Genomic DNA, 71622 nt, shown 5'->3' on the forward strand with positions numbered 1-71622 from the left:
CTCCCCCAGTGGAATAGCCTGGCTTGGAAGCCACCAAACCCGCCCCTCGTGCCACAAGTACGCTGTCAGCCCCAGAGGCCTCGTTCCAAGAGGGTCTGAGGGACACAGGCAGCCACGTAGCATCCTCAAGACTCGCTTCCCCTTCCAGCAGTGTGTCCTCATGACCAGGTTTCCCACTGACAGATTTGAAGTGGTGGGAGTTGGAGCTGAGAGCAAAGGAGCTAGCTGACTGAGAAGGAACGACCTGACCATGGGAATCAGCAAAAGCACCAGGGGAAGCAGAGAAAGCATGAACTGAATATGGAGTAGCAGAGGGGGAACAGAACCTATTGAGGGGTAAGAGGAGAAAGACGCCGTGATGCTAATTCCCACAGGGAGCCTAGATACCAAATTGTTGCCTCAGTTCAAGGAAGGGGTGGATAGAGATGCCAATGTCACAGGCTTTGAAAAGACTTGCAATTTGTACATGGTTGACCCTGTGGACTAGTTCTGCTGTCTCACCCCCTCAATGCCCAAGCTTTAGAGGCATACAGCCAGATTGATAAATTGATACTGGGGACTCTAAACAGATCAAAAAAGGCTCTACTGCTTATGGTTGAACTGACACCTGAGGTTTATAGGAAAAGGTTTTGAGGTATGCAAGATACCCAGAGGTTCAGTCAAGGAGGCAGTTCTGCGGCATGACCTACCTTGGAGGAAGAGTAAGATCCCTTGGGGGTCTAGCACATTGCAGGGTTCCTCCTAGAGACTCTTCCAAAGCTGTGGAGATAGCACCGATCCTGTGTTTCCGTGACACTGTTATCCCTGTTTTACAGATGGGAACGTATCAGTGAGTTTTAGTGACATATCTATGGACAGATGGGAAGTCTGTGACAAAGCAGGGAATTGGGTGTGGGTCTCAAGTCTTATCCTAGCACCTTAAGCACGAGATCAGCCTTCCTCTCCAATCCTTATATTTGTGGCCCTTTAAATGTCAAGGTGAAGTACTACTGCATCGATCAGGGTTATAACTTTAACCATTTAACATTTCAACATTTCTCCCACTTGAATTGAATTGGTACTGAACTGAAATCAATGTGAACTGATATCTTTGAAAATTGCTGGTGCTAAGCCTCTCTCAACTTGGATCCCAAGTACTGTAAAAACTGCACTTGTCTGGTTAACTCAATTATTATACCTAGTGTACTCTGCAAGCAGCAAAACACACTAAAGTTTCTATCCACCATAAACCAAGTAGTGCTCTGAATTTACCGTACTAGGTTTGAAAAAGCTGTCTGCATCCCTGCCATTAAGTATAGTGTGCATCAACATGTATATAAAACCATTTTATTGCTATTCCATAAGTAAACAAGTACACACGAATGTCTTCCCTCATACAGGTTTTCCATGTAGTGATCACAAAGCCATTTGACATTAGCTTGAACAGCGAAATCTGCACACAGGACTCTCAACTCCAAAAGGGATCACACCTTGCAGTCTTGAGAAGCAGTTTCGTTACTGACGTGATCGGAATAACAGAGACTTGGTGGGATAACTCATACTGGAGTACTGTCATGGATGGTTATAAACTGTTCAGGAAGGACAGGCAGGGCAGAAAAGGTGGGGGAGTAGCACTGTATGTAAGGGAGCAGTATGACTGCTCAGAGCTCTGGTACGAAACTGGAGAAAAACCTGAGTGTCTCTGGATTAAGTTTAGAAGTGTGTGCAACAAGAGTGATGTAGTGGTAGGAGTCTGCTATAGACCACCGGACCAGGGGGATGAGGTAGATGAGGCTTTCTTCCGGCAGCTCACGGAAGCTACTAGATCGCATGCCCTGATTCTCATGGGTGACTTTAATTTTCCTGATATCTGCTGGGAGAGCAATACAGCGGTGCATAGACAATCCAGGAAGTTTTTGGAAAGCGTAGGGGACAATTTCCTGGCGCAAGTGCTAGAGGAGCCAACTGGGGGGGGGGCGCTTTTCTTGACCTGCTGCTCACAAACCGGGTAGAATTAGTGGGGGAAGCAAAAGTGGATGGGAATCTGGGAGGCAGTGACCATGAGTTGGTTGAGTTCAGGATCCTGATGCAGGAAAGAAAGGTAAGCAGCAGGATACGGACCCTGGACTTCAGGAAAGCAGACTTCGACTCCCTCAGGGAACAGATGGCCAGGATCCCCTGGGGGACTAACTTGAAGGGGAAAGGAGTCCAGGAGAGCTGGCTGTATTTCAAGGAATCCCTGTTGAGGTTACAGGGACAAACCATCCCAATGAGTCGAAAGAATAGTAAATATGGCAGGCGACCAGCTTGGCTTAATGGTGAAATCCTAGCAGATCTTAAACATAAAAAAGAAGCTTACAAGAAGTGGAAGGTTGGACATATGACCAGGGAAGAGTATAAAAATATTGCTCGGGCATGTAGGAATGATATCAGGAGGGCCAAATCGCACCTGGAGCTGCAGCTAGCCAGAGATGTCAAGAGTAACAAGAAGAGTTTCTTCAGGTATGTTGGCAACAAGAAGAAAGCCAAGGAATGTGTGGGCCCCTTACTGAATGAGGGAGGCAACCTAGTGACAGAGGATGTGGAAAAAGCTAATGTACTCAATGCTTTTTTTGCCTCTCTTTTCACTAACAAGGTCAGCTCCCAGACTGCTGCGCTGGGCATCACAAAATGGGGAAGAGATGGCCAGCCCTCTGTGGAGATAGAGGTGGTTAGGGACTATTTAGAAAAGCTGGACGTGCACAAGTCCATGGGGCCGGACGAGTTGCATCCGAGAGTGCTGAAGAAATTGGCGGCTGTGATTGCAGAGCCATTGGCCATTATCTTTGAAAACTCGTGGCGAACGGGGGAAGTCCCGGATGACTGGAAAAAGGCTAATGTAGTGCCAATCTTTAAAAAAGGGAAGGAGGATCCTGGGAACTACAGGCCAGTCAGCCTCACCTCAGTCCCTGGAAAAATCATGGAGTTGGTCCTCAAAGAATCAATCCTGAAGCACTTGCATGAGAGGAAAGTGATCAGGAACAGCCAGCATGGATTCACCAAGGGAAGGTCATGCCTGACTAATCTAATCGCCTTTTATGATGAGATTACTGGTTCTGTGGATGAAGGGAAAGCAGTGGATGTATTGTTTCTTGACTTTAGCAAAGCTTTTGACACGGTCTCCCACAGTATTCTTGTCAGCAAGTTAAGGAAGTATGGGCTGGATGAATGCACTATAAGGTGGGTAGAAAGCTGGCTAGATTGTCGGGCTCAACGGGTAGTGATCAATGGCTCCATGTCTAGTTGGCAGCCGGTATCAAGTGGAGTGCCCCAAGGGTTGGTCCTGGGGCCGGTTTTGTTCAATATCTTCATAAATGATCTGGAGGATGGTGTGGATTGCACTCTCAGCAAATTTGCGGATGATACTAAACTGGGAGGAGTGGTAGATACGCTGGAGGGGAGGGATAGGATACAGAAGGACCTAGACAAATTGGAGGATTGGGCCAAAAGAAATCTGATGAGGTTCAATAAGGATAAGTGCAGGGTCCTGCACTTAGGACGGAAGAACCCAATGCACAGCTACAGACTAGGGACCGAATGGCTAGGCAGCAGTTCTGCGGAAAAGGACCTAGGGGTGACAGTGGACGAGAAGCTGGATATGAGTCAGCAGTGTGCCCTTGTTGCCAAGAAGGTCAATGGCATTTTGGGATGTATAAGTAGGGGCATAGCGAGCAGATCGAGGCACGTGATCGTTCCCCTCTATTCGACATTGGTGAGGCCTCATCTGGAGTACTGTGTACAGTTTTGGGCCCCACACTTCAAGAAGGATGTGGATAAATTGGAGAGAGTCCAGCGAAGGGCAACAAAAATGATTAGGGGTCTGGAACACATGAGTTATGAGGAGAGGCTGAGGGAGCTGGGATTGTTTAGCCTGCAGAAGAGAAGAATGAGGGGGGATTTGATAGCTGCTTTCAACTACCTGAAAGGGGGTTCCAAAGAGGATGGCTTTAGACTGTTCTCAATGGTAGCAGATGACAGAACGAGGAGTAATGGTCTCAAGTTGCAGTGGGGGAGGTTTAGATTGGATATTAGGAAAAACTTTTTCACTAAGAGGGTGGTGAAACACTGGAATGCATTACCTAGGGAGGTGGTAGAATCTCCTTCCTTAGAGGTTTTTAAGGTCAGGCTTGACAAAGCCCTGGCTGGGATGATTTAACTGGGAATTGGTCCTGCTTCGAGCAGGGGGTTGGACTAGATGACCTTCTGGGGTCCCTTCCAACCCTGATATTCTATGATTCTATGATTCTACTCAAGTTTTGATACAACTTGGTACAAACTTTAAGGACCCAACTACAAACAGGTGACTGATTTTTGCTTGTTCACTGGTTGGCTGTTTATGACTGATGTATCAACAGTTCCAAAAGGGTCTATGTCTCTATTAGGTTAATGAGATAGGAAGCAGGAACCCCTAACTTAAATCATATGATTTGAAAAGTCTTCATTCTGTAATAAACCTATTACTGAATAATAAAAACATTTGGATGTGTCACTTTTGGAAACTTAAATATCGATAGATAGATGGGGATTTGCATTACTCTCTCTATTATCTGAAAGTTTGGGGTGACCTTTTGCATTATATTTTCATTTGTAACTTAAAAAAAAAAATAAGATTTGGTGCTGAAATGCTGTTATCTAATTTATTCCAGTCTGCAATGGCTCATTAAAAGTATTTTTTTCTCTCCCTCTCTCTCACACTCACACACACACGTTTGGGAAACAAGCCAACAAAAAGAGTCTCCTTTCAAATGAAACTATGATGCCACTTCAACAGTGATGACTTCACATTTTCCTGTATCTTGATCTGTGCAGGTAACATGTAAGGATCCATCCCTAAGCAAGAGAGAAATAAATATTTACATATTGTACACCAGAAGTCTTGAAAATAGATCTTAACATAGCATGTATGAAAAATTTTATTTAGGGACATCAAGAATCAACATTAACATGGCTTTTGGGAAAGGCAGAAAAAGATAAACCACAGATTCCCCACAAATTCATACCGAGGTTGCAAGAGCCCCACAAATAAATTAACTGCTGCTCTTTCTTAGAGAGAAAATATAATCAATTCTCAGATGAAGTTCAGCAGCAGAAAAAGTCTATTTCTCTCAAATGTACTTTTCATAGGCACTCAGTGAGTTAATGCACAGACAAGGAAATATTTGGATTTCTGGTACCTTTTCATAGTGAGAATAGTTAATATGTCATGAAGACCTCCTTCCTTTTTATCTAAATCCTGGAGTACAATCTGTTTAAAAAAATAATAATAAAAGGCTAAAATTGATTATATGCACTGATACAAAGTAAACTAAGCACATGAACAGATCTAGTGTCCAAATTCCAGAAATACATTCGTCGTTAGGAATGAAATCCCTTGCTCTAATGTTCTAGGCCACTGCCCACTTGCCTATTCTGCTGATGCTGTCTCTCAAGTCTAGGATTTTAAAACAAGAACCTAAACTCAGCCGACAAATTGGAAAACAGTCTGATGAAATTCAGTAAAGACAAATGCAAAATACTACACTTAGGAAGGAATAATCAATTACCCAAATACAAAATGGGAAATGACTGCCTAGGAAGGAGTACTGTCCTCTGGATAAAGAGAAGTAGTAATGGGCTTAATTTGCAGCAAAGGAGATTGATCTTGCATAGTAGGGAAAAACTTCCTAAGTAAGGGCAGTTAAGCACTGGAACATATTACCTAGGGAGGTTGTAGAATCTTTGTCACTGGAGGTTTTATGAACAGGTTAAATAAACACCTGTCAGGCACAATCTAGATTATACTACTCCTGCCTAAGTGCAAGGGACTGGACTAGATGACCTATTGTGGTCCCTTCTAATCCTACATTTCTGTGATCCTAACTCTCCCAAATGGAGGCGACAAAATCACAAGTACTGCATTTTCCCAAAATAATCAAAATTGTACATGCTGAATGTTATTTATTCTGTTCAGAATTTATTACTAGTAATTTAAGATACAAAGTAGGTTGCAAAACAGTAAGTCCATGTGTACGTGCAAGAGAGATCCATACAGGAAGGGCTCAATCCTTCTGTTGAGGTCACTTCATGTAAAGGTAGCTCCTTGAAATGGGAAAGGCTATGCAAGGTCTGATCCTGAAAGGGGCAGCGCACCTTCAACTCCCATTAATTTCAGTATCAGTTGAGCATGCTCATCACCTCTTTTGATCAGGTCCTAAAATACTCACTATGTGAACTTCAGAACACTCCCATTCCCTTCCTAAAAAGCTCAAGTTATGGCAAACCTTTGTCTTTGGCTACTAAGTGGTATGAAAGTACCTCCAGCTAGAGGTGATCAGCACCATGCAGAATGCAGACCAACTAAGTGTGCTTTTTGTAGGAGGCATTTCTTCAAGGATTCTGTTGATTTGCAGTCAAGTGCTCTATCCACTAGGCTAACATTGAATCCTTGCCACTACTCATCCAGGGAGTATTAGATGTACCTGACTGTTTTTTAATACTTCTGATTTAGAGAAGTTGAGTACCATGTAACGTACTGTGTGTTTTTTTCCAAAGCAGTATTTGAAACTAAGATCCTATTCAATCTAGGTGGACTTGAATAGATCCTGTAGCACTGTGTGTGCTATTTACCCCACCATTCCTGGCCAAAAAGTTCTCTTACCATTGTGAAGTATGTTGCTGGGCTAGTTGCTTGCTGCATTTCAGCAGCGCTCTATATATGAGCAGCCTGCAAAGCACTTGCAGGATTCTTCAGCTTGATAAAGGTGCTAGGTAAAGGTAGAATTCCTTTTTTAAAAAATACTTTGCTTGGAAAGTCAGTATGATCTGTTTATGGGAATGATTTAAAGGCAATTTCTAGAGAGACTAGTGTAGGGACTTCCACTCCTCCCAACAAAAAGTCTGTTCTTGTACATCCACTGAATTTCCAAATAATTCACAGCAAGAATTTTATATTAACTTCTTGTATGTACACACCTGTGCAAATTTGTCTTCCTCTTTTGCAGGACTTTTGCCTAGAGACTCATATAGTTCAAGACATACAGAGGAATTATTTCCTGGGGCAAGTAGTGTGTGCTGCCTTCGTGCTGGCAAGGGAGTTCCTGATGGAAACAGCACTGTGAATTTGTCAGTCCCCGATTCATCTACACCCTAACAAACAAGAAAAGTTGGCATGACGTATCTAATCTCTGAACTTTACAGAAGGAGTTCATATTTAAAGACGTTTGAGTCTAGAGTTTTATTCGGCTCTACTCAATGGGAGTTAAGCTAGCAAAAACTGATTTTTAATTATCAGATGATAGCTACATACAGTGGTCTCTGCTTAAAAGTATAATTCAGCATTAATACTCACAATAAAGGCAAATGCTGCAGCATGGTAGTATTTGAAGCATTTCCTATTGTAGCTATAGAAAATACTGCACACGGAATGGTAAATTCAGCTATTATAGCATAGCAAGGATTTGATCCAAAGCCCAATGAAATCAACAGGAGTATGTCTATTGATTTTGATAGGCTATGGATCAGGCCCTACATATTGATTTATTTAGTAGGAAGTTGCAATGCAATTGCTAGTGCTAGCATGGTTATTGGAGACTACCACCACTGTAAATCAATGAACATAACATTTCCAAGTGAGTCACCACCAATATTGATCCATTTTTGCATTAGTGGAGTAAAAAAGTTTCAATATTAAACTATGAGACTTACCTTAACTAGAATATCTTTGGCAGAACACTCAATAGATAGTGCCTCCTCCTCTAACGAGAGGTTCTCTTTCCCTACTAGGATCCCTGCTTCTGTGGCTGCCCCAATGGGAATGACCTCATCTGGTGTGATAGAATTCAGCAGCTCCACAGCTGGGAAAAGGTCTTTAATCAGCTGTTGTAGCTTTGGAATTCGAGCAGACCCACCACATAGAACTACCTAGAAAATATTATTCCTTAGTGACTTCAGAACTTTACAGAACATAAGTGAACATACAGCTACATTGTGGAAGGTTAAATTGCTCTGTAATGTTTAATGCTCTATGACCCACTGTGTAAAAAAACCAGAAATACTACAATAAAAAATATAAATACATTATTTTTGCCTGACCTCTGGACCCTTAGCATTTGTCTCAAAAAAAAGGCAGCTTGCAAGCATGAAATCATTTCTGGAGCAGGCCTCCTATTGTATCAGTGAGCTAGCTAAAAAATAGCATTCCATAAAGACAGAACCAATTAACTCCCCACCCCAAACAACAACAGTGTCTTAGCGGAGGCCAACCTGACCTGGAAATGAAGCAAAAATTCATGACAGCCAACTATTTACATAAAACAGCGCTCAGGGATATATCAAAAATGTTCACTTTTAAAAAAGACTTCACTTAACATTCCACTTTTATTCACTGAATTTAGTTTCCTTTTTAAAAATTTAATGTTACAATTTTCACTTTGTTTTGTGTTGACTCCTCTACTCACCGTTTCCTTTTGTTAGAAATTTTTTTTTAAAACACACTACGCTCAGTTCAAACCTGTAGGCACTATTTTTAAGTTAGCTTTTCACAGCTTTCAAACCCCTACAGGATACCTTGATGTGCTCTTTTGCCTGAAGTTCCCATTCAAGGATCAGTTCTCACTGTGCTAAGAGCATCTGTTAGTTATTGCAGAACTTTATATCTTAGATGCCATCCCTTCTCTACCCTATCACTGAAACTAAAACAGACATTACATGTGCAACACTGACTATGGAAATCCCAGTGGCATGTAGTATTATCCTTTGTGCTGAATAACTGAAAGACTTATTGGCCTCTACTATTCTGCAATATTACTGTAATTGATCTTGGGTTCTGCAATCAGAAGTACTGTGCAAATCTAAAAATTAAAAAAAAAAAAATTTACTACTACTACGTAGTTACTTTGTACTTTACATACCTCTCCATCTTTAAGGTACTTTTAACTCTAGCTAAACAACTCATACTTCTGTGATTTGGGTAAATATTAACCTCTGCCTCACTGGCCCATTAAATTGGGTTAAGTGATTTACTCAGACATGAACTAGAACTCAGGAGTTCCTTTAAAGACATGCGAAAAAGCCCCTCTCACACACTTAGAGCACAATCCAATTCCCAATGAAGACAAATTCCACAGACTTCAGTGGGTGTTGGAACAGTCCCTTAGCCCTCAGTTATATGATGTACATGGTTTAAGTTTTAAGAATGTTTAAAAACCTAAAATAAACCTATGAAATTATAATAAATCTCCAAGTATATCAAAAATCTTTTAGACAACATTTTAGATAAGGTAAGTATAGCACCCATCCCAGCCTAGGCATATAAAATATTAAAAATAAATAAATCATATAACTGATTTTAGTTTCCTTGAATTGATCAAGGATTTATCATCAATGTGCTACAGAAATGAAAAGGACAGTTTTAAACCATAAGGCTTTAGTCACCCTTTAGTTCTTTTATAAACCCAAAGTCTTGTGTGCGATACATTTTTCCCTTAATGTGAACACAACACCCCTCAGCAGTAATAAGAGCTACACACATGCAGAGGGTAAATTGTACCTTTAACTAGCATGACATTTAGCAGCCAGAAAATGCTTCACATACAGTGGTATACTTTGAGCCCTAGAAATTAACAGCTAATGGCTAATTCCTTGTTAATATATTCCCCAGGTGTTCTTCCAAATGAGTTCATAAACATCCTGAGAATAAAGATTAATTGTTACCTTGTTAATGTCATCTGCTGTAAATCCAACTTGTTGCAAGACTTTTTTAATTGCTTCTACACATTTATTAAAAAGTGGAGAACAAATCAGTTCAAATCTGGCCCTGTTTAACAAACAGAGAAAATGCTAAGTAAACAGCAAATACAATCTCTCAGCTGTTGGAAGAATTAGCAGTTAAAATGGAAGAGAAAGATATTTTCCACAGCATACTCTGTTTCCATAGCCATGAAGTGGCAGGATTAAGTAACAGCAGGAGCAATGTACTGGTGTGAAAGAGTCTCAGAAATATTATGGCTTCACAAATACACCAAGAAAGCTGTGGATTCAACTTTGATTTTGTTTTTGTGAAGAACAGCCGAAAAAATGCAGCAGTTTAGACATGCAAAAAAATTGGGTGTTGTTCCACCCAAAGTTTCACCAATACACATTAACTCTGCTGAGATAATGTGGTGGAAAAAGTGCCTGCATGCTCCCTGCACTATAACTCCATCAGCAGCAGTACACCAGTAGAGAATTACAAGGCCAGTTTTTCCTCCTGTATAGACATACCCCAGATGGTCCACAGAAAACCATCTCCATATGCAAGTTGTGGGGGTACAACAAGGTGGTGAGACAAAGTGGAAAAATTGAATCTAATTTTGATTTTTAATCTGAAGATGCATGAAACACTAAAAACAAATTTATCTGCAGAGGTAAAACAAAGTAAGAAGAGTTCTTAAGAATTAACGGTCAACCTCTTGCTTTATGTTCACAAGCAAGTAGTCTGAGGACCCCAGTATGTTTTACTACCTTTAATCAGAGCTTGAGAATACTACTCACCAAAGGAGTCTGGGGAAGCTTTACGTGGTTGAAAGGTATACAATGAATCACTTTAATTAAAACAAAATATTAGTCCATGAAACTGAACTAGAGCAATCCAAACAGTTTTTATGTAAGTCTGCAGATAGACTGCTCCTTTGTCTGTGCTACTGTGGTGGGTTTTGTTGTTTTTGTTTTTAATTTGTTTTTATACCAGGCTGCAGCAGCAGCAAAATGGAACTGCTGCTATTCTGTTAAGAAAACTGCCAAGCATCCTATTTTATTCTGCTTCTACTGCCAACTGGGAAAGCAATGAGCAGTAGCAGAATTGACAGGGGAAGACAATCCTTCTCCAAACGGGGGAAAAAAACAAACAAACAAACAAACAAAAAAACGCAAGCCTCCAGGGAGAGGTAAGAGTAGTATAAACAGTCCACTCTCACACCAGAGAACCGAGGAGGGGTGGAAGGGAGAGAAAGTTTCTGCCCCTCTCAGCAAAAGGGATAGAACTTACTCTGTGCAGGGTCTTGGAACAGAACACCTGGTACAAATCCCAGCTCCCTACACCTCTCACTTATCAGGGCTCTCTATCCACTTTTTTTTGATATCTAGCTCTGGCCAGTAGGTCTCTGGTAAGGTTTTCAAGCCCCGTCTTCAATAAAGTCAGATGCTATGTCATTATGCTGGATTAGGACTATTCATCCTTCAAGTAAAAGTCTGGAAAATAGTGCATATGAAATAAAGACAAAATTCTGGGGGACCTTTCAAAAGTGAACAGTCAGAACCTGCAGTGCAATGCTAGAAGCCTTCGTTAGTACTCAGAGCCCAATTCTTGCAGCCTTTACTCATCTGACACTAAAGCCAACGGAGCTATTCACATTAGCAGAGACTTCTAGATATTGCAGGAATGAGAGATCAAAAACCCAGTTTTCATCTTCAGTACCCCTCCACCCCAAAATTCAATTTTACACACACACACAATCCTAGAAAACAATCCTAACAAAAATATCAAAAGTAATTTCAAAAGGATCACCCTTACCTGGACACATTACAATCAAAATCCAGACCATCATATAATGAGTCTACGAAACAGTTTGAACTTCCCAAGGTTGACAAAGAGTGCTTTGCAACATCAGCGCTGTTCATTAGCTTCATCATAGCTCTGGAATTTCCTCTTACATCATGTTTGTAAGATCTGTATTAAAAAGAAGTCTTTACGATGACTGAGAAACTGTTTTAGACATAATGCATTAGATATGCTTTCAAGAAGTTAGTATTAAAGTGGCTCCTTTTCCCATTCTTCAGTAAACTGTACATTTTGAATGGCCTTACAAGAATAAAGAAAAATGTCTGCTTCAAATTCAAGCAAAGGACACATTCTTCAGTGCTATTTGGGGAAAGCCAGGAATTAGTGTTTTAACAAGCAGAGATTTCATCAGTCTCTCCTCAGAACAATCTCCTAAATGAATGCAATATGGGAAGAAGATGCCTGAAGCTAATCAATTTAAAGTTCAATCAGAGTTGTTTCAAGAAACAAAACAACATTAAACAGAAGTTGTAACAACCTCATCCAAAAGATCTCAAAGCATTCTATAAACTTGACTAAGTGATTAGGAATATATAGCAATTGCTTCAACAACTTCTTAATAAAAGCTGCCGTTATTTAAAAACAAAAACAAAACACCCCAGAGTTGGAATGAGACTGCTTTAAAAAAAAAAAAAAAAAAAAAAGCAGCTTACAGCAACACTGCACAACAGTTTGAGTCAGAAAAAGAATGTTATCCATCTGAAACTTACAGGGTGGTTTTATGTAGGATCAGTGAATTCACCCAAGCCAACTTTTGCTAAATGCATGGAATTATTATTCAATATTTATATGGTGGTAACACCTAGAACGGGGGTTCTCAAACGGGGGGGTCACAAGGTCATTGGGGGGGGGTTGTGAGCTGTGAGCCTCCACCCCAAACCCCACTTTGCCTCCAGAGACCATTTTAAAAAAGGTAGTCCCAACATTAATAGCAATGTATGTTTTTCTGTAGCTGTAAAATATTCAGCACTTACCTCTGAAATTCAGAAGCTAAATGTTGTGCTAAGGCTTCTGTGAAACAGACACCACCTATACTATCATCTGTGTTTGTGGCAAGAACACGATATATTCCACTATTTACTTCTATAACTGTCACAGAGAGCGATGTTCCTCCAAGCTTAAAAACCAACACATTGCTGCCAGGTTAAAACAAAACAAAACAAAAACCTGAAAACTAGATCAGTAAAATACATACATTTCCTCATACTCATTGTTTCTAACTAAACATATACACACAATGTAAATTAAGTTTTTTAAATTGTTTGTCAATAACATTTGATTGGAAGTACTGAAATACATCTATCATATCTATGGCTATTATTTTACAGTATTCCTCCAAGAAACAGAACAATAGTTGATAGCATGCTTACAAGTAGCAAACAGCCTATGACTAAACGGAGCGTAACTGGGAACTAACATTTACTTGATGTTATGAGCCCTAGTTATACTTACAGCAGGACAGAAAACTGACACCTGGGCAGATCTCAACTTTTTAATTTTGTACAGCACTTGAATACTCAGGTAATAGAAGCGACATATTTTAACTTAAAACTTGGATAGAACAGTACTATGTTTACTATTGTCATAACTTCCTTAACAAATTGAATTACATTTTAGTTTTTATTTTCAAGTTAAGTAGTCATGGTCTTTTGTCAATCCAGTCAGCTCACTACCGAGCAAGACAACTTTTTTACATATTTTTTTCCATATCAAGTGTAGCACAGTATGGGTTTTTAAATTACGGTTATCCGTTCAAAGTCATTTAAGTAATTGAAAACAAATCTGTATTGAAAATGAAGGCTATAAAAAAACTTTTCAAATTTCCAATGACAAACTTTAATGTTAACTATAATATTGTGTTCCCTGGGCATTTCCTAGCAAAGTTATGATTTTTGCATTTATTGTTATGACAATACAATGACGTCTCCCGATTTTTGTAGTCACAATAAAGCCTTAATTACACACCACTATTGTTCATCAAAACCTCCAGTTTTCAAGCAACCACAGTTAAATCTATTTTAAAAAGCACACACAAAAATGAGATAAAAGCATTTTACCTTTTCCCAGTGGGTGAATCTTGTCCAATTCCATACGCCAAGAGAGCTGCAGATGGCTCATGAATTAATCTCAGAACATTAAATCCAGCTGCCCCAGCTGCTTGCCTGTGATAAGACACACCACAGCTAAAGATCTGCATTTCACTTACTGTAGTGGTACATATTACTGAGGCCTCTTCAATGTACATACACCACAGAGCCATGTTACCCAGATATAAAATGATATTTCCAAGGTTTTGGCCTAGTCAAGGAACACTATTAAAAGTCCTGTCTATAATGCAAATTGTTATTGGATCCCCTGCCTTAATTGTATATATGAAGTGTCAAGGAAAAATGTATTGTAATGCATGAGAGTCTCTGACTCAAAATATAACAAAGTGAAATTGGCTGTGTTTTATTTGGCAGCAGAAGTTTTAACTTTAAGAACAAAATCTAACTGATAACATTCCAGAAAAAATCCCCATAAATTGTTCTCAGCACTGATAGCAGGAAAGTTTGGTTTTATATCTGATCCAAATCACCTTGATTGCGTCCAAAAAAAAAAAAAAAAAAAACATCTCTGGAAAATTCAATGTCTCTGAACTGCCTACAATAAAATTTCTTCCAGATAAAAGTCTATTGCCTTTACGCTTGAAACAGAAGTACTAAGCCATTGTGACACACTCCAATATGCATCTTGTAATAGCCATGTAACTAATTTAGCATTTCTCAGATTAACTGGCAAGTATGAAATGTCCTCAGTAACACAAAAACCTCATAAGTGCTTTGCTCAATGACTCTCAAATACCATTTGCTGGTTTAAGACTCATGTGAAAGTAGAATGAATTATACTGAAATTATAATTCATTAAAGAAATGCTATTTGAAGGGTTTGTTGAAATATAGTTGTCAGGATGAGAAACATTAAGGAGTGAGAGACAATGGGTCCTCAAACTAATTAACTTAGAGCTCCTACTGAGCTAGGATATTGGTAAAAGTTAGTATGCAAATAAGATATGTATGTATATTTGTCAGTTTCTGCTTCCTTTTTGTCTCTTATGTTAAATTGGCTTTGGCTTATTTGTATAAATAAGTTAGCTTGAGCCTCAAAGAGGGACTCACATATCTGGGTGAATTGGCAAAGCGCTTTGCTAATAAACAGAGTGGTCTGACAAATTATGTGAGTCCTGAATCTGACTTTGACACTCACAATGCTTATTTCCAGATGGATTTTTAATAGACATCTGGCATCTGCTTTTTTTAAAATCTAAAAGTTGGAGCATTTCGATTTATAATAGTAAAATACTTTTTTTTTTTTAAATGACTTAGGCTTGTGTAATATAAAAAGGACTGACAGCCCTGGAGAGAGAACCCCTACAAGTATAAACAGTGGTACAGACAGTGGTCCTGTGTTGTCCTACCAGGGCGTCTCAAACCTAGCATGGCAGGATAAGAGTTCAGTCTCTCAGCATCTAACCTCCCTGGTACGATCGCCCATAAAGGTGCTATTTGGTACCAATTTTGATGCTCAGATTTGTGATGTAAAAACCTAAGGAGGAACAGCACTGAAGTCATTTGCATTTGTGGAAGTATAACATTGTATAAGGGGACATGCTGGATACATTGTATATGAGAGGGCATGCCAAAACATGTTACAAAGTATCTGAGGGAGCACACATAGGGACAGTTAGCTTTTGAATGGAGAAGCAATTAAGATAGAGCCAGCACGTCTAAGAAGCAGGCATCAGAATAGAAGGTGTGAAGGGCAATTAGTTAAGGTAACTGGAAGCTGTTAAAGGAGATTGTTAAGGGTGGCAGGTAATTGAAGATACATGACTGGTCTCAGGGATCTCTAAGGGTGGTGACTAAAATCTTTTTCTTCTTTTGTCTGTAACTTCTCTGTAACTTGTCCTCCAAAAAACTGTATAAATTAAGAGACACAAGCCCCACTCGGGGGGGGCTCACTTCTAAATGTATTAGCAGAGCAGCTTTGCTAATAAAACAGAGTGGTCTGATAAATTGGGAGTCTGAGTCAAACTTTGACACATTTCAAGTGGAACACAACAGTCACCAGGTGATAAAACCTCTGGGGTGAAGTCTTTTCTATTGAAGTCAGTAGCAAAACTCCCACTGTCTTCAACTGGGCCAGGATTCTACTCCTGATTATTACCAGGGTGGTCCAAATTTGAACCAGCAAACTAGGGTTCCAATCTTGTAACTATAAAAGGAGTACCTGTGGCACCTCAGAGACTAATCAGTCGGTTAGTCTCTAAGGTGCCACAAGTACTCCTTTTCTTTTTGCAAATACAGACTAACACGGCTGCTACTCTGAATCTTGTAACTGTTAGTGGATGTTCAGATTGCTACACCTGTGAAGGCTCTATAGACGCACAGCAACCTGCCCCATGCACTATCAGTTACAGGATTTAGGTCCAAATATGGAAGTCTCCATATCCCATCAGTAGGGCCCTACCAAATTCATGGCCATGAAAGACGCATCAAGGACTGTAAAATCTGGTCTTTTGTGTGCTTTTCCCCTACGCTATACATATTTCACGGGGGAGACAAGCATTTTTCAAATTGGAGGTCCTGACCCAATGTGACCCTTGTGTGTGTGAACCTTATGACACCCCTCCTCTCCCAACTCCTTTTTGGGTCAATCCCTACAAATACAACACTGTGAAATTTCAGATTTAAATAGCTGAAAGCATGACATTTATGATTTTTAAAATCCTAGGACCATAACGTTGACCAAAATGGACCATGAATTTGGTAGGGCCCTACCATCAGTAATCCCTTGAGCCATTCTGTCCCCCTGCATCTAAATGAAAAGAGAAGTCATTCTTCTTACCCAAGGGCATTTTTCTGGTTCTCTCCAAACTCAAATGGCACAGTAATAACCACATCACTGACATCGGAACCCAAAGCAGACTGAGCAGTTTCTGTTTACAAACAGAGGCAGAACATGTGGATTAAAATATTACTATTTTTAAAAGACGCCTTAATATAGCCAAGGTGTTGATAACTTTTAAAGTTTTACTCCCTATTTACCTTTCATTTTACTGAATATGAGTTTTGCAACTTCTTCAGGGCAAACAAGTTTGTTATCTATTTCATACTGGAGTTTTCCATTCTTCTCAGTGACCTAGGAATAAAGCCAACATATGTGCATGTGACATGGTAGGTCTCAGTTTGTTTGTAATGAAAATTAATGTTTATGTCTAATTTGGTTTCCATTCCCAGAAAAGAAAACTAGATCAGGGAAACATTTTCATGTTTGTGTTTGGCCCAAATGGTCTGAAGACTCCACAACAGATTTGACCAAGGAGGGGGGTCATATCCAGGCCTGAATCATGAAGCCAAGCCCATGGTATATAACATTCAAACACAAGGGAAAAAACCCCTAAGGATTTGGACCTCAAATATCATGGAAATGTTGGGGAAGGTTTGTCTAAGGCACAATTTTTCCCAGGCACACAGGGAGGACTTTCAGACCCTCATATTATCTAGCTTTTGCGCCAATTTACATGAATTTATCGAGATGGGTGGTCAACGATTAACACAGCCTGGCTGTCACTCCTCTGGGAGGAAGGAGGTGAGGCAAGGGCTGGATACAGGGGATCATTGATCTGTTACTCAGACTCCCCCATGCCTGTGAGCTCCTGAAACAGAGATCAGGTCAGTATCTTGAGTTAATAAAGTTTTTTTTAAAATCTTTCTTTGAAACAAAGCTTTCCAGTAGCAAGGATAATGTTGTCTTAAGATTCAATTATGTGGTTGCTTGTGTAATAAACATTTTAATTTCATGCTTTCTATGCTGAGCGTTTTCTGCATTTATTTATAATGTTAATAAAAGCTAGTTAGTATTCTCTTTGACTGCATTAAAGAATCACCGTCTCTGAAGTTCTCCTTCAGGCATATTACCCAAGGGAGAACCCACATATAATGGATGGCTCTAACTCCACAAGAGAGACAAATAGAGGGTTTAAAGCAGAATATAGCAAAACCTCTCATTAAAAAAGAAGCTTCTATCACACATGGCGTCCTGTAGAGCTTCAGATAGTGATCAGACCCATATGGCACAAAGACACTGTAATGAGGTGTTTGTGATACTAAAATAAATGATGGAACCAATGCCAATTTTTTCAACTCTAGGGACAAGAAAAAAACTGGATCATACTTACTGGACATTTGCTTTCTGCAATATATTTCTCAGCTTGTGGGTCACCAGAGCTGTCAAAACAAATTAAGAGTGATGTTTTGCAGGTGGCATTGGATGTGTGGTTCCACCTACCTAGTTGTTCATTTTTTCAGCTTATGACACTCCGTCTACGAAGATCCACTTGTATTTTATTGATTTTAGTCAAAACTCCTGTTGCAATTACTATTAATAAACAGCAGGTCTGGGGCCCCACCCCTGTCATGGAAAAACTCAAGAGAAAGGGACAATTTTTCTAAGGCTTTGTCTACTCGGGAATTTTGTCGGCAAAACTCTTGTCATTCAGGGGTGTTAAAAAAAACCAAAACACCCTCGAACGACAAAAAAGTTTTACCGACAAAAAGCATCGGTGTGAACAGTGCTCTGTCAGCAGGAGCGCAGCTACACTGTGCATCTTTTAGCGGCCTGGCTGTAGTGGCACAGCTGTGTCGCTAAAAGGTGCGTAGCGTAGATAAAGCCTAAGTTACATTTTGAAGAAAGAAAACAAAGCGCACCCTGGAAAAATATCAATCACTTCTGATTTACTACCCTCACGGATACAAAATAAAATCTGAACAATTAACAGTATCTTCTGCATTCAACGTGATTTTTATTTCAGGACCATATGTCAATATCATTTTCGTTATATCAGTTGTAAATAATCACAGCAGTTACAAGCTGATTAACTTATTCTAAAAGATGAGCAAAAGTTTAACTGTCAAAATTCTACACCAGAAGGAAAATAAAATAAAAATCAGGCTATACACAGGTAGATTCTCTCCCTCGGCCTGCCATTTACAGAATTTTAATTTGTTTTTAATCTGTTACAAACCTTTCTTGTTGATTTGTCACCTCTCTGATTACAAAGTTGAGCATTTTATTAGGCAGGACTAAAAACCAAATAAAGTAGAACCTTGCTAATTTGCAATGATGAATGAACGACACGAGATTGCTTGTGGCATTCATGGAGGTGCTGACCAGAGTGGAATACCGCTTTTGGACTCAGGACACGAGCACTGAGTGGTGGGATCTGGCTGGTGAATCTTGCCCATATGCTCAGGGTTCAGCTGATCGCCATATTTGGGGTCGGGAAGGAATTTTCCTCTAGGGCAGATTGGAAGAGGCCCTGGAGGTTTTTCGCCTTCCTCTGTAGCATGGGGCAAGGGTCACTTGCTGGAGGATTCTCTGCTCCTTGAAGTCTTTAAACCATAATCTGAGGACTTACGTAGCTCAGACATAGGTGAGAAGTTTATCGCAGGAATGGGTGGATGAGATTCTGTGGCCTGCATTGTGCAGGAGGTCAGACTAGATGATCATCATGGTCCCTTCTGACCTTAATATCTATGATTCTTGTGTTCACTGTAGTTCACAAGATGGTCTTTGTTAATTTGTGGATTTACTTGTAGTTTACTTTAAATTCAAGGTAATAATTCAGTAAATGTACAGCAGCATATTTTAACCTTTGTAATGTTTTCTGCATACAAATAAAGAAATCTTGGTAATAAGAGTCCACACTACAGTTGAGAAGTAGGCCAAACCCAGCATTATTTTGGACAAGTTATGAAGTGTGAGGATTACCTATTGGCAAATTCTTATTCCAGTTTGATTCTGCAAACAAATGCAGGCAAAGAATACTCTAAAGTCTCTAACTTCTTATTCCACAGTTCATTAAAGAACGGAAAAACTACCAAAGACAATTTTTGGGATCTAGTGACCTCTCTTATCAAAGCCAAACTATTAAACTGATTAAACTTTAGATCTTAAATTATATATATCTCATTAACAGACCAGCTTTAGTGAGAAGACTTGTGTACAAATATGCGTTAAATAAGCATTTGCTATTTTCATCCCCAATTTGTAATATTTCATTTGAGGAGTGTGTGTATATTTTCTTTCATATCTATTCACTTACCTTCTCCCAAGAATCTGCTTTACTTTCACTACTGTATTTGCAATATTTCTTACTCTACTTTGTTTTGCTGCCAAACCAACCACCTGCAAAATGGAAAAGAAATTATGAAATGAAAAATGGACATTCCTCTCTGCAGAAAACTGCTACAGCGATAAAAAAATTACCTCTTCGTTTTTTGAGTAAGCAACAACAGCTGGTGTGACTCTATCACCTGCATCATTGGCAACCACATCTGCACGGCCATCCTAAAAACAAAATACACCACCCAAAGGCAGAGAGAAGTCATTCAGTGAAATATTAACATACCTTCCTACCTTAGCAATGAAATATGCAGCATCAACATTTATTACCAAACACAGCCAGTGGTGCCAATTAAAAACTTGCGCTCTATGAGTGAGTTTAGCATTTCATCGTTCCATCCTGCAGAGCGAGATCCTCTATTGGGAACATAAGAACGGCCATACTGGGTCAGATCAAAGGTCCATCTAGCCCAGTATTCTATCTTCCGACAGTGGCAAATGCCAGGTGCCCCAGAGAGAATGAACAGAACAGGTAATCATCAAGAGATCCATGCCGTCACCCATTTCCAGCTTTTGGCAAACAGAGGCTAGAGTCGCTATCCCTGCCCATCCTGGCTAAAAGCCATTGATGGACCTATCGTCCATGAACTTATCTAGTTCTTTTTTTAACCCTGTTATAGTCTTGGCCTTCACAACATTCTCTGGCAAAAAGTTCCATAGACTGACCATACGTTGCGTGAAAAAATATTTCCTTTTGTTTGTTTTAAGCCTGCTGCCTATTAATTTCATTTGGTGACCCCTAGTTCTTGAGTTATGAGAAGGAGTAAATAACACTTCCTTATTTACTTTCTACGCTCCAGTCATGATTTTATAGACCTCTATCATATCCCCCTTAGTCATCTCTTTTCCAAGCTGAAAACTCCCAGTTTTATTAATCTCTCCTCATATGGCAACCATTCCACACCCCTAATAATTCTTGTTGCCTTTTCTGAACCTTTTCGAATTCCAATATATCTTTTTTGAGGTGGGGCGAGCACATCTGCACGCAGTATTCAAGAGGTGGGCATACCATTGATTTATATAGAGGCAACATGATATTTTCTGTATTATCTCTCTCTCTCTTAATGGATTCCCAACATTCTGTTTGCATTTTTTTGACTCCCACTGCACATGGAGTCGAGGATTTCAGAGAACTATCCGCAATGACTCCAAGATCTCTCCATTGAGTGGTAACAGCTAAATGCCCCCACTGAACAGCTCTGCGGCTAACAGCAACGGACAGACACTAGAACGGCTTTTTCGCACACTGTGAGGCCACCGTGACCTGTCCAGTCCAGAGAACTGCACCCAGGGACCCCTGCATAACTTGTGTGCCACAAAAGCATCTTTCAGAAAAGCATCGTCCTGAGGACACCAAGGGAGGGAGAATCTCTCACGTCCCTTGGCGGGCTGTCCAGGGCTTAGCCATCCCAGCCCTTTACAGCCTGTGGCCCTGACTGTGGTACACACGCACCCTGCTCACAGGGGGAGGGCTAGCTCAGTGGTTCGAGCATTGGCCTGCTAAACCCAGGGTTGTGAGTTCAATCCTTGAGGGGGCCATTGGGGATCGGGCCTGCTCTGAGCAGGGGCTTGGACTAAATGATCTCCTGAGGTCCCTCCCAACCCCGATATTCTATGACTCTGTGAACGGTGGCCCTGGCACCCCACCCCGAGCCGAGCCGGCCCCCACAGCGGCACCAGAGAGGGCCCCACCCCCAAGCGGCCGGCCCGGGGGGAGGGCTCCCCACCCCCGGCTACCCCTCCCCGCACCCCCAGCGCGGCCTACCTTATAGACGGCCACACAGGCGCAGGTGGAGCCCAAATGGACGCCTATGGCCGCCATGAGCCCCTTACTCCACGCCGCCGCCGCCGCTTCCCCCCCCCCCCCCACAATGCACCGCGACGCCGCCCGCGCCAATCAAATTCCGCATCGGCCTCCCGACGAAGCTTTCGCTCGGGCCAATCCCAGAGACAGGCTCAGGTTTCTCCCTCGCCCTTCCGGGTACAGACGGAGGCGGCGAGCCGCCAATGAAAGATCGAGCCGGGGTTCGTCGTCACCGAGCCCAGCAACCCAAGCACTTTTCTTCCTCGCGGCGGCGGCCGGGAGGGGAGAAGGGGGCGGGGTCAGTCGGCGGGGGTCTCGTCTCGAGCCCGGCGGCGCTGCCAGCCCCCCGCGCGCGGCCCCCCGCGCAGCTCCGGCCCTCGCCCTGCTGTGCGCGGGCCCCTGGGCCGCCGCCGCCGCCCGCGCCCCGTGGGGCCGGGCGGGGCAGAGGGACTGGGGCCCGCTGGCCTGACTGCCCCGTGTGCCGCTGCCCGGTGCTAGCAGTAGCTGCATGACCCCGGCTGCTCGCTGCGGCGTGCGCCCTGTGCCTCACGGCGGTCTCTTAACAGTGCGATCGTCCTCATCCGGGGGGGGGGAGCCGCCCCCCCCACCCCAGGACTGGTTAATCCACCGTGGGAAGTGCAGGCCCCCCCCCCCATGCGTGGCCCCGGCCCCCGCAGCGTCCCCGGGAGAGTCTCTTTGGGGTTCCTGCCAGCTCCCCTGGGGCAGATTTGCCTCCGCTGCCTGGCGCCCCCTCGCTTTGATTTTCGGAAGTGCTCAGTCAAAGATCCCATGAAAGCAAGTGGGCGCTACCTGTGCTCGCTCAGCCACTTCGGAAATCAGGTCAGACATGGCAGACAGGCTGGAGTCATACGCAGAGGCCTCGTGTCGTCGCTCCTGGTGCTCTAGAGCAGTGATTTTGAATGCTGCTTGCACGCATAGTTAATGACGCTTCTGTGTCACTGACAGATGGTAGTCACCGGCATCCCAGGGGAGCCAGCTGAGGTCACTCAGGGTGAACTGCAAAGAGTGGGGCAGGCAATCCCCCAAGCTAGTAGATATGCCAATACTTAGACTTACCAAGCCAGCACAAAGCAGCTTCTGTTATACTCGCTGGTTACTCAGAAATCAACAACACAGTCCCCTTAAAGTAACCCAGCCTCAGGCCTCAGCCTACACACCCAAGTCAGGTATGATGATTTCTTAAAAATCTCATTTCATCATATAAAAAAGTTCCTACCAATCCCAAGGAATCAGACACATTACCTTCCAGGTTAATGAATATTCCAGATTTTATCCAAATACATGCTTTCTTACAGCCATTCTTATTAACTAAAATTTATTTAAAAAGAAAAGGGAGAGAGAGAGAGAGTGGTTAAAAGATCAATATACATATAGGCATGAGTTCAATTCTTGAGGTTCAGATTCATAGCAGAGATGGTGAGCTTTGTAGTTGCAAGGAGTTCTTTTAGAATTTAGTCCATAGATTATAGTCCAATATCCTATTCAGTGTGTTCTGGTTTAACTGGGATCTCAGTCTTGCAACTCAAACTTCCCCCGATGAAGCTGAAGCAGATCTGAGATGAGAGGATCAGGACCCAAGGATCTTTTATACAATTTCAGGCCTTTGATAGGTCAAAGTCCCTTGGCTTACAATAGGCAATCAGGGCAACTTCGAAGAAGGTCTATCACCAGTACTTAGCTACACAAATTAATATAAGGCAATCGTCTGTTTTTCCACCATTCGCAGATGACTGGCTATACACTTCAAAGAGATAAATACAGGGATATCCTGTGTTTACAGTTCATTTAAATGCTGAAATGTTCTTTTGATCTCTGAATTAACAGAATACAGCATAGACAGGGACTGTTTGATTACATTGTTGACCTCTACCAATATATATGTAAATACACAAAAACACAAACATTATCTCCCCACATATTTTTAAGGGTTGAATTTGAGTCATTCATCCTGCAGGACACTTAACCCTTTCTGGTCATGCGTCACAGGTAGAAATCAAGGTTGGAATTCAGTTGTCAAAATTAAGGCCACGGTTCCATGGAGCCAGGCCTCCATTTATTAGAGGGCTTTTTTGTAAGCACTGGTTGCTCTGGCCTGTTATACTTGGCCATTGATGGAGAAATAGAGTAAATAAAACAAAATCTTGGCCACCTTTTAGGAATCTCTGCCTGGATCCATGTGGCTCTGTCCGTTACACCAGGTTGTGTATCTGCTTGATTTAATGAGGTCAACATGAAAGCCTGTAGAAAATACTGCATTATAAATAATATTTGTAACATTAGCACTGTAAATATGCTAACCTCTGTGCAAATATACAAGACATAGTCTCTGCTTCTAAGAACTCACAATCTAGCAATCAAGCAACAGGTGAAGGGTAGGGCAGAGGGATAAAACACAGTGAAAGTTTTCTTCATGCCTCCTCCCTCCCCATTATGTTAGTTAATGGCTTGTAGAAGGGAGTCTTAAGGAGGGGTTGACAAAGAACATTTTGAGCATAAAGAGGTAGTGTGGGAAAAGAGGACAAGGGTGTCAAAACTGGCATGTGCACAGGGTTGCAAAAGTTGGAATGGGGCGCAAGGAGGGATGATACCTGTGTCATTGACAGTCGTAAAAATAACCCCTATGCCCAGTTAAGTCAGACTCTTTGTGCAACAATGGCAAAAATTCGACGCAAGTCATACCATTTTGCCATCATGTCTCTCCTTGCTTGTAGCTTATGAAACTGTGGCTCATCTCGGCCACAGGTGTACAATAATATGTGCTAAGTAAAATGTGTAAATAAAATTTTCTAACCTACCATCTGTATGCTGTCATTAATTTTCTTTAAAAGCTCTTATCTCTCACTGTACAGCCCCTTGTTTTCTTTAGGTCCTGTATGCTAAATATACACACAATCAGTACATAAACAGGTTTCAGAGTGACAGCCATGTTAGTCTGTATTCGCAAAAAGAAAAGGAGTACTTGTGGCACCTTAGAGACTAACCAATTTATTTGAGCATAAGATTTCGTGAGCTACAGCTCACTTCATCGGATGCATCTGATGAAGTGAGCTGTAGCTCACGAAAGCTTATACTCAAATAAATTGGTTAGTCTCTAAGGTGCCACAAGTACTCCTTTTCTTAGTACATAAACAGTAGATGAATGTTGATGTGAGGCACACAAAAGCGTTCTCTATCAGCTTTTCTTCTTGCAGTAAGAGGGACATGGGGACACACCAGTACTGTTAGGCAACAGAAAACAAACATAGTTCCCCAGAGCCTATATGTGTGTGTGATGTTTTAGAACACGCTTGATTTAAATGGAATGTGTCAACTAAAAATTTTAGGCCCGTTTGAATCTTTTTTAAACAAAATCCAAATTGTAAAATGAATAAAAATGTTTTATGCTCTAAACACTTTAAAAATGAAAACCTCAATGCAGCATTGTATTAGTGCATAAGAATTGAGGCCCTGATCCTGCAAACCATTCCCATGCAACGGCCAAAGCCAATGTGGTTCCACAGAGGCCCAGGGGTCTGCCCATGTGGAGCAGGTTTCAGGATCAGGATCTTAAGTGTTACACTGCAGTGTAATAACAGCATGGTGCTAGTGCATACCAACCAGAAAGTGAAATTGAGCAATCTAATTTCACAATCCAAACCATGGGTGGGCAAGCTATGGCCCGCGGGCCGGATCTGGCCCATCAGGGCTTTGGATCCGGCCTGCAGAATTGCCACCCCCATGGCACCGCAGGCCCTGCACCACTCCCAGAAGCGGCCGGTACCACGTCCCTGCGGCCTCTGGGGAAGGGGGTGGGGGCAGAGGGCTCCGTGTATTGCCCTCGCCTGCAGGCACCGCCCCCCCCCCGCAGCTCCCATTGGCTGGGAACGGGGAACCGCGGCCAATGGGAGCTTCGGGGGAGGTACCCACATGCAAGGGCAGCGCGCAGAGCCCTCTGCTCCCCCTTCCCCAGAGGCCACATGGACGTGGTGTCGGCCGCTTCTGGGAGCGGCGCGGGGCCAGGGCAGGCAGGGAGCCTGCCTTAGCCTCCCTGTGTGCCGCTGCCACATGAGAGCCGCTCCAAGTAAGCACCTGCACCCTGAACCCCTGCCCTGATCTCCCTGCCACACCCCTCCTGCCCCCCAACCCCGTGCCCTGAGCCCCCTTGTACATCCCACACCCCAACCCCTTCCTGCACACTGCACCCCTTCTCACACCCAGCACTCCCTCCCGCAACCTAACCCCCTGCCCCAGCCCTACGTTCATGGCCCTACATGCAATTTCCCCACCCAGATGTGGCCGTCAGGCCAAAAAGTTTGCCCACTCCTGATCCAAGCTGACTAAAAGGCTACAAGTACCATAACTGGGGGAAAGTAAATGAAATTTTAAGAATTCTTTTGTCTTTAACCATCTGAGATGGTAACAGTAGCACAGGCAAAAAAAATCCTTTAAACATTTTACTTTCAACAAAGCACCATCACTTTAATTTCTGGGCTACTGCAGTGACAGACTTCTCAGTGCTGCCATTCCATTGGCAAGTTAGTACTTCAGAAGGTGCGTGGGCAGCTCTGGAGCTGCCCTGATCCTGGGACTTGCCTGGCACACGGGGCAGCTACCAAGGAGTTACACTTAAATAAGGAAAATGGAAGAGATGCCCAGTTTGCAATAGCAATGTATTGTAAGTGTATTAAAGGCTTAATGGTGTCCACTCTTCTGCATGGGGAGGAGGGATGGTCAGGAGAGCATTGGATTGGGACTCGGAACAGCTGGGTTAAATTCCTGGGTCTGCTACAGAATTCCTACATGCATATGGCAAGTCACTCTCCATGGGTATGTCTACACTGCAACTGGAGGTGTGATTGCAGCATGTGTAGGCAGGCCCAAGCCAGCTAGATCAAAGCTAGGTCGAGTGGCAACAGAAGTGGAACTGTGGCAGCAAGCGCAGCAGCTGCTCACGTATGTACCAGGGGTTCTAGGTGTGTGGTGCTAAGCCATGCTGCCATGGCTTCACTGCTGTTGTTACTCAAGCTGGCTTGGATACCAAGCAGTGAAGCTGCAGCAGTGTGGACTAGCTGCTAGAGTCCCCAGGGTCCCGGGTGGGCTCGTACATCCTGTGCTGCAGCGGCTTCACTGCTCTTGTGGTTCAATCAAAGCAGGTTCAGGTACGTCTACCCCTGCTGCAATCAGACCTCCCCAGTGCAGCATAGTCAGACCGTAAGATTCGGTTTCCGCTCTGTCAAATGGACACCGTAGTACTTCATGTCATAGGGGTTTGTGAGCTAAAATCCATAAATACTTGGGAGATGTTCAGATACTACGATGAAGGAGTCACATGTGTCTCTGAACAGAGAGATTCAATTTCCTTTAAGTCTCCATAGAGAGCTCTCACACTGAATTGCAGGGAGGTAGAGTTTTAGCCAAGAGTTCTGTTGAAATATGTTAGTTCAACTCAGATGGCCAACTATCAGCACCAGCCTCAGTGTAAACTACTGATGGCAGGCTCTCAGCAAAGCAAACACTTCCCAGTCTGCAGCTTGCAGACCTATTTCCTTCCTTAGTAGCTAGACCTGTGTGGGAGAACACAAGTTGCCACAGGCCTGCATAATCTCCAGGCCCCCTCCCAGGAGTGGGAGGCAGCTCATGGCATGATTCTTCCCATCTGGCACATTGGCGCTCCACAAATTCAAAGGCCGGACCTGCCAGCGAGATGCGCTGTTAGCACATTGTGAGCCCCTCTGCTGTAGGAATCCAAGCTACTACTGCACTGAAAGCCCAGGGTCAGCCTGAAACGCTGAGATTCAAAGAGCTCCCCCTTGGATTTTAGCCTGTACCTGTAGTAAAATCACAGTGATAAAAACAAGCAGAAACATCTGTTAGATATTAGCTGGGAAGCAAAGACATGTATGCAGTGCCCAGCATCAGTGCTGTAGTGGTAAAAAAAAAAAGAAGTGGGTGAACTAATCTAACCTAAACTCCATGTTCCCCAAATGAGAGGCAGGTAAACTCAGTTTACCTGAATTTACCCTTGACTGCACTACTGCCCAGCCCACTGCTGGTGCTCAGTAAATAATATGTGCTCTAAAATGTCCCTGGGGGGGTAAAAGAACCCCTTTTAATTATCTTTTGCATGTGCTGCCTTAATTCCTTGAAAATTAAGCTTGTAGGAGGCTGTGGATGACAGCTGTATCATCACTGTCTATGCTCTTATCATATCCCAGGAGGTAAGCAGGGGCAGACTGAGTCAATACTTAGGAAACCCCCAGGGTAAACCCAGATGCTGCAGGAAGTGGTGTTGGTGAACCGGTAGGTGGTACTTTCCTCTCCGAGTTTGTACAGAACCAAGTTCCTCACTGTGGTATTAGGAGCATCATGCTACTGGAGGTGCTGGCTTTTTAAAGGGGTGTAAAACTGAGGTTCTGATCACTTGTGATCATGAAAGTTCTCATGGAAGTTTTTGTAAAATTAGGGCTATTAGCCCCCCCGGGGGTGGGGTTAAATTCCACACAGCGTAACTACATTCTGCCCACGTCAGAATACTTTCTTCAGTTTCAGATGAACACGGGTACTCTTCATTTCCTGTCCCAAACTGCTGTGTGTTGTGTCTGTTAACCTGCTGCTCCCCAGAGTTGGATGGATTTCAGTGGAGTGTGAATTGACAATTCTCAGAGCACTTTTGTGATATAGTTGTAAAGTATAATAACAATATTACATAGAGTTGTTCATCAATAGATCTCGAAGCGCGTTACAAAGGAAGTTATTATCATTATCCCCATTTCACAATTGAGGTAACTGGGACACAGACAGGGGAAAGTGACTATTAAATACTTTATAAAACCTGCCATTAGTGAATTAGATGCATTAAATGTTTTGGTTAATTAATGATAACTTGAATAGGATTTTTTTTATGAGCAGGGTGTCCAGTGATACTAGATAATCAATCTCGCATAACAGCCATTTAAAAAAAAAAAAGTATTAATGCAAAGCTTTACAAGCAACATCTCTTGAAGGGATGTGTTTTTTCCTGTAGGTGGCATGAACATATCATACAATTACCACCTGATAAGTCTTTTGCAGCTTGGAGTGTTTGACAGGTTGGGGATTTTGCAGCAGAGTTTTAAGCATTGGGAAAGCTTGGTGCCAAAGGGTTAATTAACCAACATCACTGGGCTTTTTGTTAGGTTATTACAAAACAAACTATAAAATTCCCTTTGCTGTTGTCCAAGAGTTGAGTTGTTGCTTTTCTTCTTTTTCCTTGAAAGGACGTGGCTAGCCTGGTAAGTGGTAACCACACCTCCTTTATAATACACTGAGTCACAAGTTTTAGTCACTGAGATAGAAAAATTCTATTGTCTGATAGCCTGAAACAACCAAAATCCAGACCTGTAACAAGAGTCATTAAATTACTGTCCTAGACAAAGCTGCTTTCCTGCACCAAATAATCCTGGGATAATTGACCAGTGAGACCAACTGATTTTGTTTGCTTGTAAACAGCACTGAACTGAATAAAATAATCAATGACTTGCTAAATCCCTTCTCTTGCTCCATTCGGTCAGCAGCTCCCTGCCTAATTCTTCACTTTGGAAAGAGTACACATGGCTAATTACACAAGGCCACCAAGTTATCTTCCATGTCTCCATACTTGATAGCTAGACTTGAGACAAGTTACCATTTAAAAAAAATGTTCGTAGCAAATCATCATATTCATGCGGACATTGGATTATCCTCAGGGGTAGGCACCGGGATGCTGCAAAGAAAGTTACACCTGCACTTCACATTAATAAAGCAAAAGAACAAATAAGCAGCATGTTCCCCAGATTACCCTACTGGAAACTTTCAATAGACTCCATTAAAATCATTCAGGTAGTCACTGCTGGCCTCTGGTAGTTCTTACTGGAGGATCAACTGCCCCAGGAACTAAAAGACTCTATTCCAAACCTATACCCTAACTCAGCAAAGCACTTAAGCATACACAGAACTTTAAGCAAGTACTTTACTGAATAGGGGTGCTTTGCTGAATTGGATCCCTAGTTAACAACTGGAACTAGTAGGAACCAACTGAACATTTTCAACTGGTAGTAGTAACTGGCGATGCCAGGACTTACTCTGCAAGTTCAGGTTTCAGAGTAACAGCCGTGTTAGTCTGTATTCGCAAAAAGAAAAGGAGTACTTGTGGCACCTTAGAGACTAACCAATTTATTTGAGCATGAGCTTTCGTGAGCTACAGCTCACTTCATCGATGAAGTGAGCTGTAGCTCACGAAAGCTCATGCTATGAAGTGAGCTGTAGCTCACGAAAGCTCATGCTCAAATAAATTGGTTAGTCTCTAAGGTGCCACAAGTACTCCTTTTCTTTCTGCAAGTTCAAATATTTTTAACTCATTAAATGAGGAGGGAAAATCGGCCCCTTTAAGTTTATGTTCAGTTGATGTTGTCTGCATGCAGTATTAAAATCTGGATTTAGGAGCCCAGGAGCAGATGCCAAGGTTTGAAAATGTTAGCCTTTCACCTCTCTGGGCCCCAGGTTCCCCACCTATTAAATGGTGCTAACAACATGCCACAGCAGTGTTGTGAGGCTTAATTAATTAATGTTTATGAAGCATTTTGAAACCCTGGGCTGGAAGGAACCGTATAAATGCAAAAGTATTGTGTTAATGACATAACTCCAAGATGTGAGATAGGTTATGGGAAATGGTAATGGGACGCTCCTCAAGCACCTCCTGTTGCTGCATGCAGTACTGCAGGCCTTTTTCTGTAGCTGGAGCCCCCTGTACGTTGCTGACCTTTCTTGGTGGGTCTTCAGTGCCTTGGCCCTATGGTCGGGTCACACAGTCAAAAAGGAACCCCTTCTGGGGTAGCAAAAAGCCCAAACTGTCTGCCCTTGCCAGGGGTCTTCAGCTGCAGCTCTAGGGCCTTTAAATTCAGTCCTTTGCTTGGGCTTCTAAACGAGCCTTGTCTTCTTCTCAGGGTTTAGGTCACTTCGCCAGTGGCTGGTTAAGGATATCTTAAGGTTCAGGTTCAGCAGGTTTCTGTACTGTTTTGCCCACAGCTGTTAGTATCTGGCTTAGCAACACCTGCTTTTGTTCTTTCTGTACCCACACTGTTGCATGGATGTCATTCAGTATGTTAGGATCATTTTTAGTCTTCCTTTTTCCTCTGGGGAAAGCTCTTTTTAGTTGGGGTCTGGCTGTGGCCTTGCCTTACAGCCTTGTTGTGTTCCTGTGTCATCTGAGCTAGGGCGGGGCAGCTCTTAATTTCAACTGTTTGAGGTCCCTCGTGGCTCAAGCTATCCTTCAGGGTGCAACCACTACAACTCTTTTCTAAGTGTAACCCACACAACTCCTGTGTGTGGTGTTCTGTCCCTTCTAGTGGCACCGGCACCACTTAGAGCTTAATGAGTCTGCTACAGCCTTAGCTAAGAGCCATGTGGCTTTTAGCTCATGTAGTAGAGGCTTATGCATTAAGCTCCAGAGATTCCAGGTTCAATCCCGCCCGATGACAACCAGAGTCTGTCAGTGTTACATAAGAATGGCTCCTTCAGGCTCTCCAGCTCTTTACCTTTATCCATGCTGGACCTGAAGCAAGTTGGAACCTTAAGTTCTGGAGCTTAGTCTGCTCCTTTGCATCATCAAACACTTGTTCTCCAATCTCTTTTTTCAATTCTGGTCGGGTCCTGTTCCCATTGTATAGCTTGAGCTCACATCCTGTCTCTTGAGGAGTACATCCCTTCGAGTTCTTGCAAGTGCTCAACCCTTTGGGCCTGTAGGATATTGAATTGAGCCATGATTTCCTCTTTGAACCTGTCTTCTACTTTTCTCCATTCCAGTAGGGGTTGGGTTTGTTGAGTGGTGTAAAGGCTATAGTCTACACAATCTCTGTATTGGTGGCTGTTGATATTATATCTGTCACTGTGTGGTGAATCCACACACTTATACCATCTTCCCAGCTGCTTGAATCCTTACTCCATTTGCTTGTGGGAATACAAGCTTTCTGGTCAGCGGTCACCATGCTTGTGTGCTTATCACACCTCTCTGCCCTCTTCTGGACCATCAACCTCAGTCTTCTCATTTCCTCCATTTGTTCCAGGAGGTGGTTGTTGGCTTGGATGTTGAGGTCATCCTGCTGTCCTGTGACCATCTCCTTCTTGCTCCATTGTTGCTGTAGCTCCCATCTGAGCACTGCGTTTCAGTCTTGCAAACTCATTGGCTGGGTCTCCAACATCTGAATCTGGGTCTGAAGTGTTTGCAGAGCCTCCGCATGCATGTTCATTAGGCTAGCTCTGTAGCTGGCCCTGCACCTCAGAGACATTCCACATAACTGTCTGTAGAGTCTATTGTAATTTCAGGTTCCAAAATTGCGGAGATTTCCGCTCATCTGTCCTCTTCTGGATCACCACAATCTCGGCCTTGCTGTCACTATGAAGAGCTTCCTTCTATATGTATAGTTGTGAGAAACTCTTGCTTCCTTTTTAACTCTTCAGTGAGCGTGACTAGCTCTTCTTGGAGCTAGGAGATCTCAGCCTGCTCTGTTACCTGCAGACTTTTCAGTTGCTCCTTTAGCAGCATCTTTTCCTTTTTCTCACTCTCCCATTTTAAGTTCCTCCTGTTTCAGCTCAGTCATCTGCTGCTCCAGGGCAAGCATGAGCCTCTCTGTGTCCTGAGCTTCAGCTACTGCCTTTCCCCATTTCTTGTAGTGAGAGTAGCAGTTCTTCTCCAAAAGTAGCAGATGTTCCACCTCCTTCTGTCTGTTTTCTAGATGAGCAATTGCCTTCTCAAGGCCTCTGTTCAGTCTGGCTCCTTCACACATCTGCTCTTTGAAGTGGTCTTTCTCTGCCTCCACCTGGGTCTTGAGACTCCATGTCCGGCACCACTCTTCTTGTGAGAACTCTTGTGCTCTCTGTGGACAGCCCCCCAGTATCCACAGGTGTGAGAAACTTGCTGTCCACCTGGCTCGGCCTTCCTGAGCCACCATTCATACTGGGGGTGGTGGGGGGGGAGGGTTACTTGTCCTCACCTGTCCAAAACGTTTTCTTTGCCAAGTAGAAGTGTCTTAACTTCATTGGCCAGCACAGAATAATAAACTTTCCTCTACCTGCTTTGTTCACGCTGTGAAGTCATCTCCTCCAGCAATGCCTGGGAATGTGTCTGAAATTCATGGATCTGTGCTTTCTGCACTTATAGCCAACTAGCCAATTCTAGGCAAAAATCCTTCACCTGAGCCTGCATTAAAGACTGAGGCAATCAGATACTATGGTAATGGGGGCAGGATGCGTACTTAAAAGGGACAGAACACAACAGCCTTTCCTTGTCTTCCCTGGCCAGTCCTGGGCAGTATCGTCTCACCTAAACTGATTTTTTTTTCATGGTGATTAAACACAATTAAATTTTCTAGTTGAGATTAACTTAATCGAACCAAGATCAAAATGCTGATGTATTCTGATCTCCTGTTATAATAAAAGACTTAAGGCGTGAGAAACATCCAGAGCTGACAGGACGAATTCCATTCCTACATATTCCTTCCATTCCTGTTGTTGGCAATACTGGGAGCTAAAATGCTGAAATAAACCTTTTGTTTGTTTTTTTAAATTCTTCATTTGTTAAAATCTGTCATTTTCTGTTTTTATGATGTGCTAATGGATCCCTGTTTTTAGCCAAGTTATTAAAATTCCTGAGGCTTTGCTAGACCCTACTGGGTGGCTTATATATTTTATTTTCTTTTTACAGTATGTAAAGGATTTTTGGATAGATTTTACAACTCATTAAAAGAAAAACATTCTGACTTCACTGTGGCCACCATAGAGAGAGAACTGGTTAACAGCTGCATGGATACAAAAGGAAAAGAACACCGCTTGGTACTCATCTCTTTTGTCTTTAAGTTCATGATGCTTTGAAAAAAAAATACTGATTAGATGAGATAATATTGGTTAATCTGCACTGTCATTTAGTATTGAGCTGTAGGGCACTGGTTCAAATTCAGCTACGTCAACAGTGGCTGAAAATTATTACCAACTGCTAGCTTAGGTAAAATAAGTTTGAAGGTTTTTGTTTAATTTCAGGTTTATAAGTGTCCACATTATTAAGACCCTGATCCAACACTCTTTGAAATTAATGGGAATCTTTCCCTTCATTCATTGGGCATTGGATGGGACCCCAAATGCACCACCACAATCGGCATTAGTTAGCATCCTTTTGGGTAGTTTAGCTAAGAGGGCAAGGCGGGGGACTGAGCTGCCCTTTCGTTCCTAGAAGTGATCCCTCCAGATCAAAGCTGGTGGGACCATGTGGGAGAGGTTTGCCCTGCTGCCACCCATGATATACCTGTTCTGTGGATAAACAGATGATTTCTGTTTCCTGGGCTCAGGGGTAGCACTAATCACAGGCCTACACCCTACAGTTCGATGGGGACACCACATATTTCAAGCCGGTGGCAGGTGCTTCTCAGTATTACTGTGCTGTGTCCTGCACAGCACTGAGTAAGTAGAAGAGCTGTCATTGTGCAAGGATGTGGGCTAAGGCTGCAGAGACCAAAGGCCACTAGGCACCCTCCATTTTGGAAGTGGGGGGTTCTGGACTGCAGAAGAGACTGGGGCTGGCGGAAGCCTACTGCAGTATCTAACTTTTATGTTATGTTATGTTAGTTTTTAAAGCCAAGTTCTCCTGCCATGCCTTAATGCTGAGTCCCTCACAATTCAGAGGCTTTTCAGCTGTTTCCCAGTGTTCGCTGGGGAGAAAAAATGCCCTTCATTCTTCTTTCTGCTCTGCTAAGCAGCCAAGTGATGATAAGGAGTGGTAGAGGAATCACTGAGCCCCATAGGGAAGAGCTTCTGGGCAGGGCACAATGCTGCAGTGCTATTCAGCACCTCACCAGCCTGGCTTTAGGCAGGCCCGATGAGAGCTGTGGTGTCTTTAGCTTTGTTATGCACGGGTGGTCTGTATTCTGCCACTTTAAATCTTTAAGGACCGCTGTTTGCAAAGACTGGCAGCCATTTTGTTTTCAGTTCACTGAAGACTGTTAAACGACACACCCACACTGCATGGTCACACAATGGCGTCACTGTGTCCTCTCTTGTTTCGTTAGCCTCCTAGAGCCAGGTTTTGTTATTATTTGTATTACTGTAGTACCTACACTGCGTAGGAGCATGTCATGGACCAGGACCCCATTGTGCTAGGTACGTACAAACCCAGAACAAAAAGACTGTCCCTGCCCCAAAGAGTCTGCGGTCTAAATGTAAGACAAGAGACAACAGGTGGATACAGACAGACGGATGGGGGAGCACAAGGAAGCAAGAAAACTGTCTTGGTCAGCATGATGGGCCATGGCCTCAGCACACCAACCGCCTAACCATTCTCATGCTGAATAGTACCCCATATGCCAAGTAGTTCTGTTTTCCTCACTGAGACTATTCAACATGAATAAGGGTGGCAAAATCTGACCCCTAATACAAAACAAAGGTCCTTCTGATTGAAAGTATCTATTTGCTCTCTGCCTATTGAAAGACGTAACAAAAATGGGCCATTGTTTTCCATCAGATGCACCCCATTCTAGAAGGTGTTAAGATGAGATGGAAATGTCCCATTGGTAACAAATTATGATTGATTGTGTTAACAGGGTGATATAATTCATGTCCTGGAGACAGTATTTCATATTGTCAGTGGCTTATTTAATAACAATACCTTGTACAAAGTAGTAATCAGAGTCAGAGGAATCTGTTATTTGCACAAATCTGTTATTTGCACAATAACAGCTTCCAAGCTGCCTCATATATAAGGTACATCAAACACAAACACACCTCGTCTCCTGTGAGATGTGCCAGACCTGCAATATCCCAGCATTCCACCAAGCATAACAAAGCATCCATTTAACACACCACTACGGGGAAGGTCTTTCTGTCAAAAGAGGAAGTGGTAGGAGTCTGAGTTTTAGTGTACAATCCTTCAGAGTGCTAAGCATCTTCAAATCCCATCAACTTCAATGGGAGTTGGAGGTATACAGTACTTCACGTAAACCCCTCAGCAGTTGGCAGGAGCCACTCCCGGTTTTCTCTTAGTGCTGATGATGTGTCCTGCTTGTTTCAGTGCTATTACATTGGGGCAACAAGCGATGCAGCCACGAAGATCATCAGCGAGGTCAGCCGCCCAATGAGTGCTCATGTGCCTGTGTCGAAGATATGCGAGAAACTGAAGAAGAACGACACTCAGATCTGTGAGCTCAAATATGGTAGGGCCAGAGTCTGGAGTAAACTGGTGGGCCTAGAGATCTAGTTGCATTCTGTACCTACTTATTATCCCCATGAATCCCCATTGGCTCCTGCCTACATACCATATTCATTGTCAAATGGGTTGTAGAGAGGAAAATAAATAGGTTTGTACTCTTTTTGCTTCTCAGAAATTAGGAGAGAAATGCCCTCCCCCAGTTAGAAATATCAGGAGCATTAAGTCTTGTCTTCACTATTTTTGCTGGAGGATTCTTTGGCTGGCTTAAGTATGTGGGTGGGCACTCTCTCAGCCCTTATGTGAAGGGGCAGTTATGTGGAACTCTTTAAAGAGAGAGCTTTTTTGCATGTGTTTGAGTTAAGTAGCTATTAACAAAAAACAAATCATTTTAAACATGGTGAATTAAAAAATCTCTTCTCTCTCTTCAGTTAGGCTGCACTTCCTTTGTGTAACTGATATTGAATACTTACTTCTTTCCACTTGTCCATGTAGTTTTCTGTGGTAAAACTGAATGTATAATGCAAAAAACAAGCAAGGAAAAAAAATCCTTGTAACTTATCTGTGTCTTAAAAAACCTTTCAGGCCTGTATACACCAGGAAGAAGCAGAAACAAAGCACAACCCCTTTGTCCTTTTCTTTGCAAGTCACTTTGAATTTGAAGAACTGGCAGGATGCTGACCCCATGCCTGTTATCCTTCATTTGTGTTTTAATGTCTCTATACCAGAGGCAAAGGCATCCTGTTGCCCAGCTGAGCAGAACCACTCACATGGCACTCTTGGGTATACTTGCAAGCAATTTTTATGCAGGAATTGGAACAGATGCCAGTCAGGGCTTGAGAAGCTTAGGGAGTGAGCTCTGCTAAGCCAGTTCCACAAGGAATCAGCCTGCTCACACAAGCCATTTAAAATAAAGTCTCTACTGCTGGATGCCAAGTCACAGAGAGGTGGTGAGAAATGGCCAAGGAAATTGCTAACTCATGAAAATGCACCTTCTTCCATTCTCTGTACCCAATTCAGCCAGTATTTCCATCCTGCCTTTAGGACACTGAAATGTCCTGTTCCCCCTCCCCTGAGAGTTACTTTGACCCAACGTCCACCACACCAATATGTTGCTAAAGCTCAGAGTCCTCAGGGCGAGATGCAAAGCCCACTGAAAGCAGCATGAGTCCTGCCGTTGATATCAGTGAGCAGTGTTGTCTAGCTTTGCCAATTCCAGCTGTGAAGGTTTCTCTGCAGAATAAGGGCTACTGTTGAGAAGCTGGCCATTTAACAGGCCCAATTCTTTCCCCAGTGCGGTTGTGGGAGCTGTTCTATAGTCTCCAAAGCACAATTCCTTTTTATTATGAAGTGTTGAAAATGGTTGAAAATTCTAAAAGAGTGATTGCCCATCTTTTTTTTTTTTTTTTTAAAGGGTTTTGATTTTATTTTTAAAGGGATGTATCATGACTCATCTTCCTCCACAAACTGCTCACCGATGGTCTCTCTCCAGGTAGACGTGAAATACTGTGCTGTTCAACATACTCATAAATGATCTGGAAAGGGGGGGGTGAACAGTGAGATGGCAAAATTTGCAGACAATAGAAAGTTATTCAAGATAGAACTGATTGCAAGGTGTTACAAAGGGATCTCACTCAACTGGGTGATTGGGCAACAAAATGTCAGATGAAGTTCAAGGTTGATAAGTGCATAATGCACATTTGGAAAACAATCTCAACTATACATACAAAACAATGGTGTCTAAATTAATCGTTGCTGTTCAAGAAAAATCTTGGAGACATCGTGGATAGTTCTCTGAAAACATCTGCTCAATGTGCAGTGGTAATCAAAAAAGCGAACAGAATGTTAAGAACAATTAGGAAAGTGATGGATAATATTGTCACCATATAAATCCATGGTATACCTATACCTTGAATACTGCATGCAGTTCTGGTCACCCAATCTTAAAAAAAATATATTAGAATTGGAAGAGGTACAGCGAAGGGCAACAAAAGTGATTATTGGTATGTAACAGCTTCCTTATGAGGTGAGATTAAAAAACAACTGGGACAGGTCAGCTTGGAAAAGGGATGAGTAAGGGGGGATATGATAGAAGTCTATGAAATGATGTCTAGTGCAGAGAAAATGAATATGGAAGTGTTATTTGCCCCTTCACAAAACCCACAAACCAGGGGTCACCCAATAAAATTAATAGGCAGCAGGTTTAAAACAAACAAAAGGAAGTACCGCTTCACCCAATGCACAGTCAACCTGTGGAACTCATTGCCATGAGATGTTGTCTAGGCCAAAACTATAACTGGGTTCAAAAAAGAATGAGATAAGTTCATGGGGGAATGGTCCATCAAAGGCTATTGGACAAGATGGTCAAGGACGCAACTCCAACTCTGGGTGTCCTTAAGTCTCTGCTTGCCAGAAGCTGGGACTGGATTTCAGGGGATGGATCACTGGATAATTGCCCTCTTCTGCTCACCCCCCCTGAAGCATCTGGCACTGGTCACTGTCAGACAGAATACTGGGCTAGATGGACCATAGGAATAGCAATGATGGGACAGACCAATGTTCTTACTTGCCTTAAAAACAAAGATCGGAATTACATCACTATGTGTAGCAAGGGTCCTGCTGGGTACATGTGTCAGGTGAATAAGGCAGAAAAATGGTTGCCAAATTTCTTTGTATGAGTCCATGTCTTGTTACATGAGGGCCATAAGGCTCTGTGTCGTAGCTCCTTCAAAGATCGAATCACCATCCTTTTTATATAGACCTTGTTTTGAGCCACAGAAGGTAGGATATTCAATAGATAGAGGAAGATCTGTCCTTTTAATCAGATTTGGTCAAAAACAATTCCAAATTTTGCAAAAATCATTGAAAAATGTTATTGAAATTTTGAAAAAAAAACAATAGAAGGAACATTGAACAATCTGTAACTGGTTGAAAAAACCCAATAGATGGATTTTTGTTGAAAACTTCAATTTTCAATAGTTTCAACCATGTACTTCTTATACAGGTGGTCACTTTGAGAAGAAAAGTTGGGTCTGACCCTGTTTTCACACGATGTGAATCAGGAATAACTCCATTAAAGGCAATGGGGTTTCCACTTTTACATCAGTGTGTTAATGATATCAGAATCAGAATTTATAGGCCAGGTCCTCAGCTGGTATAAATCAGTGTAATTCTATTGTTTTGCACGTGAGCTATGCAGATATACAATAGGTGAGGATCTGGCCCCTTATATTTAACTTTTTGTCCTTCACTCAACTACTACCTGAGTTATAGGAGACACTTTTGGAACATTTGTAGGAACTGGAATCTTTTTCTTTGGCAGCACAGAGGAGTTGAGGACAAATATGAACCCTCCTGTGGTCTCTAAAGTATGTCTCATGTTCTTTGTTTTTGCAGAAAGGAAACTGGACTTAAATTCGGTGGATCTGTCCAAGATGAGAGTGGCTGAGCTGAGGAAGATCCTGGATAACTGGGGAGAAGTGTGCAGAGCATGTATAGAGAAAACAGACTTTGTGAACTTGATTAAGGAGCTGGCACCTAAGTATACACTTACAAACCCCAAATCAAACCTTTGATTGATACTTGTGCCAGCCCAGTGCTTGCTATGGTAGGTCACCTTTCTGTGCACAAAGAATGACTGACAGTGGAATAGCTGGGCTAAAAACTTATCATTTGGTTACAACTCACAAGTGCCAAAAAACAGAGTTATTATTAATAATTGCTTATCTAGCACCATGGAAGGGCATAGTACTTTACAGACAAGACAAGGTCACTGCACCAAGGAACATAATATATAAGAATCAAATTGTATTGGTATTGCAATAGCAAATAGAGTCCTCAGCCCCATTGTGCTAGGACTGTACACACACATAACAAAAAAATGATCCGTGCCCCAGAGATCTTATGCTCTAAAGTAGAAGAGGAGAGACCAACCTGCTCCCCCAAACAAACCCAAAACAGACCTTTAGCTAAACCAGTGTAATGTTGTGTGTAGACAATATTAGGGCTTGTACTGCTTTGATCATATTGGTTTAAAAACCATTACATATTATTAACAAAATACTATTATTTTCCATGACATCATATATACCATTATAAGCAATTTGATAATAGTATAACTGCATCCACAGTAGAGGGTTGCATCAGTTCAGCTACATCTGTTTCTAAACCAATGTGTTTAAATCAATACACAAGCTGTGTGGAGACCAGCTCTTCTGTCTATTCAAACTTGGCTTATATTGGTATAGCTTGTAATGTGTAGGCACAACTTGTACATAAATAAGCCATGTTTAAACCAATGCAATAAGTCTCCATGCAGAGGCTTGCACCAGTTGAATTCAATTGGTGAAATTTCTGTAGAAAATCTTCTTTGCAGCCTCTGCCTCATTCATTACACACCTTTTAACTCCCGCAGGGAATGAGGCAGGGGCCTTACAACCAGCATTCTGTAGTGAATGAGGCTGTTATCTCATCCACTGTCCCTCGTGTGCATTTCCAGTCCTAGGTCGACACCTTGATATATTCAGGGAAAAGCAATATTTTTATTTAAGCAGTTTGGAAACAGAAATTAGAGGCGGAAAAGACCTATTTGATTATTTAGTATATTCCTGCCAGTTGAGGTACTCCAGCAGGTCCGCAAGCCCTGCTGATCAACTCCTCACCCTCCCTCCCATAACTCCTCCCCGGCCAGTGCCTCCTGCATGCCACAGAACAGCTGTTCCCCTGTGTGCAGGAGGCGCTGGGAGGGAGGGGAAGGAGCAGAGATGGAGCATGCTCACGGGGGCATGGAAAGAGGCGGGGAAGAGGAGGGGCAGGGGTGCAGTGGGGGCAGGAAGATGTGGGGCCTTGGAGGAAGGGCTGGAGTGGGGGCAGGGCCTGGGGCTGAGTTAGGAGTGTTGGGGGTCTGGGAAAAATTGTAAATCAAAATGGGGGTTCTCGGGTTGCTAAAGTTTGAACATTTTAGAAACTTGCAAACAAACCAATCTACCTTTTTGGTCCATTCTAGTTCGGTTCCTTCCTAGGTATTGACACCCTTCAAGTATTTGCAGCTGGTTAGCATATCCAACTTACTTGCTGTTTGGCCACAACAAGCATAATTTTGCTCTTTTAAGATGGGGTTTTCAAAGGATTTCAATGGAATTTTGGCCCCTAACTCCCTTAGAGTCTTTTGAGAATTCCTCAGTTTCTTCATTCTCTCACATATTTTATTTGGCCTTCTTTGAATTCCCTGAAGTTAGTGAGTTGTACCACTAATGTTGACAGAGAGTGCCACTAAATCAAGAAGTTTTGTCCAAGTTTGTTTGAAGTCATTACTTTACACGTATGCACATAGGCCCCAGACCAGCCAGGCACTTAAGGCTCAATTTTAAGCATGTGAATAGTCCCATTGAAATCAATGGGACTATTCACATGCTAAAAGTGAAGTAGGTCTTAATTGTTCTTCTGGATTGGGGCTAACTGATTATGATTACCAAGTTCCAACTGATTTTGAAATATTAAAGTGACCTAATACTCAAACATTTACATTTCAGAAAAGAAGGTTTTGTGTACACTGGAGAAAGCTATTTCAGTGCTTATCTTTAGAAGTGTTTGAAATATGGAAGATAAAGGTTACTATGACTTCACTGCCAGATATTTTCATCTTGATTGCATAAATCCCTGCATTTAATTGAAATCCAGTGGTGATTTGCACGATTAATGTTTTATGTTTGCAAAAAATATTTAAGCCCAGATCCTCAAAGGTATTTAGGCATTATGTGCCTTTGAAGAGCCAGGAATTAGTGGGCCCACATCCTAAATTATGTGGGCCAAAATTCTATTCTTTGATACAGAGACAACTCCCACTGAACTGAAAAGGCATTGCAACTTTGTTTCTTAGAGAACAGGCTTCATGACTGTCTCCTTTACATGGGTATAAATCAAAAGTAAATCCACTGAAGTCAGTGGAGTTACTCCAGTGTAAACTGCTGTGAGAGAAGAATCAAGCCTGAGATGTCTGCTGTGTGTGCAGTAGGAAAGAACCAGGCTTGTACACTAGTAATGAACAGATCTCAAAAGGGTTTGAGGTACAATTCAGATATGCATCCAACTGTAGAGGTGTGAAATAGCCAGCCATCTGTGATCTGGTATCCTTGCACTATGTGGTTTCTCATAAATGTTATAGTATTTCCTGCTGCAGAATTACCCTTTCACGAGTTATTTGTGTACTTCTGCTTCTCGCTGAAGGGAGGAACTGCAGTGGTGTGTGAAAACTGGATTAAAGAGAATTAAGTAGAATCTTTTTTGAGTCTCAGAAATGGTTCAAGTGCAGTTTGACTTACCGGTAAAAACATCAGATTGGTCCTTATTACAACAAACCAGTTGTCTATTTTTATTAGAAACCAGCTGGCTGAATCTTAGCTTGCCTATGCACTAAATTAATGTCTGTCCAGTTTTTGTATGAAAAAAGACAGAATGTAACGTCTGCTTCAAAGAAACATTTTGATCTCATTTAAAGTAGTTCAATTCCACACACTTCAGTAGAGTTACATTGTTGTAAACAGTAGCAAAACCAGGACCTTAGACCAAATTCTTTGCTTATGTAACTCCATCGACTTCACCAGTGGAGAATTTGGCCCTTGGTTTCCAGTAATTAACTTGTGTTTTAATATTTTAAGACTGATTAATTCCCCCCCCTCCCGCCCACACACAAGTTAGTATCACCTAATGCTGTATGATCCTTTCATATCTCACAAGCTAAACTTGTCCAGGTGTGGCTGGCTCTTGAAAACCTAGGAAGTGATACTGGTGAGCCAGTAGGTGGCATTGTTCCTTCTAAGTCAGTAATGAACTAATGCCCGGGAATGGTGTTAATGTCACTGTTCTGGTGGAGGTACTGTCTTCTGCAAGAAACAAATCTGAGGTTCTGACCTCTCATGGACGTTTAAGATCTTCAAGCATTTTTTAATCAAAACATCAGTGGTTAACCCCGAGTTCCTAGACAAACTCCAACTTGGTTAATAACATTCTGCCAACCTGCATGTCCCTCCCAGTTTGATCTGAATAAGATATTCTGCATTTCCTACCCAAAACTACAGTCTAGTTTTGCTGCATGGTGTTAAATTGTGCAACATTTTGTCTCAGATGCATTTCAGTAGCACATGAAATTATCCACGCATGAGTGTAAACTTTGTGAAATGCCACAGGTTGCTTTGTAGCAATATACACCTATATTTACTATTGTGTAAATATAATGCAGAGAGACAGTTAAGGAAGGGTTGGATAAACGGGTTTCGCTTTCTATTCAAGAATTTGGTTTTTTAACTCAGTCATGACTACATTTTCATATGAAACTACCATGGAGCCAAGGGAACACCTATAGCCAGATTTTCACCATCTCTATGTCAGGTGATGTCAATGGAGCTATGCCAGTGTGCACCAGCTGAGAATCTGGCTCATAGCTTGACTGATATTTATCATCAGAATAATACATGGGTGGATACTCATGGACATTTTAGCAATAGTTTTTAGACCAGGGTAGAGGGAAACATTACTGACAACATATGGGAACAGTGCAATTTGTTGGATACCAAGGATGGCTGCCACACCCTGTCAGCCAATAGAGGAATAGCTGCTATTAGCATACTCCAGCTTGGAATTGTGTGGCTCTAAAAACAACTGCATTTGTTGATGCCAACTATTTTTTCCTCCATGCTGCTGAGGATGCCACTCCCCATACTCTGGCAGAAGAGGTAATGTGTCTCCCCGGGTCCTGTGACAAGAAGAGAAAGCCCTTTGTTCACCTATAATAGGGCTGGTGGTGAAGAAGGAAGTGTGAAACACTAGCTACTGTTACTGGCAACTGAGCCATAAAGGATGATTCTGCCAAGAGGACACAAGCTTGTTCAGTCTCCTGTATTGGGCTACTGTAAGCTGAAGATGGAGAGGCTGGTACCAGCAGAGACATCGCTGCTGTATGCGTGACTGTGCTTATCTGAGCCAATAATTCCTGTAAAGTTAGGGCTTTGTTATCATACTGATTCATAGATACAAGTTGGTCTCAGAAATAATAATGATACTTGGCCTCTTGTACCTTCCATCAAAGGATCTCAAACATTATAAATTACTGCCAGTTTCACAACAACTCTATGAAGTAGTTTGATATAGAATCATAGAACTGTAGGGCTGGAAGGGACCTCAAGAGATCATCAAGTCCTGTACTGAGGCAGGAGCAAATAAACCTAGACCATCCCTGACAGGTGTTTGTCCAACTTGTTCTTAAAAGCCTCCAATAACAGGGATTCCACAAACTCCCTTGGAAGCCTATTACACAGTATAACAGTCCTTATAGTCAGAAAGGTTTCAGAGTAGCAGCCGTGTGAGTCTGTATTCGCAAAAAGAAAAGGAGTACTTGTGGCACCTTAGAGACTAACCAATTTATTTGAGCATAAGCTTTCATAAGCTACAGCTCACTTCATTGGATGCATTTTTTTTCCCACTGAATGTATCCAATGAAGTGAGCTGTAGCTCATGAAAGCTTATGCTCGAATAAATTTGTTAGTCTCTAAGGTGCCACAAGTACTCCTTTTCTTTTTATAGTCAGAAAGTTTTCCCTAATATCTGATCTAAATTTCCCTTTCTGCAGATTAAGCCCATTACTTCTTGTTCTACCTTCAGTGGACACGGAGAACACTTGATCGCTGTCCTCATTACAACAGCCCTTAACACATTTGAAGACCGTTATCAGGTCCCCTCTCAGTCTTCTTTTCTCAAGACTAAAGGTGCCCAGTTTTTTAAACCTTTCCTCATAGGTCACGTTTCCTAAGTCTTTTATCATTTTTGTTGCTGTTCTATGGAATCTCTGCAATTTGTCCACATCTTTCCTGATGTGTAGAACCCAGAACTGGACACAGTACTCCAGCTGAAGCCTCACCAGTGTCAAGTAAAGCAGAAAAATTACCTCCTATGTCTTACAGACAACACCCCACAATGACATTAGCTTTTTTTGCAACTGCGTCACTTTGTTGACTCATTCAGTTTGTGATCCACTACTGCCACATCCTTTTCAGTGGTACTACCCCAGTTATTCTCCATTTTGTAGTTGTGCATTTGATCTTTCCTTCCTAAGTGTAGTACTTTGCAATTCTCTTTATTGAATTTCATCTTGTTCAATTCAGACCAATTCTCCAATTTGCCAAGAATTCTAATCCTGTCCTCCAGAGTTCTTGCAACTTTTTCTAGTGTGGTGTTACCTGAAAATTTTATCATCATACTCTACTCCATTATCCAAGTCATTAATGAAAATATTGACTTGTACTGGACACAGAAAGAGTAGGGGACCGCTATGGGAGCTTACTAGATACGCCTTCCCAGTTTGACAGCAAACCACCGATAACTACTCTGAGTATTGTCTTTCAACCAGTTGTGTGTCCACCTTCATAGTAATTTCAGCTAGACCACATTTCCCTGGTTTACTTATGAGAACTTCAAGAAGGGCTGCATCAAATGCCTTACTAAATATCAAGGTATATCACAGCTACAGCATCCCCCCTATCCACTAGGCCAGTAATCATGTCAAAGAAGGAAATTAAGTTGGTTTGGCATGACTGGTTCTTGACAAATCCATGGCTGGCTATTCTTTATATCCCTATTATCCTCTAAGTGCTTATAGATATCCCTGTTTTAATAATATGCCAGTTTTACAGATGGGGAGGCACACAACCTAGGATTGGATTAAGGTAGCCCAAGGCTCCAGGCACTCACCCCTCTCAGTAGGCTCTCTCATCATAGTCTGTCTCAGAGCATGCATTGGTGGCAGTGGCCCCCTTCGCAGAGAAAGGGCTGCAGTGGTAAGCCTGGCAGCAGGAATCTCCTTCCTCGGCTCTGCTCTTCCTTCCCCTGCTGGAATCTGTTTACAGAGTCAGGCAGATATCAGTGCATTGGTTGCCCTGGGCATGTTTTCAAGCTTTACTTTTCTTTGCTAGTGTAAGAGGAATCTGAATGAGCTCTCCCCTGACATCTAGTCATGAGCTGGGGAAGAGGACTTCAGGAGCTGATCTCGTTTGTAAGGGAAGACCCACCCTGCCTAGGTGCTCAGCATGATGGGATTGCTTGTCCAAATGATCACTTTTGACTGGCATTGGATCCCCAGTCTTCTTGTTATTGGGGGTGGGAGTAATAAAGCATTGTTATCCTTGTTGTGTGAATTGAGGGCAGCAGAACTGTACCTGGCATACTCTGATTGAGGGACTCACGCTCAACTAAATGGCACTCTCTAGTCTGGGGACATGGGTTCCAAAGCCCAGGGAGTTGAGAGAGGGTGGGGATAGGTATTTGTGCCTGGCTGTGTGGGTTCTGCTGAAGGGTCTTAGACTGTTTGATCCTTCCTATCTTCACTGTGTAATGAAAGAGCTAATTTAGACTTAATTGAGAGTCTTGTTCACACCACAGAGCTGAAATCACTGATATGTAGGTCTAAGTGTTAGATCTTCTTTAAAACAGTATCTCTATTGCAAGAGACTGCCCAGTGTGCACCAGCAGGGAGGCTCCCCCACTAACAGCTGAAATTGTTGAGAGTTGTGTTAAGCAGTGGGACCTGAAGACATCCTGGTGGATCAGCAATTGGCCAGTAGAGAGAACTGGAGCAGAGCCCTGCAGGGAGACGTGGCACTCGGCCAGCAGGGCAGCTGGTGTGGCACTCAGCCAGCAGGGTGCCTGGAGGAGAGGCAGGGAGCATCAATTGGCTGGCAGGGCAACTGGCGAAGAGGAGTGGCGAGCAAGTGCCTGGGCAGTGGAGTGAGTAAGGTGCCTTCTTACTCCCCCCACCACCACCCAGGGTGGGAGGTGAACTTTGCAGATGTGCTTCTGAACTCTGGGTCTGCACTGACCAAGAACAACTGTGAATGGGGCGCAGAGAAGAGGCGGGCACGTTAAAGGGACTTTTGGTGGCTGGACTTAAGAACCTGAGGGAAAAGGACACTGCCCAATTTACTTGGGGGTGGGTCTTCTGCTCATGGTTTATGTTTATGAACCCTGTTTGCTGTGTTTTCCCAAATTAATGCTGAGTTACTTTTCTCCTTTTATTAAAAGTTTCTTTGCTATACTCAGACTCTGTGCTTGTGAGAGGGGAAGTATTGCCTCTTATAGATGCCCAGGGGGTAAGGTGTAATTGTCCCAGGTCACTTGGTGGGGGCATGAGCCAGTTCTGTGTTGTGTTGTTGTTGAAAAGGAACCGCTAGATACTGAACCTCGTCCTTGTTGCTGCCAACTCTGACTAGCAGAAAGGTTACGCTAGAAATATGGCTTTTAAAAAGTTAATCTGAGACTCTACCATTACAGGCCTCTGGGATCCAGGACTCTAACAACATGCCCATGCCTTAACCCAGCCCTGATAGAACCCAGAACTCTTGACTCCTACTATTATATTCCTGTCACTGGACCAATGTTTCTCAACCTTTTTGTGCTGGCGACCCCCTCTGGACTTTACAAAAATTGTGACCCTCCCCCACTTGAACAAATTGCAAACCTTTACCTTAAGCTTGGTCTTGGGTTCCAGCCCCAGCCCCGGGCAGCAGGGCTGAAGCATGTAACCTAGCTCTGCGGAGCCCCCTACAGCATGGGCCCCAGGCAATTGCCCTGCTTGCCACCCCCTAATGCGAGCCCTGCACTTGCACCCCCCTAAACCCATCCTATGACCCCCCTGGGGTTGAGAAACACCACACTAGATGACATTCCTTCTAGGAACCTGGTAGCCCTTATCTTCAGGAGAAGACATTTTGCTGGGCCAAGAGTTTCAAAGCTGCTGGCTAAAGTTAGGCTCTTAAGTCAATTTTTGAGGCACCTAAATAAGTGGCCTCATTTTAAGTGGTCTGAGCACCCAGCTACTACCACTGATTTCATCGATGCAGGCAAACAATTGCTCTTGAAGATGTTGTAAAATTGCCTACATTGTGGTTTAGTCTGACCTTGTTAAATCACAATTGAAGGGGTGTGGGATGGGGGAAAATAACCATTGAAAAGAAATCAGGAATGCCTGTGAAAACGAGACAGCTGTTAGAAGCATTTGGGGCATTGACATAGGAATTCAAGCCTGTGATCAGGCAGCCAGCTGCAGCCAGCAAAACCAATTGAGAAAAGCTCATAAGTGGAAGCCTGCACCTGGCACATTGTGTATGCGCCTGTTTGGGTGGTTTTGAGAAGGGAAGGAAGTCTTAATAACGGAACTCAATCAAATGAGAGTGAAACTAACAACGTAGAAGCTGTATGGAGGCCGTATTGTAAGAGATCACTTATTAATTGTCTTGCAAAAAAAAAAATAAGAAATGGTTCAGGGTCTCTCCCAAAGGAGCTATCAGTGTTTAGGAAAGTTTCAGGACCTCTGTATAAGCTACTAGCCTTTTTACTATATACATTGAGGCTAATGGCAACCAGGCTGCACAAACTGAAGTCAGAGGGATTTAGTTTTCGCTAATATAACACCACCTTGGGATGGGTCATTTGCAGGGACCAGTGAGTTTAAACAAAAATGTGGATTCATTAGCTTGGGGGCAATGGCAGACTCAAGGATTTTTACATGGTCCAGCCACTAGAGGGGGACAAAGACACACCTGGCTAGTGCTGTACACAAAAATTTCAGCTTATAAGTTGTTCACCAACTCTCTATATTGACCAGTCGGTCAGGGCCAGCCACTACGACCTTATGCAGGCTGAATAGCACCTCACTCCACAGATTGCTCTGATTTATAATCCAGCCCTCATAATTGACAGTTTGCTAGTAGAACAATGGGATTGGCCACTCTAAGCATGTGTCCTCACCTGTAGGGAACCCCTCATGCCTGAGTACAGCATTACAGGGAGTCCTCATCTCTGGCACCCCCTCTTGTGCTCTCCCTCAGACCTGCTTCTTCTCTCAACTCCCCCTCTGGGCATTCTGTGGTTTGGCCCACCTGCCAGGTCACAAAAGTCTAAACCCATTCCAAGCAAACCTTCAAAGTAATAGCTCATTTGCCTCTCTCAGGCTTCAGTGGAGTTCCTTTGTGAGCTGCACCTCAGAGCTTCCCCTATAGGAGCCTAACCTACTCCTGTAGTATTCTTCCTCTGTTGTTATCTGTCTGGTTAAACCCTGTCCCAGGGCTTTTCTCCTCCAAGGAGACCTGTCTCAGCTGTGGTTTCTCTCCAACTGAGCTCCCTCAGTCTACTTATCAGGTTAGCTCTGCTTCCTCTGACCAGGAGGCAATTGGTTAATCACCCCTCCCCCTCCAGGTGCAGAGCGTGTCTAACTGGGGTTCTTCCTTTGCCTTGCAGGTGAGGGGGATTAAACCCCATCACAGTCAGCTATGTCACATGGCATTGTTTCTGTGTGCTGATTGGATGGATGACCTTAACTTTGTAACTTACTTTGCTTCTGCCTGAAATGAATTTGATTTAGTCACAAATTGAATTTTGTTTATTGAGTAAGCAAATATTTTAGCCACGGGCACAACCATTGATTTCCGCAAACATAGAGTATGAATGTTTGCAAACAGCAAACAATGAGGTGTGAACATAGCTGAAATGAAATCAAAAGAACCAAAATGGTTGCAAATATCTTTTGTCACTATTCATCTTCCTACTTAAGACCATTACGTGGGGGAGGAGGAGTTATTTAAAACTAGCGAAAAAAAATTCCATCAAAAAAACTCTTAGCTCTCCCCCTTTTTAAACTATTGGTGGAAAAACGTGTTTTTTCTCCCCAACATAAAATTAAAAAAAAAATCATCTTGATTGTTGGAAAACCAAAAGTTTTCACGGAAAATTGTGAAAAAAAGTGAATTTTTTAAATGTTCACATAATATACTTCCCTTTTTTTGAGAAAAAAGTTCCATTTTTATTACTTACAAATTGTTGACACATTGAGATGAAGATTAAATGTTGCTCAGTAGAAGCATATGGAATTTCTATATACATGGAATATGTGATTCCAGTACTAGATGATGATGTCTTTTCAAGGGGGTATGCAATCTGAGTAACATCTCTTCCCATATCAGAAATTACTGGGTGAGTTTCTATGGCTGGTGTTATGCCAGTCAGAGTAGATCAGTGGTTCTCAAACTTTTGTACAGGTGACCCCTTTCACATAGCAATCCTCTGCGTGCGACCCCCCTTATCAATTAAAAACACTTTTTTATATATTTAACACCATTATAAATGCTGGAGGCAAAGCGGGGTTTGGGGCAGAAGCTGACAGCTCGCGATCCCCCATGTAATAACCTCATGACCCCCTGAGGGGTCCCGACCTCCAGTTTGATAACCCCTGGACTAGATGATCATCATTGTCTCTGCTGGCCTTAAAATCTATGTGTCCTTCTGTCAGTGTCGGCCTGCGAGCCACTGGCTGCTCCCATGAACCCTAAATGCGGCTCCCTGTGGATCGCACCATCCCGGGCGGTGCACTGGGGCTGCAGCTAAGGCAGGCTCCCTACCTGCCCCAGCCTCACGCTGCTCCCGGAAGTTGCCAGCACGCCCCTGGGAGAAGTAGGCGGGATGGGGGGCAGAGGTCTCAGCACGCTGCTCCTGCCTGCAAGCACCACCCCTGCAGCTCCCATTGGCCGGGAATGGGGAACTGTGTCCAATGGGAGTTGTGGGGGCAGAGCCTGTAGAGATGGGCAGTGCACAGAGCCATGTGCCCTCGCACAGGGGCCACAGGGGCGTGTTGGCCCCTTCCAGGAGTGGCGTGGGGCCGGGGCCACCCGAAGTAAGTGCCGCCCCCTTCAGTGGGCAGGTTCTGAATAGCTCTTCCACCACCCAACCTGCAGTTTCCCGGAAGCAGCCCCCTATGCCCCCTCCTGCACCTTGAGCCCCCTCCCAGAGCCTGCACCCCATACCCCCTCCTGCACCCAAACACACTTCCCCAGCCTGAAGTCCCCTCCTGCAACCAAACTCCCTCCCAGAGCTTGCACCTCTCACCCACTCCTGCACCCCAAGCCCCAGCCCTGAGCCCCTCCCAGAGCCAGCCCCCCATAACCCCTCCTGCACCCTAAGCAATATTACCAATAACAGTAATATTACCATATCAACCAACAAAGAACTCAGAGCGTTCAACCGTCTGTGCCGGGTTGATGTGGCTCTCACATTGAAGGTTTTTTGCCAAAGTGGCACCCACTCCAAAAATAGTGAAGAGCACTGAGCTAGCCATTAGCAAAGTAAAAGTCCATGGAGCTGTGCCAGTTTACGCTTGCAAAGAATTTGTCCCAGTGCAATAAACATCAGGAACCAGTTTGCTGTTCTGTCAACAGGAGGAGAGAAGCAGATTCCCAAGGCTGAGGAAGAAGAGCCCCCCGCCCCCCAAGGCTGGGAGGGTCACGGCAACCACACCCAAGAGATGCAGGGTGTTGGTGACTGGGGACTCCCTTCTGAGAGGAGTCCCTGCTGACCTGACCTGATGTTCCCGGGGGGCGGAGGTGCTGGAACAGTGTGTATAGCGGGGGTGCTGAGAGCCATTAAAACCAAACTGTAAACCCTGTACGTGATGGAAACCACTTCAAGCCAGCACCCCCTGCACCCCTAGTGCTAATATCTATGCCGGAGTGTTTGCTGCCTGTTTGGAGCCTGAATCTGAGATGTCGCTGAAAGGTTGCAGAGGCTCATCTGTCCCTCTGACCACTACCCCATGCTGCTCCTCCGTGCGGGCACTAATGATACTGCCAGGTCTGACCCTGAGCAGATCGGCAGTGACTACAGGCTCTGGGAATGAGAGTGTAGGAGTTTGGAGCACAGGTGGTGGTCTTGTCCATCATCTTGGTGGAAGAGGGTAAAGGCTCAAGACAGGGACACTCATCCTGGAGATGAATGCACAGCTGCACAGATGGTGTTGAATGAAGGGCTTCGGATGTTGTTCCAGGAAGGAGGAATATTGCCAAGGCATCTTCCTCGAGTGTAATGCTTTTCTGCGGTGCTCTTTATTATACATTGCCACCTCTTGTTGTTTGCACCATTGCTCAGCGCATACAGAATCATTGGGGTCTGAATCAGACTGGGAGTTCCTTAGGGCTGGGACTGTGAATCTCTCATGTTTTGGGCAGTACAATGTACACTCTTGCCCAGGAGTGACGGATACGTAATGGTACAAAATCTGGACTGGAGGGGAGGCTGCAAGTCCACCTTGTTTCAGTTTGGTTACATGTGCACGGGAGAAAGTGAGGGAAAGGCTACATCAATGAAAGCTATGTAGGTCTCGGTATCAGCTGCATCACAGAGGGCCCATTCCAAGTGCAGAAGGCCACTGAACAGATTTCCTCATGCCAGGATCCTAATTAGCCATCTGTGGTGGGGAACTGGAAGTCTGTTTTGGTTCATTCCGTGCAATAATAAAGAGGAAGACCAGAGTATGATTCTGCTTGAGTCAATTAGATTGACGTTTCTACTTACACGGAGGGGGAATCTATATTTTTGTTGCTGAATGTTGACCCAGCTGAAGGCTAGATAAGGGAAGGGCAGTGCATCCCTTCAGACAATAGATATGTGGAAGCAAAGAAATCAGAGCTGAGTATTCCCAGATGGGCCTTTAGCAAATACATTTCAAACGTGCGTGTGGTGTCTTAGCCATCTGCTGTATTTATATGCCAGTCTATTGAATTGGCATTGTTCCCACTTATGCTGCTGAGGGGCTGCCTGCCTTGAGACAGTCTTGCTGGAATTGTAATTTCCATTTTCTGTTATCATCATTCATTTACACTGGTCCTGATCTAACACCCACTGAAATTCCTGGTCAGACTCCCATAGACTTCAGTGGACACTGGATGAGGCCAATAGTGCCCATAAGTGCACTAGCTGTGTACTACACAAATCGAATGACAGATCCTTTCCCTGAAGAGCTTACACACAAAACAAACTTATTCCCTTTCCTTCATTGCTTTAAGGTAAACTGCCTTTGACTGGGTTTATAAATCTCACCAAATAGCCCCACATTTAAATTTTGTTTAAATAATGGAAGAGGATTTTTTTTTACAAATTCAAATATGACTAGAAAGTATTTCCTGACTTTTAAAATGATTAATCCATGAAAATGTGTTGTTTTGGACATATTGAATGCCCTGCAGTGCTGCAAATTCAGTCTAAGATTCTTGTGAGAGGACGATAACTGGAAACTGAAGCTGATTATAAACAGAAAGTGAAGCTGACAAATCTATTTCACTGAGTGAAGTGCAGAAAGTAAAAAAACAACAAACACCCACCCAGCTCCATCAGTGAAAAGTCAATAAAATTAAAATGTTATTTTAAGTCAGCAACTCAAGGTGTCAGTAGCTTGCTTCAGTACATTTTAAAAACAATATACGGGTTTTATCTTTGGTATCGTCTTGAATCTCTTGAACTATGGACAACCAGAATTCTGTTCTTGTCTTAAATGGAAGTGCAGTTCTTAGAAGCTGCCGTTTTATTTGCACTGCTGTTAAGCAACCTGAATTTAGCACCAAATTCCTAAATCTATCTGTTTTGATACTACTCATCACCATATTATCTCAGTGCGATGGGGAAAATACCAAGTACTATTGTTGCTAAGGCTGACTGAAGAGGAGTGATCCAATGTAAAATTTACTTGAGAACAAGGAGGAAGCTCAAGGAAGACATCTGGGAAGAAAGGAGGAAAACAGAAGGCGGTTACGTGGTGAGTTGTATTAAATAAAAAAATCTCATTTATTCCTGACTGCTTCTGACCGGAGACTTGCAGGGAACATTTTACTTTGTTAATTGGTGCTGGGAAAGTCTTAAGCTGTGAACAAAGCTTACCCTCCTAAAAGACATTTCAGTGTTAAGAATGGGGCATGTTGTGGACAGAACTGACTTTTCAATTTAGGTGAAGAAGGGGGTGCTCTGCAGAATCCGTCTGCCGAACTTTGGGGGAAGTAATGGAGAAGGATCTTTGTAAAATAGGTATTATGATACTTATCTCTATTGTAAAGAGCTTTGAGATCTCCTGATGAAAAGTGCTATATAAGAACTAGGCATTTTATTATTATTTAGGTATTAGTTTAAAATCATTGGCTCAGAGGTATTGCCAGCTCTAGGAATTGCAATATTTAGTGTCTTTCTTAAAGCCCAAGCCCTGGGGGGCTATGTGATTTAATGATATCTCAGCTTCCATTAAACAAAACAAAGCAAAACTTTGTGGTCCTCATGGTTGCAGAGAAAAAGCAAAACCTAAAGTGTAACCCTTCTGCCGTGACAGTTGGCAGCAACAAGGGCCGGGTTCAATATCTAGGGGATCCATTCCAATAACACAATGCAAACCGGCTCAAGCCCCCACCCAGTGACCTGGGACAAATATATACCACCCCCGCTGGGCGCCTCCAAGAGGCAATACTTCCCCTCTTGCAAGCACATAGTCTGAGTGTAGCAAAAAGCCTTTTAATAACAGAGAGAAACAATGTGGCATTCTGTTGGGGAAACACCACCAACAGGATTCATAACACAACCCATGAGCAAAAAAAAAAACCCACCCCAAGCAAATTGGGGCATGCCCTTTTCCCTTTGGTTCTTGAGTCCAGCAACCCCAAATCACCCAAAGTCCCAAAAGTCCAATGACCCAAAAGTCTCTGTCCCTGGTCAGGGCAGCCCCAGAGTTCAAAAGTTTATCTGCAGAGCTTTACCTCCCAACCTGGGTGGAGATGGGACGGGGGTAAGAGGCACCTTACATGATCTGAAGCTGACCGCCCCATAGCTCCGCTCCACCAGCCGCCCCACAAACTCCTTCGCTCTGCTCCACGGCCCACAAACTGCTCCACGTTGAACTGCTTCACCAGCCTGTCCACAAGGCACTCCAGCTGTCCTGCAAACTGCTCCACAATATATCTTCAGGCTCCCCCACTACTTAACACAACACTCAGTGATTTCAGCTCGTAGTAGGGGAGCCCCAGTGCTAGTGCACTGTTAGCCCAAAGTGAGCTCAGCATTCTGTAACTAGACTTCTAATGAAATCAAAATTAGCTCTGATATTCTACAGTGGAGAAAAGAGGAAGTACAATTAGCATGTAAGGCCCTCACCAAGGAGCCCATGCCACCAAGTATTAATACTTGTCCCCAGCCTCTCTCTATTCACAGTTTTGGAACCCATGACCCTTGCCTAGCGAGTGCTACTTAGTTGATGGTGAATCCCTCCATCATAACAAAAGGCCAAGTACAGTTCTAAGCACAGTTCCCATAATCAGGGTAATAACAATTTATTCTTCCTGCCCCAATAACAGAGACACTGGGAATCCCACAGCAGCCAAAGTGACCATTTGGGCAGCTATGGTCTCATTCTAGGCGGGTTGGGTGTGCCTATGCAAATGAGATTGGCCCCTGAAGTTCTTTTCCACAACTTGCCACACCTCATCACCAGATGTCAGGGTGGAGCTCATCCTGACACTGCTTACACATGGTTGCAGAGAAAAAGCAAAACCTAAAGGTTTAAAACCCAGAAGGCAAATAAAAAGAAGCCAAGGCCATTTTTGTTGTTGTGGGATGGGGGGAAGAGGGCTGACTCATGATTTTTGAGTGTTTGGGGTTGGCATGCAACTCCACTGAAGGCCGTGGGGATATACAAAAAAATAAGAACAAAGTTTGGCCCATAGTTTTGTCCATATGGAATCTGCTCACTTGTTAATTTCCTTTAACCCTTTGGAAAATGTCGACAAATGTATCTATTTAAGATGTACGGGATGTTTACATTTGCACACACGTTCTCTAAACATTTATTTGTATGACATTTTCTGGCCTGACAGTGTGTCAAAGGTTAACTTCATTTATGTTTCACAGGCTATTCCTTCCTGCAGTGTGGCCAGAGGTTGGTCATGGAAAAACTATAGAACAGCATACTGTTTATTTAAAGAGTCATTTGCAAGTTAGACAAGAGAATCTCTTAAAAGTGTATCAACTGTGGCTTTATCCACAATAGCAATAGAGACACTGCCTGGGAAACCAAGTTTATGTCCTCTTATGCTTGGTTTCACATGGCCTGTAAATTCATAATATATTCTTTTTCAAAATATTAGCTAATGAATGTTAAGTGCACTGCTGGAAGGTAGGGAAGTAAGTATTGTTATCTCTATTTTGCAGATTTCACCGGCAGAACCAAGATTAGAACTCAGGCATTCCTGGTGCCCAGTCCCATGCCCCTTGCATGGATTTCTGTGACCGTTATGTGCCTGGGTAGACAAGAGAATATGAACAAGGACCTCCACTTCACTACTAAGAAGAGTTTATACATGCAGCCATCAGCTGCTCTGAAGCAGAGGAGGGATGCATCTTTTCTAAGCAGCCAGCTTTTGTTCAGAACTAATACCAGAACTGCATAATTTGTTGGACAGAACAGAAATAAGGGGCAGAAACGATCTCTTTGGTCTCACTGGCTAGCTTTAAGTTTTAATCATTCTTCTTCCATGAAGCTAACCCAGAGGTGTGCAAACTATGGCCCGCGGGCCACATCCGGCCTGCGGGACCGTCCTGCCCAGCCCCTGAGCTCCTGGCCCGGGAGGCTCGCCCCTGGCCCCTCCCCTGCTGTTCCCCCTCCCCCGCAGCCTCAGCTCACTGTGCCACTGGCACAATGCTCTGGGCAGTGGGGCTGCGAGCTTTTGCTGGGCAGCACAGCTGCAGACCCGCAGCCTGACCTGGTGCTCTGTGCTGTGCGGTGGGGTGGCTGGCTCCAGCTGGGCGGTGCGGCTGCCTGTCCTGGTGCTCTGGGCGGCATGGCTGTAGTGCCGCCAGCCATCGGTGCTCCAGGCAGTGTGGTAAAGGGCCAGGGAGCAGGGGGGGTTGGATAGAGGGCAGGGGGGTTCGGGGTGGTGGTCAGGGGGTGGGGGTGTGGATAGGGGTCAGGGGTAGCAGAGGGCAGGGAACAGGCGGGTTGAATGGGGTCAGAGGTCCTGGGGGGGCAGTCAGGAAGGAGAGGCAGAGTTGGATGGAGTGGTGGGGGGCAGTCAGGGGTGGGGGATCCAGGGGCGGTCAGGGGACAGGGAACGGGGGGTTCGGATGGGGGCGGGGGCTGGGCCACACCTGTCTGTCTGGGTCCCTAGGCAATTTATTCCAGTGCTTAACTACCCTGACAGGAAGTTTTTCCTAATGTACAACCTAAACTGCCCTTACTGCAATTTAAGCCCATTGCTTCTTGTCATAGCCCTGGTCTACACTAGGACTTTAGGTCGAATTTAGCAGCGTTAAATCGATTTAAACCTGCACCCGTCCACACAATGAAGCCCTTTATTTCGACTTAAAGGGCTCTTAAAATCGATTTCCTTACTCCACCCCTGACAAGTGGATTAGCGCTTAAATCGACATTGCCAGTTCGAATTTGGGGTACTGTGGACACAATTCGATGGTATTGGCCTCCGGGAGCTATCCCAGAGTGCTCCATTCTGACCGCTCTGGACAGCACTCTCAACTCAGATGCACTGGCCAGGTAGACAGGAAAAGAACCGCGAACTTTTGAATCTCATTTCCTTTTTGGCCAGCGTGGCAAGCTGCAGGTGACCATGCAGAGCTCATCAGCACAGGTGACCATGATGGAGTCCCAGAATCGCAAAAGAGCTCCAGCATGGACCGAACGGGAGGTACGGGATCTGATCGCTGTTTGGGGAGAGGAATCCGTGCTATCAGAACTTCGTTCCAGTTTTCGAAATGCCAAAACCTTTGTGAAAATCTCCCAGGGCATGAAGGACAGAGGCCATAACAGGGACCCGAAGCAGTGCCGCGTGAAACTGAAGGAGCTGAGGCAAGCCTACCAGAAAACCAGAGAGGCGAACAGCCGCTTTGGGTCAGAGCCCCAAACATGCCGCTTCTATGATGAGCTGCATGCCATTTTAGGGGGTTCAGCCACCACTACCCCAGCCGTGTTGTTTGACTCCTTCAATGGAGATGGAGGCAATACGGAAGTAGGTTTTGGGGACGAAGAAGATGATGATGAGGAGGAGGTTGTAGATAGCTCACAGCAAGCAAGCGGAGAAACCGGTTTTCCCGACAGCCAGGAACTGTTTCTCACCCTAGACCTGGAGCCAGTACCCCCCGAACCCACCCAAGGCTGCCTCCTGGACCCAGCAGGCGGAGAAGGGACCTCTGGTGAGTGTACCTTTTAAAATGCTATACACGGTTTAAAAGCAAGCATGTGAAAGGATTACTTTGCCCTGGCATTTGCGGTTCTCCTAGATGTAGTCCTAAAGCCTTTGCGAAAGGTTTCTGGGGAGGGCAGCCTTATTTCGTCCTTCATGGTAGGACACTTTACCACTCCAGGCCAGTAACACGTACTCGGGAATCACTGTAGAACAAAGCATTGCAGTGTATGTTTGCTGGCATTCAACCAAAATCCGTTCTTTATCTCTCTGTGTTATCCTCAGGAGAGTGAGATATAATTCATGGTCACCTGGTTGAAATAGAGTGCTTTTCTTCAGGGGACACTCAGAGGAGCCCATTCCTGCTGGGCTGTTTGCCTGTGGCTAAACAGAAATGTTCCCCGCTGTTAGCCACAGGGAGGGGGGAAGGTTGAGGGGGTAGTCACACGGTGGGAGGAGGCAAAATGCGACCTTGTAACGAAAGCACATGTGCTATGTATGTAATGTTAACAGCAAGGTTTACCCTGAAAGAGTGTAGCCACTGTTTTATAAAATATGTCTTTTTAAATACCGCTGTCCCTTTTTTTCTCTCTCCATCAGCTGCATGTGTTTCAATGATCACAGGATCTTCTCCTTCCCAGAGGCTAGTGAAGCTTAGAAAGAAAAAAAAAACGCACTCGCGATGAAATGTTCTCCGAGCTGTCCTCCCACACTGACAGAGCACAGACGAATGCTTGGAGGCAAATAATGTCAGAGTGCAGGAAAGCACAAAATGACCGGGAGGAGAGGTGGAGGGCTGAAGAGAGTAAGTGGCGGGCTGAAGAGAGTAAGTGGCGGGCTGAAGACAGGGCTGAAGCTCAAATGTGGCGGCAGCGTGATGAGAGGAGGCAGGATTCAATGCTGAGGCTGCTGCAGGACCAAACCAGTATGCTCCAGTGTATGGTTGAGCTGCAGCAAAGGCAGCTGGAGCACAGACTGCCACTGCTGCCCCTCTGTAACCAACCGCCCTCCTCCCCAAGTTCCATAGCCTCCACACCCAGACGCCCAAGAATGCGGTGGAGGGGCCTCCGGCCAACCAGCCACTCCACCACAGAGGATTGCCCAAAAAAAAGAAGGCTGTCATTCAATAAATTTTAAAGTTGTAAACTTTTAAAGTGCTGTGCTTAAAGTGCTGTGTGGCATTTTCCTTCCCTCCTCCACCACCCCTCCTGGGATACCTTGGTAGTCATCTCCCTATTTGTGTGATGAATGAATAACGAATGCATGACTGTGAAGCAGCAATGAATTTATTGCCTCTGCAAGCAATGATTAAAGGGAGGAGGGGAGGGTGGTTAGCTTACAGGGAAGTAGAGTGAACCAAGGGGCGGGGGGTTTCATCAAGGAGAAACAAACAGAACTTTCACACTGTAGCCTGGCCAGTCATGAAACTGGTTTTCAAAGCTTCTCTGATGCGTACCGCACCCTCCTGTGCTCTTCTAACCGCCCTGGTGTCTGGCTGCGCGTAACCAGCAGCCAGGCGATTTGCCTCAGCCTCCCACCCCGCCATAAACGTCTCCCCCTTACTCTCACAGATATTGTGGAGCACACAGCAAGCAGTAATAACAGTGGGAATATTGGTTTCGCTGAGGTCTAAGCGAGTCAGTAAACTGCGCCAGCGTGCCTTTAAACGTCCAAATGCACATTCTACCACCATTCTGCACTTGCTCAGCCTGTAGTTGAACAGCTCCTGACTACTGTCCAGGCTGCCTGTGTACGGCTTCATGAGCCATGGCATTAAGGGGTAGGCTGGGTCCCCAAGGATAACTACAGGCATTTCAACATCCCCAACAGTTATTTTCTGGTCTGGGAATAAAGTCCCTTCCTGCAGCTTTTGAAACAGACCAGAGTTCCTGAAGATGCGAGCATCATGCACCTTTCCCAGCCATCCCACGTTGATGTTGGTGAAACGTCCCTTGTGATCCACCAGAGCTTGCAGCACTATTGAAAAGTACCCCTTGCGGTTTATGTACTCGGCGGCTTGGTGCTCCGGTGCCAAGATAGGGATATGGGTTCCGTCTATAGCCCCACCACAGTTAGGGAATCCCATTGCAGCAAAGCCATCCACTATGACCTGCACATTTCCCAGGGTCACTACCCTTGATATCAGCAGATCTTTGATTGCGTGAGCTACTTGCATCACAGCAGCCCCCACAGTAGATTTGCCCACTCCAAATTGATTCCCAACTGACCGGTAGCTGTCTGGCGTTGCAAGCTTCCACAGGGCTATCGCCACTCGCTTCTCAACTGTGAGGGCTGCTCTAATCTTGGTATTCATGCGCTTCAGGGCAGGGGAAAGCAAGTCACAAAGTTCCATGAAAGTGCCCTTACGCATGCGAAAGTTTCGCAGCCACTGGGAATCGTCCCAGACCTGCAACACTATGCGGTCCCACCAGTCTGTGCTTGTTTCCCGAGCCCAGAATCGGCGTTCCACAGCATGAACCTGCCCCATTAGCACCATGATGCATGCATTGGCAGGGCCCATGCTTTCAGAGAAATCTGTGTCCATGTCCTGATCACTCACGGGACCGCGCTGACGTCGCCTCCTCGCCCGGTATCGCGTTGCCATGTTCTGGTGCTGCATATACTGCTGGATAATGCGTGTGGTGGTTAATGTGCTCCTAATTGCCAAAATGAGCTCAGCGGCCTCCATGCTTGCCTTGGTATGGCGTCCGCACAGAAAAAAGGCGCGGAACGATTGTCTGCCGTTGCTCTGACGGAGGGAGGGGCGACTGACGACACGGCTTACAGGGTTGGCTTCAGGGAGCTAAAATCAACAAAGGGTGTGCCTGTACATCAAGGAGTATTTCAGGCAGGACTGCACGGAGGGTTCCAATAAGAAATGGTGCACCTAAGTTATCGTTGATATTGGAACAAGGAGGTTAGCCTGGCCTCTGATTGATACATGGCTAGATTTACCTCGCTGCACCTTCTCTGTGAGTGAATGCAGTGTGATCTAGACAGGGGAGGAGGCAAATGAGTACAAAACAAATCTGGTCTATTTCTTGTTCTGACCCACTCCATCTATCTTTTACATCTTTGGCTGGCAGCAGACAGTGCAGAAGGACTGCATGCCATCCACATCTCATGGCTGCTCGGCAGAAGATGGCACAGTACGACTGCTAGCAGTCCGTATCGCCTGCCCGCTCACCATAAGACGGTTCAATAGGACTGACTGCAGGACTAAAGAGAATGACTTGCTCAAGTCACTCCAAATTTAGTCCCTGCGCCCATGTCTGCCCAGGTGCTCCTGAGCGACCTCACAGAGGTGACCAGGAGCACCTCAGACATGACGATGACGGCTACCAGTCGTACTGTACCGTCTGCTGCCACAAGGCAAGGGGTTGCTGCTACTGTGTAGCAATGCCGTACCGCGTCTGCCAGCACCCAGGAGACATAGGGTGACGGTTACCTGAGCGGGCTCCATGCTTGCCGTGGTATGGCGTCTGTACAGGTAACTCAGGAAAAAAGGTGCGAAATGATTGTCTGCCCTTGCTTTCACGGGGGGAGGGAGGGAACGGGGGCCTGACGATATGTACCCAGAACCACCCGCAACAATGTTTTAGCCCCATCAGGCATTGGGATCTCAACCCAGAATTCCAATGGGCAGCGGAGACTGCGGGAACTGTGGGATAGCTACCCACAGTGCAATGCTCCGGAAGTCGACGCTTGCCTCGGTACTGTGGAAGCGCTCCGCCGAGTTAATGCACTTAATGCACTTAGAGCATTTTCTGTGGGGACACACACACTCGAATATATAAAACCGATTTCTAAAAAACCGACTTCTATAAATTCGACCTAATTTCGTAGTGTAGACATACCCTTATCCTCAGAGGTTAAAGAGAACAGGTTTTCTCCCTCCTTCTTGTAACAACCTTTTATGTACTTGAAGACTGTTATCATGTCCCCCACTCAGTCTTCTCTTTTCCAGACTAAACAAACCCAATTTGTTCAATCTACCCTCATAGGTCATGTTTTCTAGACCTTTAATCATTTTTGTTGCTCTTCTCTCGACTTTCTCCAATTTGTCCACATCTTTCCTGGTATGTGGTGTTCAGAACTGGTCACAATACTCCCGTTGAGGCCTAATCAGCACGGAGTAGATCAGAAGAATTACTACTTGTGTCTTGCTTACACCACTGCTGCTAATACATCCTAGAATGATGTTTGCTTTTTTTTTTTTTTTTTGCAACAGTGTTACACTGACTCATATTTAGCTTGTGGTCCACTATGACCCCAGATCCCTTTCTCCAGTACTCCTTCCTAGGCAGTCATTTCCCATTTTCTATGTGTGCAACTGATTGTTCCTTCCTAAGTGGAGTACTTTGCATTTGTCCTTATTGAATTTCATCCTATTTACTTCAGACCACATCTCCAGTTTGTCCAGAGCATTTTGAATTTTAATCCTATCCTCCAAAGCACTTGCAACCCCTCCCAATTTGGTATTGTCCACAAACTTTATAAGTGTACTCTCTATACTATTATCTAAATCATTGATGAAGATATTGAATAGAACTGGACCCAGAACAGATCCCCACAGAACCCCACTCGATACGCCCTTCCAGCTTGACCGTGAACCACTGTTAACTACTCTCTGGGAACAGTTTCCAACTAGTTTTACACCCACCTTTTAGTAGCTCCATCTAGGACATATTTCCCTAGTTTGTTTTTGAGAAGGTCATGTGAGACAGTAGCAAAAGCCTTACTAAAGTCAAGATATACCAAATCTACTACTTTCCCCCCTATCCACAAGGCTTGTTACCCAGTCAAAGAAAGCAAGAAGGTTTGACATGATTTGTTCATGACAAATCCATGATGTTACTTATCACCTTCTAGGGGTCTGCAAATTGATTGTTTAATTATTCCCTCCATTATCTTTCTGGGTACTGAAGTTAAACTGACTGGTGTGTAATTCTCTGGGTTGTCTGTATTTCTGTTTTCATAGATAGCCACTATATTTGCCCTTTTCCAGTCCTCTAGAATCTCATCCATCTTCCATGACTTTTCAAAGATAATTGCTAATGGCTCAGATATCTCCTCAGTCAGCTCCTTGAGTATTCAATGTAGGTCTAGGATGTATTTCATCAGGCCCTGCTGACTTGAAGACATCTAACTTGTTTAAATATTTTGTAACTTATTCTTTCCCTATTTTAACCTCTGAGCTAACCTCATTTTCACTCACATGCATGAAGCTAGATATCCAATTGCTACTAAACTTTTTGGTGAAAACCAAAACAAAGAAGTCATTTATCACTTCTGTCATTTCCACATTTTTCTGTGATTGTTTCCTCCCACCCCGCATTCAGTAACGGACATACCCTGTCCTCCGTCCTTGGTCTTTCTCTTGTTTCTAATGTATTTGTAGAATTTTTCTTGTTACCCTTTATGTCTCTAGCTAGTTTAATCTCATTTTGTGCCTTGGCCTTTCTAATTGTGTCCCTACATACTTGTGTTATTTGTTTAGATTCATACTTCGTAATTTGACCGAGTTTCCACTTTTTGTAGGATTCCTTTTTGAGTCTCATATCATGGAAGATCTCCTGGTTAAGCCAGGGTGGCCTCAGTGCAGTCTGGTTTTAAGTGTTCAAAGCTATGAGAGTTCCAGGATTACCCATGGAATATGCTCTACAATTTACTCGACCAGGCTGCTTCAATTTATCCAAATTTCAAGTCTTTGACCATTTTTTAAAATTGAAAATTATATTTGAGAAAAACGAAACAAGCTTTCATTGAAGATTTGTGCTCCAGAGCTGGTTGTTTTTTCAATGATTCAATACCCCCACCACCACCCCCCGCCCGCCCAAAAGGTAAAATGTCAACTTTTTTTGAAATGTCGGGTACCAGTGACAAATTCCAAAAACATTTGTGGTATTTTTTTTTAACTTTTTTTTAAACCAGCTCATTGTCAGCTTTTCTTGATATTCGGCCTACGTTTTCCCTCTCTTAATTTCAGTTTATTGTTCCTCATTAGGAATATAGGAATTGCCGTAATCAGATCAGACCAACAGTGCATCTAGTTCAGTCTCTATCTCTGAGAGTGCCTAGTACCACACACTTCAGAAGCAAGTGCAAGAAATCTGGCAGTTTACATGGGATAACCCGACCTCTCTATTTTATTATTAATTATTATTATTTGCATAATCATAGTACCTAGGAGCCCTAGTCATGGACCAGGACCCCATTATGCTAGGCGCTGTACAAACACAGGACAAAAAGTTAGTCTCTGTCCCAAGGATCTTACAATTTAAGTATAAGATAAGACAACAGATAGATACAGACAGGGAAGTACAAGGAAACAGTGAGACTGTATTGGGCAGCATGCTAGGCTGTAGTATCAGCTCACCAGCAGCCCAACTGTTGTCAAGTTTGCCGTAGACATCATGGAAAAGGAGAGTTTGAAGGAGGGATTTGAAGGAGGATAATGAGTCAGCTTTGCAGATGCTTATGAACAGCACCTCCCAAGCATGATGGGCAGCATGGGAGAAAGCACAGAGGTCTGAGTTGAAGATGATGCCCAGGTTGTGTGCCTGAGTGACAGGCAGGACGGTGGTGTGGTCTACAGTGATTGAGAAGGGGCAGCGAGGCTCCGGGGCGCAGTTAATGACCTGTGTGTTAATCATGTTGAGTGATGTCAGAGAGACAGGCAGTGATTTTTAGTTTGGCCAGAAGGAGACAAGTCTGGAATAGAGACATAGACCTGTGAGTTGTCAGCATAGAGCTGGTAATTGAATTTGTGTTTGTGGATGAGATTACTCAGAGATAAGGCACAGAAGAAGAATTCCTTTTCATTCTTGGTGCTTATGCCTTCCAAATATATATCATGTTATCTTGCTTTGTTGTTGCTTAGCTGGGCAAAGCTCTTTAAACCTCCCATCATAAACCAGTCCATCCACCATGCGTTCCTCTTCTCCAAACTCCCTCCAGTCAATCTCCACCTTTCTGATACATAGACGTTTCTAACCGAACTCAGTATTCTAGATTGTCTCACCAATCACCTGACATTCCAAACCTCCTTTGTAAGGGAAGATACCACTGCTATATAAACACATAAAGTTGAACATCAATGGGGAGTTTCCATATGCATTTGAGTAGCAGTGGAAGCTGTTTTCGTTATACACCATTGTATATTTTATTAATATATCAGTGGCCATTTTTCTTAACATGTATTAGTTTGCCACTTAGAGATCGACATGAAAAAGGTCTATCATGAGGTACAGCAGGGAATCAAGAGTCTGATACATTAGTTTGTCATTTAAGTGTAGTTCAGCTTACAGACAGTCCCTTGAAGAGTATTTTGTAAAATGAGTAGTACCATATGTGTGCAACAGAAGAAAACAAATGGCAGTATGTTAAATTGAGAAGACTGAAAAAAGTGGGTTTGTTTAGTCTGGAGAAGAGAAGACTGAGAGGGGACATGATAACAGTTTTCAAGTACATACGAGATTGTTACAACAAGGAGGAGGAAGAAAAATTGTTAACCTCTGAGAATAGGACAAGAAGCAATGGGCTTAAATTGCAGCAAGGGAGGTTTAGGTTGGACATTAGGAAAAACTTCCTAACTGTCAGGGTGGTTAAGCACTGGAATAAATTGCCTAAGGAGGTTGTGGAATCTCCATCACTGGAGATTTTTAAGAGCAGGTTGGACAAACACCTGTCAGGAATGGTCTAGATAATACTTAGTCCTGCCATGAGTGCAGGGGACAGGACTAGATGACCTCTCGAGGTCCCTTCCAGTCCTATGATTCTATGCACCCAGGGTGATAAGCTTTTAAACAGGCCCTTTCAAAATTAACAGAACAATTAAGAGCCGAATCCAGATGTAGGCGGGCACCTGGGCTGAATTTGGCCCCATATGTCCTTCTGAGCCTTAGAAGAGTACAAGAAAAACCACATCAAAGGAACTGTAGTTTTGAACTAATGATTTAGAGGACAGGTCATGCTGGTGGCTTGGCTGAAATTTGCCTTCTCCATTTACACTCAATGTCCAACCTACTGAAGCATTAAGCCAGGACCTCGGAGCTCGTAATTGATTTATGAGCAAATTCACAGAACAATAAGCCAGTCTCATCACTTGCCCTAATAGGAACCTGTCTCAGATAGAAATGTAGCTAACGTACTTGATTGGCTTGTGTGAGGAAAGCGGCGCTCATGAAATAAACCTGGAGTTACACCTTTGAGGTTAGCAAAAGAGATGGGTCCAAATCAAAGTTGATTACCCCCAGACTTTGAGGAGTCTGAGATCCAGATCAGAACCCTGGGGCTCAGATCCAGCACTACTTAGAGACGTCACCTGAAGATTGTCTTGAAAGTTCCACAGGTCAAGGCGGTTTCTCAGTCTTTTTAAAATTTAGGGCCAGATCCTTAGCTAGTGTAAATCATCACAGCTCTATTGACTTACACCAACTGAGGATTTGGCCCTCTGTTTATTGAAAGTGTTTTTTAAAAGTGTTCACAAACTACAGATGCTGACCCGTGTATGCTAGGACACATGCAGCTAATGCAGTTCCCAGTCAGAGGTCAGACAGGACTATGCATCAGTTATAGAACATGCCCTGTCTCAAACCAACATGCACAGTACTAGGCTGGCTTAGTGTCTATGATCATGTCTCGCTCTGGTGACTGGCCCTCTCAGGGTACGTGTACAGAGCAGCTGGGAGGGTGCTTCCCAGCACAGGTAGACCACTACGCACTAGTGATGTTTGAGCTAGCGCACTAAACCTAGCAGCGTGGGCACAGTAGTACGGACAGTGGCTCGTGCTGGCCACCCTAGTACAATTGCACTTGACCCAATGGGCACGTACTTGGGTGGCTAGCCTGAGCTGCCACCCATGGTGCTGTGACCACACCGCTATTTTTAGCATGCTAGCTGGAGTATGGCTAGCTCGTATTTAGCTAGCATTCTCCCAGCTGCTGTGTTGTGGACACATACCCATAGATACCTAAACCTGCTAGATACACAGCATTTTTGGAGAGGACTGAGGGTATACATCCTGAGCTGATGAAGGGGTAGAAAGGATGTTTTGTAGGTGGCTGTCAGAGTTGCTGCTGAATTTACTTTAATGCTTCTGGGATTTTATTGTACGAGTGGCGTGTTAGAGCCTCTAGAGCAGTGGTTCCCAAACTTGTTTTGCTGCTTGTGCAGGGAAAGCCCCTGCCGGGCTGGGCCGGTTTGTTTACCTGCTGCGTCCGCAGGTTCGGCCGATCGCAGCTCCCACTGGATGCGGTTTGCTGTGCCTGGCCAATGGGGGCTGTGGAAAGCGACACGGGCCAAGGGACGTACTGGCCGCCGCTTCCCACAGCTCCCGTTGGCCTGGAGCAGCGAATCGCAGCCAGCGGGAGCCATGATCGGCCGAACCTGCGGATGTGGCAGGTAAACAAACCGGCCCGCCAGGGGCTTTCGCTGCACAAGCGGCTGAAAAAGTTTGGGAACCGCTGCTCTATAGCCTTGGATAGGTGTCTTTTAAGTCATTATTTAATCTAAAAAACCATACTACTCCTTTATGAAAGAAGTTACTCCTTTAGCTCCAGTGGAAAGACTTTGCTTTTGATGTGGACGGTCTCAGGTTCAATCCCCCCTATGACCATGATGCCTTTATGTCTGTAACTATCATTTGTTTCACTTCCCATTCTCTGTTATTATTGTAGATCCCTGGAGCAAGTGTGTGCTATAGTGTACAATATCCCATCTAGCTCATATATGCAATCATATACTAAATACTGAAAGACATAGACAAGATACACAATTAAGGGGAGAAGGTGCATAGAAAACTTGGGAGGGAATAGAAAAAAACCCACTCCCCCGAAATAGCTTGATGCACTAAGATTAGTAGAAGGAAATATTTTTAGGGAAGGGTATATGGGCTTGGAAAAAAATAAGAATCCCTCCAAACTTTTGCCCATGTTTAGAATCAAACTGAACCTCTCTGGAGGTTCTGAAATGTATGGAAAATGTCTTAAGAATATTTTCCCCATGCCCTTTGTACTTCTGAGGCCAGGATAAAACAGAGAAACCATAAATCATGTGAGAAAGTTTGTTCTCATGACATTCCCAGCCCAGTCTCACATACCCAGCATATCTGTATCATTCAAATAAATACCCAGGCTGTTGGGTACTTGTTTGAACTCTGAGCTTTTGGAGGTTCACTGGTATAAGCGGGATGGATATTGCTCTAGGGGACTTATATATCCACTCCCTTACTGCAGAGTGAGCTGTAGCTCATGAAAGCTTATGCTCAAATAAATCGGTTAGTCTCTAAGGTGCCACTAGTCCTCCTTTTCTTTTAGCAGTATCTGAGCTGCTCACAATATTTAGTATGTTTATCCTTACACCACTCCCATAAAATAGGGAAGTGTTATTATCCCCATTGTATGGGTGGGGAACTGAGGCACAGAGAGATTAAGTGATTTGCCCAGAAAGTCTGCAACAGAACTGGGAACTGAACCCAGGTCTCCTGAGTCCCATGCTAGCACCCAAACTACTCGACCATTCTTCCTCACACAAACCACTAGAGTCCCATGTGCTCTTCCTACACATCCCTTTCTTGAAGCCACTTCTTCCTGGGGGCTCACAAGAAGAGGATCATAACACTTAAGGTGGAATTTTCAGAGAAACCTAAGGGAATTGGGCACCATTTGCCTTAACTTATGTAAAAACGGGGGAAAACCCCACCTCTGGGTGTCCTCCTTGCCTCTGCATTCCCGTGTTTTAGGTGTCCTGACTCAACCTTTTTTATAGTGTGGACCATATTTTAATAGAATATACATTCTCATGTCACCTCCATTCCCATTCTCAATGACACAGACCACTTACTCTCCTGTTACATGGTATATCTAGTTGGCAGCCAGTATCAAGCAGAGTGCCCCAGGGGTCGGTTTTGTTCAACATCTTTATTAATGATCTGGATGATGGGATTCATTGCACCCTCAGCGAGTTTGAAGATGACATTAAGGTGCGGGGAGAGGTAGATATGCTGGAGGGTAGGGATAGGGTTCAGAGTGACCTAGACAAATTGGAGGACTGGGCCAAAAGAAATCTGATGAGGTTCAGCAAGGACAAGTGCAGAGTCCTGCACTTAGGAAAGAAGAATCCCATACACTGCTACAGGCTGGGGACCGACTGGCTAAGCGGCAGTTCTGCAGAAAAGGACCTGGGGATTACAGTGGAGGAGAAGCTGGATATGAGTCAGCAATATGCCCTAGTTGCCAAGAAAGCCAACGGCATATTGGGCTGTGTTAGTAGGAGCACTGCCAGCAGGTCAAGGGAAGTGATTATTCCCCTCTATTCGGCACTGGTGAGGCCACACGTGGAGTACTGCATTCAGTTTTGTTCCCCCCACTAAAGAAGGGATGTGGACAAATTGGAGAGAGTCTAGGGGAGGGCAAACAAAAATTATTAGGGGGCTGGGACACATGACTTACAAGGAGAGGCTGAGGGAACTGGGGTTATTTAGTCTGCAGAAAGGAAGAGTGAGGGAGGATTTGATAGCAGCCTTCAATTACCAGAAGGGGGGTTCCAAAGAGAATGGAGCTCAGCTATTCTCAGTGGTGACAGATGACAGAACAAGAAGCAATGGTCTCAAGTTGCGGTGGGGGAGGTGTAGGTTGGATATTAGGAAACACTATTTCACTAGGCGGGTGGTGAAGTGCTGGACTGGGTTACCTAGGGAGGTGGTGGAATCTCCACCCTTAGAGGTTTTTAAGGTCCGGCTTGACAAAGCCCTGGCTGGGATGATTTAGTTGGTGTTGGTCCTGCTTTGAGCAGGAGATTGGACTAGATGATCTCCTGAGGTCTCTTCCAACCCTAATATTCTATGATTCTATGAATGTAATATTAGGAAAGGAACTAATGCAATGTAGCTGCTGCCATCATGGAGGAGAACCAGTACCATGTGACCAGCCATGTCAACAGACAACCAGCAAACAGTGAGTGGCCCATAGTTTGAGCAGCTGTAGACCACATCTGCCTCTGAAAGCATAAGGCCAAAGGAAGAATGAATGGAGCCATCTAAATAGAGCAACAATTGCCTCGCAATCCAAAATGGACACATCAAAATAATTGATTTCAAAGTGAGTTAGGTGCCTAAATACCTTTTGAGGATCTGGGCCTAAATTACTTGCTCAAGATCACGCAGGAAGTCTGTGGTAGAGCAGGGAACAGAACTCAGATTTCGTGAGTCCAATTCAGGTGCTGTAACCATGCAGTCTTCCTTCCTCATTGAGCAAAGTGTCCCTGTCATTTCAGCGGCCAGCATCAAGCCACTTCATGTCGAGAAAGAAAACAGCTCCCCTTACACGTTACTTCAACTGTCTTGGTTCTTGGCTGGACTTTAAGTGAAACTCTTCCCCTGTGTATTTCTGCAAGGGGTTGGAGGTCAGTAAGAACAGCATGTGCTGCCTGAGAGGGGCGGGGAGGTGTGGATGAATTAATAAAAAGAAACGAGCAGTGCATTATTCATTGCTTCCGTGACACAAGGAAGGAAAGTTTCTAAGGGCTGGACGCCTATGTGCGCCTGCAGTAGTGGGGCTGAAAAGATGCGTGATATAATTGACTATGCAGGGCTAATATAGGACCTAATCTTCTCCCTTCTGAAGAAAGCACAAAACCAGCCTCCCTCTTTAATAATGAATGATCCAGCTGGGGCCTGAAAGTACATTTTTGATTTTCATCAGTGATGGAGGATGATTTCAATTTTTGCTTTGTTAATCAATATTTGAGCTGTGTCACTGGAGCCGGTTATGCTATTGTTGTGATGTCACTGATACACACGTTGATATGATTATAGCTGGGAAGATCAGGCTACATTATCTTTTTGCTGCTTTGGCTGGGTAACTTGAGGCCGCAGCCCTATTGACTTAGCCCTGTCTAATGCTGAAGCATCTGTGCTGTAACCGTAGCCTGCTGTGGATATGGTGCTTTTGTGAGAGCTTTGTTTAACTGCTGACAGCTTTGGGGAAGAGCTTGAAACTGTCTCAAACATTTTCACTGTACCTGCACCTCTTCTGCCCAAAGACGATAGCAGCCAGAGGATATTAGAGATCGGCGGACTGAGGGAAATGTTTGGACTTCAGAGAACGGTCTACTCTCTCTCTAGGAAGCCTGGAGTGACATTATGCTACCTGCCTTTATTTTTGGCTCTCTTTAGGATATGAACACTGGCTGCTGACTATGCTTTGATGGAAAGCAGGCAAGGCAGAGACAACATCCAGTTATCCAAGATGCATCCGTTCCCTTGTTCGGCCCTGCTTACCTGTTTTGGAAGCGTGCGAGAAAACACTCCTTTCGACCAAACCGACGTGAACCCCTTAGCCGCTGAGGTGCAAAAGGCTGAAACGGACTCAATGATATGCATGCAACCATCTGCAAAAGGAGCCGGCAGTGAGAGTCACAGGGGAGAGAACACTGGGGAGGAGATGTTCCAAGCCAGCAGCTGCTCAGAAAAACACAGCAGCGCAAATAGCAATTCAAGTAATCATGTTGTTGCTCAGCCTGCACCTACTCCTACAGATTCATCTGTGTTTTCTGATAACGATCACATCTGGACACATGATACCATTACAGTCCAGACTCACATCCCCAGACCATCAATCATTGGCGCGCCAAAGGTGAGTGCTCTAAATGTTGATATACGGAGTGATAGAAGAAGTGTCTCTTTAATAAACCAAAGCATAAAAAGCAAAAGCATCATCTATTTTGTATTGATTGGAACAAGACAGGGCTAATGGTCGCT

The 71622-nt window shown here is 44.0% G+C and overlaps 3 protein-coding genes across 5 annotated transcripts; 2 read left to right on the plus strand and 1 right to left on the minus strand.

Moving 5' to 3' along the window:
- Positions 1 to 4636: 4636 nt before the first annotated feature.
- Positions 4637 to 22657, minus strand: HSPA14 (heat shock protein family A (Hsp70) member 14). Of its 3 annotated transcripts, none has more exons than XM_084613105.1 (14): positions 22433 to 22657; positions 19903 to 19983; positions 19739 to 19821; positions 17813 to 17861; positions 16680 to 16773; positions 16480 to 16570; positions 13651 to 13755; positions 12568 to 12729; positions 11546 to 11701; positions 9709 to 9811; positions 7702 to 7917; positions 6970 to 7143; positions 5193 to 5263; positions 4637 to 4848 (listed from the first exon to the last, which is right to left on the minus strand). In XM_084613105.1, the coding sequence occupies exons 1-14, from the start codon at positions 22469 to 22471 to the stop codon at positions 4770 to 4772; spliced, it is 1503 nt and encodes a 500-aa protein (XP_084469231.1). In that variant the 5' UTR covers positions 22472 to 22657; the 3' UTR covers positions 4637 to 4769. The 3 variants fall into 3 exon arrangements, with proteins under 3 accessions (XP_084469231.1, XP_084469230.1, XP_084469232.1); XM_084613104.1 differs by lacking the exon at positions 22433 to 22657 and adding an exon at positions 21584 to 21670; XM_084613106.1 differs by lacking the exons at positions 6970 to 7143; positions 22433 to 22657 and adding an exon at positions 21584 to 21670.
- Positions 21826 to 39400, plus strand: CDNF (cerebral dopamine neurotrophic factor; the record flags this gene model as incomplete). Its single annotated transcript, XM_084613124.1, is given in 5 exon segments — positions 21826 to 21925; positions 21928 to 22077; positions 33339 to 33466; positions 35691 to 35832; positions 39222 to 39400. Coding segments are annotated over 5 exon segments (699 nt in total).
- A 17667-nt stretch (positions 39401 to 57067) lies between these two features.
- Positions 57068 to 58916, plus strand: MSANTD7 (Myb/SANT DNA binding domain containing 7). The gene is made up of 2 exons (XM_084616977.1): positions 57068 to 57869; positions 58460 to 58916. The coding sequence occupies exons 1-2, from the start codon at positions 57287 to 57289 to the stop codon at positions 58543 to 58545; spliced, it is 669 nt and encodes a 222-aa protein (XP_084473103.1). The 5' UTR covers positions 57068 to 57286; the 3' UTR covers positions 58546 to 58916.
- Positions 58917 to 71622: the final 12706 nt, after the last annotated feature.

The sequence above is a fragment of the Lepidochelys olivacea genome (assembly GCF_965140295.1).
Source record: "Lepidochelys olivacea isolate rLepOli2 genome assembly, chromosome: 1".
Classification (NCBI taxonomy): Eukaryota; Metazoa; Chordata; order Testudines; family Cheloniidae; genus Lepidochelys; species Lepidochelys olivacea.

Coding starts and splice junctions, on each gene's coding strand:
- MSANTD7 (XM_084616977.1), top strand. CDS start 57,287: ATGCAGAGCTCATCAGCACAGGTGACCATGATGGAGTCCCAGAATCGC. Junction 57,870..58,459: donor AGGCGGAGAAGGGACCTCTG/GTGAGTGTACCT, acceptor TCTCTCCATCAG/CTGCATGTGTTTCAATGATC.
- HSPA14 (XM_084613104.1), bottom strand. CDS start 21,640: ATGGCGGCCATAGGCGTCCATTTGGGCTCCACCTGCGCCTGTGTGGCC. Junction 7,918..9,708: donor CAGCAGATGACATTAACAAG/GTAACAATTAAT, acceptor AATATTTTCTAG/GTAGTTCTATGTGGTGGGTC. Junction 5,264..6,969: donor AGGAAGACAAATTTGCACAG/GTGTGTACATAC, acceptor TTTTTTAAACAG/ATTGTACTCCAGGATTTAGA.